This window comes from Malania oleifera, chromosome 2 (genome assembly GCF_029873635.1).
Source record: "Malania oleifera isolate guangnan ecotype guangnan chromosome 2, ASM2987363v1, whole genome shotgun sequence".
NCBI lineage: Eukaryota > Viridiplantae > Streptophyta > Magnoliopsida > Santalales > Ximeniaceae > Malania > Malania oleifera.
In genome coordinates, this window is record NC_080418.1 from 39,717,553 (window position 1) to 39,789,641 (window position 72,089).

Here is a 72,089-nt window from a genome sequence, read left to right on the forward strand (position 1 = left end):
TTAGGTTGATCAACCAAAGTAGTCCCCTTTCGGGTTTCCACAATCAATGCTGATCAAACCAAAAACAAATTATCCTCCAGTCTATTTAACAACTAAACACTCAAAATTAACAATTTAAAAAAACATTCATGTAGGTTGTAAGTCTTTGCTAAAAAAGTAAAGAGTAAGGAAGAAGAGAAACACAAGGTTTTACGAATTTCGGCTTATACCCAGCCTACGTCCTCGCCTTTGGCAAACCACCAAAGGATTCACTAGTTTAGTTCCGTTGACGGGTGGAACAATATTGATTACAAACACTCCTTCCGTTAGGCTAGAGTTCGCCTCTCCAAACGATATTCCCTCGTTTGGTCCAACGATTCTACAATCCTGAATCGTCTATGAATAAAAATCAAGATAAAGAGATTTTGTGTACAAGAAAACACTCTCACAGCAGAGTAGGCTATTACAACATTCAACACAATAATACTTCAAAGTAATTCAAATATAAAATAATTTAAAGCTCAATACTTAGTTTGAACCACCAAATATCTTTCAAAATATGAAAGATTCTATCTTTGAAAGCTTTGCTTCGGAGTTTGAATCAGTAACAATTCAAGAGTTGAACACAAGAGAGTTTGAGAGCCTTTGAGAACTTTGATTGCTTGAAAATTGCTTGGTGTCTCAAACCTTTGAAAATTGGCGCTATTTATAGATGTTTAGAAGTCATTCCTTACCCCCAAAGTTTCCTTAAAATAGTTTGCAAGTTTTTTAAAATAATAGTGTCCAAAAACTTTGTTTAAAGAATCTTCCCGTTGAGAGTTTTTAAGCCAACGTTCGAGTGGCAGTCGCCTGTCATAGAACAAACTCACAACACAGAACACTGGCAGTCGCTTGCCAGAACCAAGGCAGTCACCTGTCTTGCTGTTATCTCTTTGAAAAACCTTTTGCTTAATTTGGCAGTTGCTTGCCATATTATGATAGTCGCTTGACCTTTCTTTATTTCAAAAGTTTTTCTTTTTCATAAACCCTTTCTTTTTATTGTTTTAAAAATATTCTTTAGAGTATGAAAATATATTTCTAAATATCTTGAGAGCTTCAAATCAATTTATATTTGAAATTAACTTGAAGTGTTTACATTTAGAACATCCTTAAAAAAATGATCATTTGATCTTCAATCTTGTTCTTCCATCATCTTTGAGTATTTGATCTTCTCTTTAAGCTTTTCACCAGATTATCTTTAATCCTTGTGCTCTTTAAGATCTCTTTGTAACCCATAAGCTTTCCCATGCTCTTGAACTTTGTCACTTCCTTTGAGCTTTGCCTTATTAATCCATAAACTTTCTCATGCTCTTGAGCTTTGCCTTTTTCCTAAAAAACTTTCACTTAGACCACATTAAACACATCATGATTTGTTATCATCAAAATAAGAATTGTAAGCCTTATTAGGCTAATAATCTCCCCCTTTTTGATGATGAAAAATCGAAAGCAAAAATAATAAGAATTAATACTCATGGCTCCCCCTATCAATAAGCATGATACATTTTTATATGTATGATCAAAGATAATTCATAAATGATCCATCCATCATGGCTTCCCCTATCAATAAGCATGATACATTTTTATAGGTATGATCAAATATAATTCATAAATGATCCATCCATTCCATCCATTCATAAACCACAAGATATGATATATGATCCATATAAGTACAACAAGTTTTTCATATCATGGCATAGCATATTTTTGCACTCACTTCTCTTAAACATCTCCCCCTTGGACATTAATCAAAAAGGAGAAATAAATACAAAAATTGAGAAGTACTGCATAACAAAGTACTACTTTTAGAACATAAAGAACATACAATCCGATAAAGCTTTAATACATAAAAGTGATAAATGACTCATAGATGAAAATACATCAATCTGAAGCTTCTATAGATCCACTTTCATCATCTATTCATTTTTGTTCACCAAATTCATCATCACTTGATGTAGCAGAGCTGATATTTATTGGAGATTTTCCTTTAGAGGGCTAGCCAACTATTGTTCAATCTTATCAACTCTCTTATCATTACTTGAACAATGAGTTTCTATAGTAGAAAATTTCTCTTGCAAAGTACCAAGTCCAGATTTCATTCCATCACTGAAAGTCATATAATGATTAAAAAATGGAATGAACCATGAAAGAATTTCTAGATCAAGTTGAAGTAAAGATGCTGGTATGGAAGATGGAGGTGGTGGAACAGATGATACATGACGATGCCCCTTATTAAACCATCCTTGAGGAGAGTTCTTATATCCCATACGTTCAAGAATAGTATCAGAAAAAATATCGTAATGGGTTTTGCTAGTGAAGTTAAATGATGGTGTAAGAATATTAAAATGAGCAAAAACCACATTTAACATCCCAACATATGGTAGAACAATACGAGGGACATCAACTTTCATAATAATCCACTGGATAATTAGGCTTGGAAGATCCATCTTTTTTCCTTTGAGAATATACCACATTACAAAACAATTTAGGAATGAAATATGATCATGAGAACTAGAACATGGTAAGATGTTGTTTGTAATGAGTTTGTGCAGAATTAGAGCTTTCAAATTAAGCTGTTTGTAAAGAGGTGGATGCCCAAAATTAACAAGAGTTTCAGTCATGACTAGAGGCAAAAAGTCTTGTGGAGTAAAACCTTGGGACAAAATCCATTGTTTCTCAACAATGTGAACCTCAAAATCCCCTTGCTTGATTTGAAGAATTTTTCCCAAAGATATGGGAGTTAGATGAATATTTTTCCCAAGAAGATTGGTTTTGATCCCATTATCACATCGTTCCATATTTGCATAGAAAATCCTAACAACATTGGGATAATATCCTTTAGCTTGATATGTAATAAACCTATCCCATTCAATATCCTTAAAGAGTTCCATGATTTCAGGAAAATCTGAATTGAAGAACGTTCCATCAAGAACTTTAGCTAAAATAGGTTCAGCTGAAGCAATCTGATTCCGATAAAGTTGTTTAGCATGTGAAGTCACTAACCATTTCTCCACCTCATCATTATTGATCCTTGTTGAAGACGAAGATCCCTTGATACCAACTGATTTGGATTGTGACATATTTGTATGGAGGAGAAGAACAGGGAAACCCTAGATTAGATTCGTGATTTGGTGAGTAGGAAGGATTAGAACCTTTGTTTCAAGCTTATTTGAACAAGATATTTGTATGGAAAAAAAAATAGAGAAGAAGAATTTCAGAGAGAAAGATGAATGAGTAGGCGCCTGGTGGAAGTTAAAATGACTTAAGAAGGGTTTTAAACCTTACCCGCGGCCAGGCAGTCGCTTGCTAGAATGTGGCAGGCGTCTGTCTATGTGGAATCTGAAAAGTTAGTAGCCTGGCAGTCACCTGCCAATCATAACAGAGTTTAGTTGACTTATCGACTATGTAACATGCCCAATTCTCTTCTTATAAATATAAATCGCTCTTCAGATAGAGGTTTTGTGAATATATCTGCTAATTGTTCATTTGAATTTACAAATTCTAACATTATATCTTCGTTTTGCACATGATCTCTCAAGAAATGATGCCTTATGTCCATATGTTTTGTTCTTGAGTGAGATACTGGATTTTTTGAAATATCAATAGCACTTGTGTTGTCACATTTTATGGGAATAGTTTGATATTGTATTTTGAAATCTTTTAGTTGTTGTTTCATATACAATGTTTGGGCACAACAACTTCCTGCAATAATGTACTCAGCTTTTACTGTGGATAATGCTACAGAATTTTGTTTCTTTAAAGACCATGAAACTAAAGAGTGTCCTAGAAAATGACACGTTCCACTTGTGCTTTTTTTATCTATTTTACATCCAGCAAAGTCTACATCTGAATAACTAATCATTTCTAATTCAGTTTCCTTTGGATACCATAAACCTAGTTCAAGTGTACCTAATAGATATCTAAGAATTCTTTTGATTGTTGTATGGTGTGATTCTTTAGGAGCTGACTGAAACCTAGCACACATACATACACTAAACATAATATCCGGTCTACTTGCTATTAAATAAAGTAAGCTTCCTATCATTCCTCGATAATGCTTGGTATCTACTTATTTCCCTTTTTCATCTTTGTCAAAACTAGTTGAAGTGCTCATAAGAGTTCCTATAGGTTTACTTTCTTCCATATCAAACTTCTTTAACATATCTTTAATATATTTAGTTTGATTTATAAAAGTTTCAATTTTTTTCTTGTTTGATTTGTAATCCTATAAAGTAATTTAATTCTCCCATCATACTCATCTCAAACTTTTCTTGCATGGATTTAGCAAATTCACTACATAAATCCTCATTGGTTGCCCCAAAAATAATATCATCAACATAAATTTGTACTATAAGCATGTCTTTGTTTTTTGTTTTTTGTTTTTATAAACAGTGTACTATCTATCTTTCCTCTTAAGAAATTATTTTAGATTAGGAACTTGCTTAGTCTTTCAAACCAAGCTCTAGGAGCTTGTTTTAATCCATATAGAGCTTTTATTAACTTAAATACATTATCTTGATTTTTTGAATTTTCAAAACCTGGATGTTGTTTTACTATAGCTCTTCATTTATATATCCATTTAAGAAAGTGTTTTTTACATCCATTTGATATAATTTGAAATCCCTATAGGCTGCATAAGCTCAGAGCATCCTAATTGCTTCCATTCTAGCTACAGGGGCAAAAGTTTCATCGTAATCAATACCTTCTTCTTGATTATATCCTTGAACTACTACCCTAACTTCATTTCTTACGACAACTCCATTTTCATCCTTTTTATTTCTAAACACTCATTTAGTTCCTATGATTGATTTGTCTTTGGGTTTTGGTATAAGTTCTCATACTTGACTTCTTTCAAATTGATTTAATTCCTCTTGCATAGCTATAATCCAAGAGTCATCTTTTAAAGCTTCATCAATATTTTTGAGTTCTTCTTGAGATAAAAAAAAGGCATAATGATTGCAAATATTTTTCAAAGAAGCTCGAGTGATTATACCTTTTGAAGTTTCTCCAATTATTTGTTCTTTTGGATGAATTTTAGAGTATTTCCATTCTTTAGGTAGTTCTAGACTTTCTATAATGTTTTCATTTGAGGTATCTTTAATAGTTTCTTCCTTTATTTTAAGATCTTCTTCATTTTGTGGAACATCTTCTTTTTCATCATTCTGAATTTTATTTTCATAAATGTTGGATTCATCAAATGTTATGTGTATTGATTCAATGATAGTAAGAGTTCTCCTATTATCCTATAGGCTTTGCTATTTGTAGAGTAGCCTAAAAAGATACCTTCATCAGATTTTGCATCAAACTTCCTAAATCATCTTTAATGTTAAGAATGAAGCATTTGCACCCAAATACATAAAAGTATGAAATATTAGGTTTTCTTTCTTTCCATAATTCATATGGTGTTTTATCTATACTTGATCTTATAGATACCCTATTTATAATATAGCATGCTGTGTTTACAGCTTCCACCCAAAAGTATTTAGGTAAATTATTCTAATTAAGCATAGTTCTTGCCATTCTTGTAGAGTTCTATTTTTTCGTTCTACAACTCCATTTTCTTGTGGAGTTCTAAGTGCTGAAAATTTATGAGATATTCCATATTCATTACAAAATTTATTGACTTCCTTGTTCTTAAACTCTTTTCCTTGGTCATTTCTAAAACTTGTTACATTATAGCCCTTCTCATTTTGTAATTTCTTACATAAGAAAATTAACATATTACAAGCATCATCTTTATTAGATAGAAATAATATCCAAGTAAATCTTGAATAATCATCCACTATTACAAAAGCATATTGTTTTCCTCCTAGGCTTAAAGTTCTAGTTGGACCAAATAAATCTAGATGTAAAAGTTCTAGGGGTCTTTTAATAGATATATACTTTTTTTTTTCTTTTTAAAGCTGGTTTTAACTTGTTTTCCTTTTTGGCATGTGTCACATATCTTGTCTTTTATGAATTTGGTATTTGGTAATCCCTTAACAATATTTTTCTTTGATAATTTGGATAATAAGTTCATGCTAGCATGTCCTAACTTCCTATGCCATAGCCAACTTATATCATTTATGGCCGCCAAACAAGTTATGTTTTGATTTGTTAGATTCTCAAGATTTATACAATAAACATTATTTATCCTAAGAGTTATAAATAAGATTTTATTTTCTTTGGGATTCTGAATAACACATTTTTCTTTCTTAAAGATTATTTCAAACCCTTTGTCACTTACTTGGCTTATGCTGAAAATTGTGTTTTAAACCTTCTACCAATAATACATTATCAATAGTAATAGAAAGTTCTTTACCTATTCTCCCAATGCCAATGATCTTGCCTTTGGAATTGTCGCCAAAGGTGACATATCCTCCATCCTTTTGTTTTAGTGATGTAAACTTGGTTCTATCACTGGTCATGTGTCTTGAACATCCGTTGTCCAAGTACCACTTGTCCGTTGATGATGTTGTCCTAAAACATACCTACAATGAAGGATTCATTTGGTTAGTTTTAGGAACCCAAATCCTTTTAACTTTCTTTATTTTGTTGTTAGATTCATTATTAACTTTCCATTCTTCTTGTATTTTCACATACTTCCTTTTTAGTGGGCAATCAAACATTACATGACCTTTGGTCTTGCACATATAACAAGTAGTGTGTTCATGTTTGTTGTGTGAGGAAGTGTTAGCATAGTGCTTGGCTTCCTTTACAAAATATTTCATGTATATTTTCTTATTTTTTTTTGTTTGGTTTACCATTGTAACCTATTCCTTCTTTATTCCCATGTAGCCTCTGCTGTCCAATCATTTTTTCAAAATTATCTTTCCCTTTAGTAAAATTATATATAACTTGTTCTTTATCTTCTACTAATTTCTTAAGTTCATTTATTTCTTGATCCTTTTTACTTAAGTTTTCTTTATGAGTTTTGGCTAATTCTTGAGTTACTTTACTTACTTCTTCCTCTAACTTCTTAATACAAGAATCTTTTTCTTCTTCGATAGTTTTAAATGATTCAAGTTGCTTCAAAAGTTCTTTATTTTGATCTTTCAAGGTTATATTTCTTTTGGAAATTTTTATAAATCTTTTATATAAAGAAAATAATTCAGCTTGTAATTCTTTGTATGAGGGCATACTATCACATGACTCATCATAGGAGTCATTGCTAGATTCAGTTGAAGAGTAGTAGGAATTTACCTCTTCATCATTAGCCATGAAACTTACGTTTGCCATCTCTTGTCCACTTGATTCGTTTTCAGTTTCGCTAGAGCTTGAGTCATCCCAAGTGGCCTTCATAACTTCCTTTTTTTTCTTCTTGTCTTTCTTGAGCAAAGGGCAGTCCGGTTTGATATGTTCTGATTTCTTACAATGATAGCATATAGGAGGTTCATTTTTACTTTTCTTTTCTTTTCTACTTGATTATACCTTTTCAGTTTTTTTTTTGTTGAACATCTTAGGAAATCTTTTATTCCTTCTATAGAACTTTCCTAGCCTCTTAGTGATGAATTCTAATTCATGTTGATCTAAATCACTTGATTCACTTTCTTCTTCGCTTGAGTCGTGGCTTGATGCTTTTAGTGCAATAGATTTTCTTATGCTTTGGTTCAGGATTTCTATCTTTTAGAGCCATTTCATAAGTAAGAAGTGATCCTATAAGTTCATCTAAGGAGGTGGTCTTAAGGTTTCTTCCTTCGGTAATTGCTGTAGCCTTAGGTTTCCATATTAAGGGAAGGCCTCTCAAAATTTTCCTAATCATTTCGTAGATGGTATATGTTTCTCCTAAGGCACTTAGGGAGTTAATTATGTGGGTGAATATTGTGTACATACTTGATATGGATTCATTTGAATTCATTTTGAATGCTTCATATTCGCTACTTAACATGTCTATTCTATTGTCCCTAACATCAATGGTTCCTTCATATGTGACTTCTAATTTGTCTCATATTTCTTTAGTTGTTTTACAAGCCATTACCCTATTAAATTCGTTAGCATCTAAAGCACAATGCAAAGCGTTTATAGAACTTGAGTTTATTTGAAGCATCTTATAATCTGAATCAATCATATCCTTTTTCTCTTTTCGAATATGTTTTCCATCTATTATTTTGGTGGGAACAAGGTCTCCATCCACAACTACTTCCCATGCTTTCCAATCCATGTGTTGGAGGTAGATTTGCATTCTCTTTTTCCAAAAGGTGTAGTTGTGTCCACAAAAGATTGGTGGACGAGTTGAGGATTGGCCCTCTCCAAAAGGAGCAACTCTTATGTTAGCCATTTAGATATTTTCATACCTACTTATTAGGAATTTGCTATAACTAGGCTCTGATACCAATTGAAATTAGGATAGCTTCCCAAGAGGGGGATCGATTGGAATTTTTAAGATTAATTCGATTTTAATTCTTTGTTTAATATCAACAACCACAATAAGTAAATATAAACAATTCAATCACAACTAATCGAGATAATCAAGAATTCAATCTTTATCTCAATAGCCTTGTAATGAATTGTAAATCAAGCTGAATTTATTTAAACCCTGTGTTTATTCCAAACTCACAAGTTTTCTTTATGTTTAGCTTTTAAACAAACTTTCAGATTAATAAGTTTAAGTTGATCAACCAACGTAGTCCCTTTCGGTTTCCGCAATCAAAACTGATCAAACCAAAAACAAATTATCCTTAACAAATAAACACTCAAAATTAACAATTGAAAAAAACATACGCACAGGTTATAAGTCTTTGCTGAAAAAGTAAAGAGTAAGGAAGAAGAGAAACACAAGATTTTATGACATTTGGCTTATACCCAGCCTACGTCCTCGCCTTTGGCAACCCACCAAAGGATTCACTAGTTTAGTTCCATTGACGGGTGGAACAATACCGATTACAAACACTCCTTCCAATAGGCTAGAGCCCGCCTCTCCAAACGATATTCCCTCGTTGAATCGTCTATGAATAAGAATCAAGATAAAGAGATTTTGTGTACAAGAAAACACTCTTACAGCAGAGTAGGTTAGTACAACATTCAACACAATAATACTTCAAAGTAATTCAAATATAAAAGAATTTGAAGCTCAATACTTAGTATGAATCACCAAATATCTTTCTAAATATGAAAGATTCTGTCTTTGAAAGCTTTGCTTCGGAATTTGAATCAGTAGCAATTTAGTAGTTGAACACAAGAGAGTTTAAGAGCCTTTGAGAACTTTGATTGCTTGAAAATTGCTTGGTGTCTCAAACCTTTGAAGATTGGAGCTATTTATAGATGTTTAGAAGTCATTCCTTACCCCCAAAATTTTCTTAAAATAGTTTGCAAGTTTTTTAAAATAATAGTGTCCAAAAAATTTGTTTAAAAAATCTTCCCGTTGAGAGTTTTTAAGTCAACGTTCGAGTGACAGTCGCCTGCCACGACTTGGCAGTTGCTTGTCATAGAACAAACTCACAACACATAACACTGGCAATCGCCTGCCAGATCTAAGGCAGTCGCCTGGCATGTTCACGCAGGTGCCTGACTTGCTACTGTCTCTTTGAAAAACCCCTTACTTAGTTTGGCAATCGCCTGCCATATTATGACAGTTGTTTGACCCTTCTTTATTTCAAAAGTTTTTATTTTTCATAAACCTTTTCTTTTTATTATTTAAAAAAATATTATTTAGAGTATGAAAATATATTTCTGAATATCTTGAGAGCTTCAAATCAATTTATATTTGAAATTAACTTGAAGTACTTACATTTAGAACATTCTTAAAAAAAAATGATCCTTTGATCTTCAATCTTGTTCTTCCATCATCTTTGAGTATTTGATCTTCTCTTTAAGCTTTTCACCATATTATCTTTAATCCTTATGCTCTTTAAGATCTCTTTGTAACCCATAAGCTTTCCCATGCTCTTGAACTTTGTCACTTCCTTTGAGCTTTGCCTTATTAATCCATAAACTTTCTCATGCTATTGAGCTTTGCCTTTTTCCTAAAAAACTTTCATTTAAACTACATTAAACGCATCATGATTTTTTATCATCAAAATAATAATTGTATGCCTTATTAGGCTAACATCTACATCGAGTCTCTCCATATCCATCTAGATCGGATGCTGAACCTCCATAGCTATCAATGCTGGTCCCACTAATTTCCTACTCAGAGCATCAGCTACCACGTTTGCTTTCCCTGGGTGGTAACTAATGATGTAGTCATAATCTTTAATAAGTTCCAACCACCTTCTCTATCTTATGTTCATCTTCTTTTGAGTAAATAAGTACTTCAAACTTTTGTGATCAGAGAATATCTCGCATCTCTCACCATACAAGTAATGTCTCCAAATCTTTAACGTGTGTACCACTACAGCTAATTCCAGATCGTGGGTAGGGTAGTTCTTTACATACTCTTTCAATTTTCGGGAGGTATAAGCTACAATCCTACCATGCTGCATCAATACACAATCGAACCCTTTCAAAGACGCATAACTGTAAATGACATAACCATCTCCCCCTGATGGAATGATTAGCACTAAAGCAGTGACAAGCCTTTGTTTCAATTCCTAAAAGCTCTATTCACAACCGTCATCCCATTCAAACTTAACATTCTTCCAGGTCAGATGTGTTAAAGGTCTTGAAAATATTTAAAACCCCTCTACAAACCGACGGTAATAACCTGTCAGCCCGAAGAAACTCCTGATGTCCTAAACATTCCATGGAATTTCGCAATTCACCACTGCCTCAATCTTGTTGGGATCCACTGAAATACCATCCCCTGAAAATAACATGCCCCCAGAAACGACACTTTCTCTAGCCAGAATTTACATTTACTAAACTTGGCATACAATTTCTTTTCCCTGAGCATTCGAAGTGAAATTATGAATAGCTTCCCAAGAGGGGGCTGAATTGGGTTTTAAAAATTTTTTTTAATTCCTTCTAAGAATTCTTAAATTTATTTTATTTCTTTTAACCAATTTGTGACTTATTTGTTTATTTTGTTAAGCATTCAAGAACTTAATTTCTTTATTTAATCCTTAACCATACAAACATCCAATCATTCAACCAAACCAATCAACTATAATTAGAAAGCAAACAAACAAGCCAATACACAGCACTTATGTAATATAAAAACTCAAAATGGTTGTTTGTTGATATTAGCTAAATTTGAACCAAACCTTGTAGTGAATGAGAATTTACGCTTGCTGATGTAAAACCCTGTATAAATGAATTCAATCACTCTTTCCAAATATTTAGAATTCAAATAAATTCTTGGTAAATTTATCTTTGGAATGTTAACCAAGTAACATACTCCCGTATGGTTTTCGTAAGATATGGTGTAACCAACGTACTCCCTTTCGGTTTTCGCAACCCAAATCAAAATTGGACTTTAAGTTTACTTGATTTCCAAATATGCGTAGTATGTATAATTTAGATATTTAAAACATCCACGCAATTGTATATGAACTGAAAATAAAGAATAGGGAAAGAAAGGTTCGGCTTATACCCAGCCTACGTCCTTGCCCTTGGCAAACAACCAAAGGATTCACTAAACCTGTTATATTGACGGGTGGAACAAAACCTATACAAGCGATACCCCATGCTCAAACACTCCTTCACTGGGCTAAAGCCCGCCTCTCCAAACGATGTCCCCTTATTTGGTCACTCCTTTAGGCTAGAGCCCAACTCTCTAAGCGATATACCCTTGCTTAGCTAATGATCCAAATAATCCTTGCAACGTCAAAGAACTACAAGAAACACAAGATGAGATATGCGTACAAGTATACTCTCTCAAAGAGTAAGTTAGTACAATTTCAGTACTATATACTTGAATGTAAAATATCAATATGAAATACAATGAAGTTTAAGTGTAGAATTCACCAATATCCTTCTTAGATGAGGATTAGCAATAGGAATTTAGAGAAGAAAGGATTAGCACTTCAGAATATCTCAACAAAAGAGATTTGCAATGAGTGAAGCAGAGAACTTTGGAAGAAAAAGAGTGCTTTCAGCTTCTCAAAAATGATGTTTCAATTCTTGGATGTATTTTGATTTGCAGAACCATGTATTTATAGGCTTTCAAACTTGTTTCCATGTTGCTAAAGTTTCCTTAGAGAATTTCCAAGTTGTTAGAAAATTTGGAGCTCAAATGGTTATAATTTAAAATATTATATTTTAAAAAATTTGCCCGTTGAACAATGTTCAGATGACTGAAGTCTCGGGTTCAGTCATCTGAAGCTCCTGAAACCCTTTAAAAAATGAACTGGACATAGGGTCAGATGATTGAAGTAGGGTTCAGACGTCCGAGGTGTTTCTGTGTGCTATTCAAACAGCTGAAGTTCCTCCCGTGAACAGTGTTCGGATGACTGACAGTTATGACCCCACTTTAGTGTTTTGGCCATAACTGTATAACTCCAAATTAGGTGTTCTTGGTGTCAAAAGAAATCTAAGAGAAAATCCTACAACTTTCATGTTGAACACATTTTAAAATAAGGAGATTTTGATCGAGCAAAATTCACCTCAATGTGGATGTATAAAAACTAACAACATTTGGAAAAACTCTTTTTGGTGCTTTTTCATTCCAAAAATGATTCTAAAATTTTTAAAATAATTTTTAACCTTATGAAAATATTTTCCAAGTATGTGAAAAGGTATCTAGGTCCAAGAAGTTAACCTAAGAGCTTCATAATATTTCAAATGATATTTTAAACATTAAAACACTTACATGAGACTTCTATGACATTAACATTCTAAACACTCAAGTCTTCATGCTTGCTTTGGCCCTTTCTTGGTCTTCAAGCTTTAATATTCTTTGAACTCTCTCACTTTGTTTTTCTTTGGCTCTTTTAACTTTAAACATTCCTTGGCTTTCAACAAATCATGCATGACCTCATATTCTTCAAGGTTTAATATATCATCTTTAAATCCATGTTTTGACTCATTTAAGTTTCATTTGATCCTTGTGAGCACTTTAACCTTACTTTCTCATATGTGAGCCCTGAAATAACATTACTCATACAAATATGTTAAATTCCACTTATTTGTTAGCATCAAAACAAGATAATAAGATTTTAAGTCTTATAAGGCCAACAATCTCCCCTTTTTTTATGATGATAAATAAGGAGCAAAAATTTGAGAAAGCCTTAAAAAGGCTCCCCCTTTCAGTGAGCTTCATCTTAATAAAATCAATATTAATTTCATCAATCATGCTTATCACTTTCTTTTGTTTTTACAAGTTTTTTCAATCAATATTAAATACTTAAATACTTCTTTTGAGTATATATAATGTTCATGCTTATTTATGCTCAATTTTCGCTTCACAACTTCTCTCCCTTTTGATATCAATCAAAAAGGAAAGAAATGATTTAAATTCAAATACAAATCATTTTAAGCATATTAATAACCATGTATTCCATACATATGTACACACTCAAGTTATTGTTTTTCAATATAGCATGGATAGTGTGTGACTCACAGCATTTATTCAAGATACCAACTAAAATTAATTTGATGGTTTTTTATTTTACCAATTTAAAATTTAAAATTTAATTCATGATATCAATTGATTAATGATTCATGACACTCCCCCTGAATTCAATACATTTAATTTTGTTATTAATTTTGCTTTTATCATCCCATGTAAATTATTGAATCATATCATGTATCAAATATCACTATCATGCTAAGATCATCAATGTCACATCATGCTCATAGACATAATCATGCTCATAAATAATTTGACTTTGTGATACCAAGTGAGCTTTTAGATTTGATATCTATTGAAATTTTTAACATTTGAAACCAAAAATACTTTATAGATACCAAAGCTTAATATCACATAATGTATAGTTCATGGATACCAATATAACTATTATATCTTTCATAACTCATAAATAAAGAGCAGTATGTTTATCCATGTGATTCATTTAAAATTATGCATGTTCAAGAATTATCCTTATATAAAAAATTTATGCTTAAGTTCAATAATCTCATGCTCAAACTCTATTCTTCTTGCATCAAGATTTAGTTTCATAATCATGCTCAAGTTTGCAATATAATGAGTCATACTTTTCAATATAAATCAAGTCAAGTTAATTAATACATATGTAACATATAGCATATCAACACATCACATGTAGGCAAGTAAGCATGTGGCATGTAACATCAAGGCGCTTATATAATAAACTTAAATTTGATATTTTCTTTATATTTTCTTAAGTTAAGCCTAGTAAAAAGTCATCCTATGATTTTGGCCAACAATGTCATTTTCTATTTTATATATGTGTGAAGTCATTATTTCATTTTTGGTATCCATATTTTCTCGGGTCCGGAGGATTTTTCAAGGGAGGTTTCTTTTACTTTCCATACTTGTTTGGTTTTAACACCTTTCCTCTTAAACGGACATTCAAACTTTATATGCCCCATTTTTTTCTTGCATTGATAGCATATGGTATTTGTGTAGGCATTAGAAGATGTGCAAATATAGTCTTTGGATTATTTCGAGAAATATCCCATGTAATAATTTTTTTTCTTTTTATTTCAATTCCATTGAAACCAATGCCTTCTTTATTTAGAGACATTCTTTGTAAGTCAATCATCTTATCAAGGTTTTCCTTTCCTTTTGTGAAGTTGGAAATAATTTTATCCTTATCTTTGATTTGATTTTTGAGATCATTTAACTCTGTGTCTTTCTTGTTATCAACCTTCTTTAATGATTTCTCTAATTCTAGAGATAATTTTCTGATTTTATCCTCTAATTCAGAAATATTCATATCTTTCTCATATACGGTAGAGGATAGGGATCGAAGGTGTCTTCTATCATTTGTTCATTCCTACTTTCTAGTTTCTTGATTTTCAAGTTGTTTTCTTTTTCAGCACGATTTTTGAATTCTATTTCTTTCATTGCTGATACATATTTATGTTCTAATTGCTTAAGTTTTGAGTCTTTATCTCTTTCAACATTTTTTAAGAATTCTAACTCTTTTATTAAACTTTCATTCTTATTCTTCAATGAGGTGTTTTGTTTATTTGCTTTTATTAGCATCTTATGTACTTTAAATAAATCATTTTGAAGTTCATCATAAAATAGCATACCCTCATCACTTGATTCATCACTACAAGTATTATTTGAAGATTTAGTTGAGGAGTTTTCTTCGTTATCCCATGCCATAAAGCACGTGTAGGCAACCTCTTGGTCACTTATTTCATTCTCCGAACTACTTGTACTATCCCAAGTAATGGTTTTCATGGCCTTCTTGTTTTTCTTTTTAGACTCTTTCTTTAATAGTGGACATTCTGGTTTTATATGTCCAATTTTATTGCAGTTATAGCAAGTAGGGGTTTTATTTTTAGATTTCTTGGTACCAATATCTTTTTCATCTGATTTGGAGTCTTTGTTTCTTCTCTTGAATTTTTTTCTTTTTCTTAGTATCCTTACTAGCTTTTTAGATATGAAGGCTTCTTCATCTTCATCCATTTCACTGCTTGAGTCTTCTTTTAAGGCTTTAAAGGCTATTGATTCTTGGGCTTTGGTTTTTCCATTCTTTTCATTCATTGTCATTTCATATGTAAGGAGAGAACCTATAAGCTCATCTAAGGAAGTGTTTTTCAGATTTCTACCTTCCGTTATAGCAGTGGCTTTTGGTTCCCATTTAGGTGGAAGCCCTCTAAGAATTTTCCTTATCATCTCATAAGTAGTGTAGGTTTTTCCTAGTGCATTTAGGGAATTGATTATGTGAGTGCACCTAGTAAAAATATTTGTAATTGATTCATCCAGGTTCATCTTAAAGGCTTCATACTCGCTTGTGAGCATATCAACCCTATTATCCCTAACATTCGTGTTCTTTTATAAGTAACTTCTAACTTATCCCATATTTCCTTAGCTGATTTGCATGTCATTACTTGATTAAATTCATTAGCATCCAAGGCACAATATAAAGCATTTATAGCACTTGAATTTGTTTGGAGCATTTTGTAATCTTGATTGGTCATATCTTTCTTCTATTTTGGGATTTGTTTTCCATCTACTATCTTAGTGAGAATTCGATCTTCATCCGTAACAACTTCCCATACTTTCCAATTCATCGTTTGGAGATAGATTTGTATTCTCTTTTTCCAAAATGTATAGTTTTGTCCACAAAAGTTTGGTGGCCTAATTGAAGATTGTCCCTCTCCAAAGGGAGCTACACCTGAGTTAGCCAATTAAAATCTTTTTACAACTACTTGTTAGGATTTGTTATAAGCCTGCTCTGATACCAATTGAAATTAGGAATAACTTTCCAAGAGGCGGGTGAATTGGCTTTTCAAATTTTCTTTTAATTCCTTTTAAGAATTCTTAAACTTGTTTTATTTCTTTTAACCAATTTGTGACTTATTTGTTTAATTTGTTAAGCACTCAAGAACTTAGTTTCTTTATTTAATCCTTAACCATACAAACATCCAATTATTCAACCAAACCAATCAACTATAATTAGAAAGCAAACAAACAAGCCAATACACAGCACTTATGTAATATAAAAACTCAAAATGGTTGTTTATTAATACTAACCAAATTTGAACCTAGCCTTGTAGTGAATGAGAATTTATGCTTGCTGATGTAAAGCCCTGTATAAATGAATCCAATCACTTTTTTCAAAGATTTAGAATTCAAATAAACTCTTGGTAAATTTATCTTTGGGATGTTAAAGTAACGTACTCCCGTATGGTTTCCATAAGATATGGTGTAACCAACGTACTCCCTTTCAGTTTCCGCAACCCAAATCAAAATTGGACTGTAAGTTTACTTGATTTCCAAATATGCGTAGTATGTATAATTTAGATATTTAAAACATCCACGCAGTTGTATATAAACTGAAAATAAAGAATAGGGAAAGTGAAAGTAAGACGGGGATTTTTACGAGGTTCGGCTTATAGCCTACATCCTCATCCTTGGCAAACCACTAAAGGATTCACTAAACATGTTCCATTGACGGGTGGAACAAAACTTTTACAAGCGATACCCCACGCTCAAACACTCCTTCACTAGGCTAGAGCCTGCCTCTCCAAACGATGTCTCCTCGTTCTGTTACTCCTTTAGGCTAGAGTCTGCCTCTCTAAGAAATATCTCCTACTTAGCCAATGATCCAAACAATCCTTGGAACTTCAAAAAACTACAAAAAATATAAGATAAGATCTGTATACAAGTATACTCTCTCAAAGAGCAAGTTAGTATAATTTCAGCACTATATACTTGAATGTAAAACATTAGTATGAAATACAATGAAACTTAAGTGTAGAATTCACCAATATCCTTCCTAGATGAGGATTAGCAGTAGGAATTCGTAGAAGGAAGGATTAGCACTTCAGAATATCTCAACAAAGGAGATTCGCAATGAGTGAAGAAGAGAACTTTGGAAAAACAATAGTACTTTCAGTTTCTCAAAATAAAATTTTCAATTCTTGGATGTATTTTGATTTGCAAAACTAAGTATTTATAGGCTTTCAAACTTGTTTCCTTGTTGCTAAAGTTTCCTTAAAGAATTTCCCAAGTTGTTAGAAAATTTGGAGCTAAACAGCTATAATTTAAAATATTAGATTTTAAAAAATTTGCCCGTTGAACAGTATTCAGATGACTGAAGTCTTGGGTTCAGTCATCTGAAGTTCCTGAAACCCTTTAAAAAATGAATTGGACATAGGGTCAAATGACTAAAGTAGGGTTCAGACGTCTGAGGTGGTTCTGTGTGCTGTTTAGACAGCTAAAGCTCCTCCCGTGAACAGTGTTCGAATAACTGACAATTGTGACCCCGCTTCAGTTTTTTGGCCATAACATTTTTTTTATAACTCCAAATTAGATGTTCTTGGTGTCAAAAGAAAGCTAAGATAAAATAATACAATGTTCATGTTGAATTCATCTTAAAATAAGGAGATGGTGATAGAGAAAAAGTCACCTCGATGTGGATGTATAAAAACTGACAACATTTGGAAAAACTCTTTTTTGTGCTTTTTCATTCCAAAAATGATTCTAACCTTTTTAAAATAATTTTTATCCTTATAAAAATATTTTCCAAGTATGTTAAAAGGTATCTAGGTCCAAGAAGTTAACCTAAGAACTTCATAATATTTCAAACAATATTTTAAACATTAAAGCACTTACATGAGACTTCTAAGACATTAACATTCTAAACACTCAAGTCTTCATGCTTGCTTTGGCCCTTTCTTGGTCTTCAAGCTTTAATATTCTTTGAGCTCTCTCATTTTATTTATTTATTTTTTTTTGGCGCTTTTGATTTTAAACATTCCTTACCTTTCAACAAATCATGCATGACCTCATATTCTTCAAGGTTTAATATATCCTCTTTAAATCCATGCTTTGACTCATTTAAGCTTCATTTGATCCTTGTGAGCATTTTGACCTTACTTTCTCATATGTGAGCCCTGAAATAACATTACTCATACAAATATGTTAAATGCCACTTGTTTGTTAGTATCAAAACAAGATAAGAAGATTTTAAGCCTTGTAAAGTCAACATAAAGTACAAGTCGTAAATGCATCTCGTGCTCTTCAAAACTCCTCGAGTAGGCTAGTATATCATCAATGAAAACTACAACGAACTGGTCCAAATACTGGTGAAAGACTATTCGTCAAGTCCAAGAATACAGCAGGAGTAGTCATCAGACTAAAGGGAACAACTAGAAATTCATAATGTCCATACCTGGTCCTGAAAGCTGTCTTCGAGAGATCTTATACTTTTACTTTCATCTGATGGTAGCATAATCTGAGGTCAATCTTATAATAGACCCACGTACCCTGAAACTGATCAAATAAATTGTCTATACGGGGTAGAGGATACCTGTTCTTGATTGTCACCTTATTAATTTCCTTATAATCTATATACATCCTCACAGACCCGTCCTTCTTCTTTACAAATAACACTAGAGCTCCCCACGGTGATACACTAAGCCAAATAAAATCCTTATCCAACAAGTTATGCAATTAATCCTTTAGCTCTCCCAACTCTAGTGGAGCCATTCTGTAAGAAGCTTTAGAAATTGGTGTCGTCCCCGAAAGTAGATTAATAGAGAAATCTACCTCACGATCAGGGAGCAAACCAGGTAGTTCATCTGGAAAGACATCTTAAAACTCCTTCAGCACTAGCGTATTAACAAGCTTTAATTCAATTCCTGACATTTCCTTTACAAAGGCCATAAACTCCTGACAACCACCCAGGAGTAATATCCTTGCTTGTATGGCTGATACTAACTAAGGTGGGGATTGCAAACGCAACCCTATGAACCTGAATTCTAGTCATCCTAGAGGTATGAATATTGCTTCTTTCAAACGACAATCTGTACTAGCGTAATTGGCTGTCAACCAGTCCATACCCAAAATTACATCGAATCCATGCATGTCCAATACTATCAAGTCAGCTAGCAAAACTTTTCCCTGAATATCAACTGGACAGCCTCAGAGCACTCTACTACACCTCACTACTGACCCTGTCGGTGTAATTACTAATAGTTTGGTATCTAACAACTATGTTTCTACCCCACACAATCTAATACACCTCACAGACACGAATGAGTGTGTGGTTCCTGAATCAAATAATACAATAACTTTAAATGAAAGCATGTTAATCATACCTGTCACCACATCGCCAACTGTCTCAACATCTCTAGGTGTCAAAGCATAGACCCTTACTAGAGCTACATTCCTCTGCTAGCCTCCACAGGGCACCTCGTAGCCTTCTCAATACAGTTTGGGAGTAGGAGTGGTACCAGGTGGTGTAGGGCAATCTCACACCAGATGTCCCTGCCTATTGCAACAATAGCAGATAGATCTCCCTACTCGACGCTCTCCCAAGTGTCTCCTTCCACAAGTTTGACAGACATGAAAATTCTGCACCGTTTGTAACTCACAACCTCCACTATCCTGTTTCTTTCCTCTGCCATAGTTCCTCTCCCCCACTGACCCTGCCTACCTTCCTGCTGGAAGCCTTAAGGCGTAGATCTCTTCTTCTGTACCTACTATTCTACATTCGTCCGCTCACTAGCCTCAACTAGTGTTGCCCTATCAATTAACTCAACAAAGTCTTGTATCTTCAACACTACTACCTACTTATATACTCCACGCCTCAATCCTCTATAAAATTGTCTTTCTTTCTTTACTTCATCAGGAACAAGATACGGAGCGAAGCAAGACAACTCTATGAACCTCGCCGCATATTGTTGGACTGACTGTTGTCCCTATTTAAGATTTAGGAACTTTTCCACTTTAACTTTCCTAACAGTAGCTTGGAAAATATCTGTCAAAGAATAATTCTTTAAATCGGTCATATGTCATAGCTATCAGCGTAGTCCTCTGCTGCTCCGTACATTGTAATACCGCCAACATTTTTCAATCTCCTACATCCAATTCTTGGAGGTTGCAGAATCAACTCTTTCTAAAAATTTCGGAGGATTCATCTTGGTAAATTTCTCTATTGTGCACCCATGGCTTATAGAAGGGTCTCCCTACTTTCTAGAGCTTCTAGCGATCTCAGCCCTAACCTGTTGAGTCACATTGCGTAATATCGCATCAAAATCAACCCCGCCTACACTCGAGGGCCTTTGCACTGTCACTACCGCTGGGCACTACCTCCTCCAGGGTCCATCCTAAAAAGAAAATAAACATGACTTAGGGACCATATCCTTAAAACTTACGCATCTAACCAAAATCTCATACCTTGACATCCTTATCTTATTTCAATATTCAGTCCCACACTTTAGAAACACAATTCGACAATAGTTTACTATGACTTTCCTGAAATCGTCACCTCAAGAAAAACACAGAAACCACCACGAAAGTCCTGCCTCTAAACTGCAAATCAAAATCTCAAATCCTCTTCCTATACCCTGGCATTGTTTCTACTACACTCTAAAGTTTACAGAACCTAACAACCTAGGCTATAATACCAAACTGTAGTTATCTGCCTATTTTACCGTACATATATATTTTTTTATTTAACATAATAGTCCTGATAAAACATAATCAACCTCGACCCATGGATACCAGGGTTATACTTGAAATACAACATTGATACCTAAGAAGCGAGAAACGAAAAATCATATACATAATAAATCACCTAACCAACACAATACCGGAATTTTACTACAACTGTCATATACATACACACGTCCAAAAATATCCAAAATGTGTCCTAGGGTCATCACTCAAAACTCCGTCAGACCCTAGCAAAATGACTTATCCTTCAGAAAGGGTAGAACAGACAACCACTTAACCTCGGCTAGTGTTGCCCTATCAACTAACTCAGCAAAGTCATGTATCTTCAACACTACTACCTACTTATATACTCCATGCCTCAATCCACTATAAAAGTGTCTTGCTTTCTTTACTTCATCGGAAACAAGATACGAAGTGAATCAAGATAACTCTATGAACTTCACCGCATATTGCTGGACTAACTATTGTCTCTATTTCAAATTCAGGAACTCTTCAACTTTAACTTCCCTAACAGTGGGTGGAAAATATCTATCAAAGAATAATTCTTTAAATCGGTCCCATGTCACAGTTATCAGGATAGTCCTTTATTTCTCCAAAGGTTTCACAACAGTCCACCACCTCTCAGCCTCCTCTGTTAGTTTATAAGTGGCGAAGAGGACCCTCTGCTCCTCCGTACATTGTAATACCACCAACACCTTTTCAATCTCCTATATCCAATTCTCAGAGGCTGCAGGATCAAATCCTTCTAAAAATGCTAGAGGATTCATCTTGGTGAATTTCTCTATCATGCACCCATGGCCTGCAGATAGACCTCCCTACTCTCTATACCTTCTAACAATCTCAGTCATAACCTGCTGAGCCATACTACATAATACCGCATCAGAATCAGCCTCGCCTACACTTGAGGGCCCTGCACTGTCACTACTGCTCGCATGGGCACTACCTCTTCCAGGATCCATCCTAAAAAGACAATAAATATGACTTAGGGACCCTATCTTTATAACTTACGCATCTAACCAAAATCTCATATCTTGACATCCTTATCTTATTTCAACATTCAGTCCCACTTTTTAGAAACACAATTTGACAATAGTTTACTATGACTTTCCTAAAATCGTCACCCTAAGAAAAACACAGAAATCACCACGGAAGTCTTGCCTCTAAACTACAAATCAAAATCTCAAATCCTCTTCCTATACCCTAGAGTTGTTTTTGTAGCACTCTAGAGTCTACAAAACCTAACAACTTAGGCTCTAATACCAAACTGTAGTTACCTGCCTATTTTACCGTACATATACATACATACATACATATATATATATATATATATTATTTAACATAATAATCCTGATAAAACATAATCAACCTGAACCCATGGATACAAGGGTTATACCTGAAATACAACACTGATACCTAAGTAGCGGGAAACGTAAAATCATATACATATTAAATCATCCAACCAACACAATACCAGAATTTTACTACAACTGTCATATACATACACACATCCCAAAATATCCAAAATGTTTCCTAGGGTCATCACTCAAAAATCCGTCACACCCTAGCAAAATAACTTACCCTTCAGACAGGGTAGAACAGACAACCACTAATGCTGCGGAGCTCTATCCGCTCTTCTATTCAGGGCTCCAGAAATGTTTATATAGCTGGGGTGAGACACCTCTCAGTAAGGAAAATAAACCAATATCAGTGTGTGGCAACATGAGTATTTTCATGTTATACATGTAACAGTACATAAAACATATCTAGTAGAATTGTCTGTATCATATCTGTTTGAAACAAAATTTATCATAACATGATATAACATACTGAGTTTCTATACATTAAATCATCATATATATAACTGTACATGAAATAACACCCTGGATGGATAATTGGTTGGTGTCATGTCTTACCCCCACATGACTAGGTTGTGTAACCCAAAGGTGGGAGTTAACAATGGCATGCCGACCACGCTAGATCAACATAAATCTGTAAATACGATGGGTTTGCCCTTCCTAGTCCGGACACTAGAGGAACGCCTGCACTAACATAAAACCACATTGACTGTCGATCTCCCACTGCTCCTTACGGCAAGTGGAAGCACTAATATATACATTATCATGATCATATGGTTAGGGTATCGTGCTTCGTGAAAGCCTAAACAAAACCATCTGGGTTTTGATAACATATAGTAAATTTCAAATAATGATACATAATTGTTTCATAATAATATCAGTTAGGAGAATATTTTCATGAATTTTGGAATATCATAACATATAAACCACGGCCCTTACGCTAGCATTTTATATCTTATATGTCACGACCCTTGCGCCAGCATAACATGTCATACAAAAATCATGGCCCCTATGCCGGCATATTATATCATATAAAATCACGGCCTTTACACCGGCATATCATGTAAAATCATGGCCCTTACGCCGACTTATATTTAACATACATAGTTTGAAATATCTGTACTGTTTCATTACCATACTTTAAACATAGTTCCGTATCATTTTAATACCTTCTTGAAAACAGTAATAACACACTAATTTTGAAAACATATTATTCTAATATTACATAAAATCATATAATTTTATACTCATGCCACACAAAATGAATATTGATCTATTCATAAAAATCCACACAAAATCATATTCCCCGCTGAATTGTATTAAAAATATTTTCCTATTAACAACAGTATTTCCAATATAATTGTACCATCTACATATTTACCTGAAATTAAATGCTGTAAAATGATTAATATATTTTCATAAGAAGGCTGACTTAGTTTATCCCCTTACCTGGCTTTCTGGGAAGCCCACCAAAACACCCAAAATCACACTCGTGTGTTCCCTAACTCAACACCCTAAAATTGATATTTTCCTAACAAAATTTCAGTATAAACCCATCTAATACCTTACTCAACCCAGAAATACCAAAAACTTTAATAAATATTAAAATAATCAACTTACCCAAATTTTAGGATGATTCTCAAGTTGGTCTAACCAACAAATCACTCCACTAGATGTGAAGAGAATCTTCTCAAGAGTAACGTGACAGCTTTGAATCATCGAACCGGCGAAAAACCAGCCCAGAATCCTAAAGAGAAGGGGTGGAGGATGAAGTAAAGAGAGAAAAGGGGAGTTGCGTGTGAAATTACTCACTGAAATCCAAATTTGAACTGTTTATACACCTGCCTTCGTCAACGAAACATGTCACTTCGTCGATGAGGCCAAGTAGAGAGTTTGTTGACGAACATTTATTTATCATCAACGAATTTTAGACCCTGCAACAATCCTCTCGGTAATTTCTTGTCAACGAGACACGTGGCGTGCGACGAATCCAATAGGGAGTTCGTCGACGAAACCAGAGGATTCGTCGACGAACCCTGCCTTTTCCTCATTTAAATTTTCCTTTTCTTCTCCTTTCTTTTATTATTTAAATAATATAATTTTTCAGGTCTTTTTACAGATATTATATTCATCTCTTTTTCATACTTTGTTTTTGTTATATATATAATGCAATAATAATAATAATAATAATAATAATAATAATAATCAACCATGATTTAAGCTACAGCACATATAGATTTACCATACTTTTCAGGAAGAAGCTGAATTTGAACATAAGGACTTATTTGAGATTGTTCAGGAACGGACAATGTTAATAATAATAATAATAATAATAATTTTCGGACAAAATAGGTGTCTACCATGTTTCCAAATCAAATGAGCTGATTTTCACATCGAAGTTTGACTCCAGCCCGTCTTCAATGCTTGGTCATGAAGACTGGAATTTAACAAAGAATCTCAGGAACTGTAGAACTGACCGTCAAAACAAAGCTAGGAGCGAATGACAATGAAGATGTGGCGAAAGGCAAATTCCCAGGCTTTTTCCCATTCTGATCCTTTTTTTGGTCTGTGTCTTCGCCAACAGACCCAAAGCTCGATGGTGCGACATCGTCATCTTCATCTTCCTCTTCCCCCTTTTCTTCTTCTTGCTCTTGAAATGAAGTTTTTTCATCTATCTTGGCCAGTTCGTAAGTAAAAATACTTTCATCACCCACCAAACCCATTTCCATTTTCTTCTCTTTCTCTTTCTGTTTCATTTTCAATTCCTCTTCCAAGTCTTGCATGGCCTACTCCAGACACAGTTCTGCCTCCACTAATTTAAGCTCTTTATCTATCACCCTTGTCTTCATCTCACTAGCTTTCTTTTTCTCCTCAGCCCATTTCTGTATTTTTTAACATTGGTTTGGATACATTCTCCACTGCTTTTATCAAACGCTTCCATATGTTCTCCTTCGCCACAATTCCACCTCGTCCATAGAATTCATCAAACCAGAGGGGGAGGAACTGAACCTTCTCTGGGTCCACATCTTCACCATCTTTCAGATGTGGCTGCCAAAATAACCGAACCCCATGCTTCTCATCCTCAAATATAATTAATTATCCGTCCAGCTGGGGGCGTGTAGAATGAGGGGATCTTCAGTATATATGTGCTTTGATGTATCTTCAGGATCAGGCTCTGCTTCCTTGTTAATGAGGACAAATTCTGGGGTCTCATCTGATGAAACAATATTATATAAATCAAGTGAAAAAAAAAAAAAATCCACTAAAAAGGACCTGGACACAGCCAACACCAGATTTAAGGTAAAAAAAAATGTGGAGAGTAACAAAAGAGCATGACAGGTGAAACCAGAATAGAGAAAATATTAAATGCCAAACAACTTAATTGTTCAAGTGAAAATGATTGGTATACTTCGCCTTTTCAGTGTTTCTTTTGCTCCAAAAGCTGCTAGTGGCTCTTGACGAGTATGTGCCAAGACATGAACAAAACATCTTAAACCGCCTGCTACCTTGTTTAGGTGACGAAAGATTGGGGCAGGGTCTGGAAGATCTAAGTTAAATCTTATCACAAAAGAACATCTAAATAGTGTCGGAGGAGTTCATTGGCAGACTTGATACACATACGTAAGCACCAACTTGATCCAAAAATTTAAACCTATTGAATTTTGAGCGTAACCGTATACATAAGCACCAATCATCCACTCAATTTTTTCAATGTGGACAAACTTATAAGTGAAATTCTCAACAATCACCCTCACTTTTGAGTTCTAATTGCCCTCCCTTGAATGAAAACTGTCTCCTTTATGGGAGTAAACTCAATTCTCCGATAGTTGCTCAAGTGGGCCTTACCACTGCGTCTTATGTGCCTTGGATTGCATTCTACGTGCGTTTGAACCAATTCTACCTCCCACGTCTTAACCCTATTCGGATCCATCTTCCATGCTTAGATGATCTTTATTGACCTTGGTGACACACTTGGTCCTCCAACTGTTAACACGTCAGAAGAATTAGTCTCATACCTCGACTTTTTCTATAATATCGCTCACCCAGAATTACGAACCTTTAGTTCTGATACCACTTGTTAACACCGGAAGTGTCCATGGGTAAACTTAATACACATAGGTGAGCACTAACTTGATGCAAAAACATAAGCCTATTGGGTTTTAAACCCAATCATGTATATAAGCACCCATCATCTACTCACTTTTTTCTTTATGAGACAAACTCACAAGAAGAATTCTCAACATAAGCAAGCATGTTTATAGTCACAAAAAGATGAGAGGAAAAAAGGAACATATTTCCTTTAAATTGTCAACCATAATAATAATAATCACAATCATAATAATCATAATAATAATAATAAATTAAGAGAGAAAACATAAGAAGATATTTTTCTTTCTAGATCTGCTTTTGTAATTGAAGATGATATTGCTTGTTCCTTGCTGACGGAGGGAAGAGCAGATACTCGAAATGTTAACAAAATTTGAACTCAGAAGGCTAGCAAGATTCAAATTTCTCTTTTTATCCTCCATTTCGGCTACAACGCAACGGAGGGAAAAGGTCTCTTCCAGTTATTGGAGACATGGCACATGCACCCGCTGGGTGTGGGGAGTTTTTGGAGCACTGACCATGGTTCTGTGTTTATATGTTTACAGCAGCACCATAAATTCAGACACTGATAAACTCAACAAGCAGCAAAACATGAATGAAAACCAAGGTAACATTCATTGGCACGGAATAAATATGGTTCATCTTGCATTACAGAAAACTGTGTCAAGAATTTTATTCATCTGTTCAAGCATTTTTTACACCTTCTAGTTCTTTCAGGAAACTAAACCAAGTTTAAATCCTGGTGCAAGGGAAACACAGAAAAGGTCAAGTGATGTTGTGCGTCAAGGTAACCGTCCAACCATAACATTTTATGATAGAACATTCAAAGTTCCAATCATATCATTAAACTGGCAAGAGCAGACCCCTACATGAGTAAAAAAGACGAGATCATTAATACCTTTTGACCACTAGTGTTCAAGTTCTGCAGGCATGGGTAGTCTTAGAGGAGCTCTATAGAAGGAGTTCAACCACATTTCCCTTTCCTATCCTCCTCATGCACATATGTTTTCCAATAATCAGGGACCTGCCATTTGTGCAAATTCATTTCTCATTCCTTGCATCCTCTAATAATTCAATAAGAGTCCAAATGAAATTTAACTTACTTCGTAAAACTGGTTTATAAAGCCTGGTGCCATCCACACGTCATCCTCCTCATATAAATAGGGATGTTGAGGATCATTATATAGTCCCTTTTCTTCTCTAACCACTACATAAGCAAAGCAAATGAAGCATCAAAAAGAAAACCATCAGGATCATAGATATATCTACATTTAACCATCAGGAACATAGATATATCTACATTTTTAAAATTTACAAATCTCCAATTGATTCAAATGGAAAATAAATCATGAGGGAAAAAATGTTAGGAACCTATGAGCATCCAAATCAAAGTGACACCAAAGATTTAACGTGATTCAGTAAATATTAACCTACGTCCACGGAGCACACACCAAATATTCACTATCTCACCGGAAAAAATTACAATTCTCTCTCTCTCTCTCTCTCTCTCTCTCTCCCTATCTTCCTCCCTTCTTCTCTCTGCTCTCTATGAGCTTCTCGCTATTGTACATTTCTTGTATTCTCAGCCCTCTATTTATAGGGCTCACTATTTAATCACAATTAAACATAAATGGGAAGTTACAATGGAGAGATAAATTGCACTAATTTCAACGCATTTTCCAACTCAGCTCCACGAATGGACCGCATCTCCAACTCAACTCCAGCTCCTGGCTGTCTTCTGGCTCCAGCTCTAACAATCTCTCACATGGAGACAGAGAAGCCTCCTTAACCAGTATCATCAATAAATGATGTACTCAAAATATGTCTTTAGGCATGAAGACCAATTGAAATTGAATACAACTTCAGCTTCTCTGTAGTTACCATCTTCCTATCTGCTCGATTCCTGTGGACTAATCTGATGGCTATCATCTTCACAATTGGTGCAAGGATGCCCGTGTAGTCAATCTATTCCTTTTGCTCAAAGTTTTTGACTATCAACCGAGACTTGTACCTTCTGGAGCTATCATGCTCATCTTCGATTCTGTACACCCACTTGTTGTGAAGGCCTTTGGGCAACTCAGTTAGTTCCCACTTTCTATTGGTGGTGAGGGACTACATCTCATCCTTCGTCACAAGCTCTCACTTGCTTGTATCTGCCACCTGATATGCTTCATCATAGCTGAAATTATGAATAGCGTACTAAGAGGGGTGGTGAATTGACTTTTAAAACTTTCTTTTAGTTTTTTTTAAAAATCCTTAACTTCTTTATTTCTTTTAACAAATTCTTTAACTTGTTTGTTTAATTTCACCAATCACACAACAACTTAATCTCTTTAATCAACCACACAGCTAATAAAACATTCAAACAATTAATCACAATCTCCACACCAACACAACCACACTTTATTTATCAAATATAAGTTTACTGCAGCATTATTAAATTGATGAAATCATTCAAGATTTAGCACTCTTGGAATACAAATACTATCCAATCAATCTCAAGCTTTTCTACCATCCAATCACAATATACCTTTTGTTATCAGCCCAGGATATGAAATTGTAAGCCCTAAATATATGGTTTTACTTCTTCAATATGATGTGCAATATAACATTCAATCAACACAATATCTACACTCTTCTCAATATTTAGAACTCAACTAAAATCTTGGTAAATTTATCTTTGGGATGTTAACCAAGTAACGTACTCCCGAATGGTTTCCACAAAATATGGTGTAATCAACGTACTCCCTTTCGGTTTCCGCAACCCAAATCAAAATTAAACCTTAAGTTTGTTTGATTTCCAAATATATGTAGTTTATATGATTTGCAAATTTAAATCATCCACGCAATTTAAATATGCACTCATAATAAAGAGTAAGGGAAAGAGAGAGTGAGAAGGGGATTTTTACGAGGTTCGGCTTATACCCAGCCTACGTCCTCGCCCTTGGCAAACCATCAAAGGATTCACTAAATCTGTTCCGTTGACAGGTGGAACAAAACCTTTACAAGCGATACCCTACGCTCAAACACTCCTTCACTAGGCTAGAGCCCGCCTCTCCAAACAATGTCCCCTCGTTCGGTCACTCCTTTAGGCAAGAGCCCGCCTCTCTAAGAAAAAATTCCTTGCTTAGCCAATGATCCAAACAACCTTTGGAATCGTCAATCTACAAGAAAAATAAAAAAAATAGCTATGTACAAGAAACACACTCTAGAAAGAGCAAGTTAGTACAATTTCAGCACTATATACTTCAATGTAAAATATTAATAAGAAATAGAATGAAGTTCAAGTGTAGAATTCACCAATATCCTTACTAGATGAGGATTAGCAGTAGGAATTCAGAGGAGGAAGGATTAGCACTTCATAATATCCTAGCAAAAGAATTTTGCAATGAGTGAGCAAGAGAGCTTTTGAATAACAAGAGTGCTTTTAGCTTTACAAACATATTTTTCAATTCTTGGATGTATTTTGATTTTCAAAACCATATATTTATAGGCTTTCAAATTTGTTTCCATGTTGCAAAAGTTTCCTTTAAGTGTTTCCCAAAATTTTAGAAAGTTTAGAACTCAAATGGCTATATTTTAAAATATTAGAATTTAAAAAATTTGCCCATTGAACAGCGTTCAGACGTCTAAAGTCACGAGTTTAGATGTCTGTATAACTTTAAATTAGGTGTTCTTGGTGTCAAAAGAAAGTTAAGAGAAAATCCTAGAACTTTCATGTTGACCACGTTTTAAAATAATGAGATAGAGAAAAATTCACCTTAATGAGCTTATATAAAAACTGACAGCAATTGGAAAAACTCTTTTTGATGTTTTTCATTCCAAAAATGATTCTAACCTTTTTAAAATAATTTTTGACTTTATAAAAATATTTTTCAGATATTTTAAAGGTATTTAGGTCCAAAAAGTTAACCTAAGAGCTTCAAAATATTTCAAACGATATTTTAAACATAAAAACACTTACATGAGACTTCTAAGACATTAACATTCTAAACCTCAAGTCTTCATGCTTGCTTTGGCCATTTCTTGGTCTTTAAGCTTCAATATTCTTTGAGTTCTCTCACTTTACTTTTCTTTGACTCTTTTGACTTTAAACATTTCTTGGCATGCATGACCTCATATTCTTCAAGATTTAATATATCATCTTTAAATCCATGCTCTCCCCATTTTAAGCTTCATTTGATCATTGTAAGCACTTTGACCGTGTTTTCTCATATGCGAGCCCTGAAATAACATTACTCACACAAATATATTAAATTTCACTTGTTTGTTAGCATCAAAACACGATAACAAGATTTTAAATCTTGTAAGGCCAATAATCTCCCCCTTTTTGACGATGACAAATAAGGAGTAAAAATGTAAGTAAGCCTTAAAAAGGCTCCCCCTTTCAATATGCTTCATATTAATAAAATCAATATTAATTTCATCAATTATGCTTATCAATACTTAAATACTTCTTTCGAATAGATATAACGTTCATGCTCAATTATGTTCAATTTTTGCTTCACAACTTCTCCCCCTTTGGGCATCAATCAAAAAGAAAAAGAAATGATTTAAATTCAAATACAAATCATTTCAAGCATATCAATAACCATGTATTCCAAACATATGTACACACACAAGTTATTGTTTTTCAATATAGCATGTGTAGTGTGTAACTCACAACATTTATTCAAGATACCAGCTGATATTAATTTGATAGTTTTTATGATACCAATTTAAAATTTAAAATTTAATTCATGATATCAATTGATTAATGATTCATGACACTCCCCCTGAATTCAATACATTCAGTTTTGTTATTCTTTTATCATCCCATGTAAAATATTGAATCATATCATGTATCAAATACCAATATCATGCTAAGATCATTAGTATCACATCATGCTCATAGACATAATTATGCTCATAAATAATTTGACTTTGTGATACCAAGTGAACTTTTAGATTTGATATCTATTGAAAATTTTTTAACATGTGATACAAAAAAAATACTTTATAGATACCAAAGTTTAATATCACATAATGCATAGTTCATGGATACCAATATAACTACTATATCTTTCGTAGCTCATAGATAAAGAGCAGTATGTTTATCCATGTGATTCATTTAAAATCATGCATGTTCAAGAATTATCCTTATATAAAAAATGTATGCTTAAGCTCCATAATCTCATTCTCAATTTTCAACATAGTGAACCATACTTTTCAATATGAATCAAGTCAAGTTAATTCATACACATGTAGCATATAGCATATCAACACATCACATGTAGGCAAGTAAGCATGTAGCATGTAACATCAAGGCGCTTATATAATAAGCTCAGATTTGATATTTTCTTTATATTTTCTTAAGTTAAGCCTTGTAAAAAGTCATCCTATGATTTTGGCCAATAATGTCATTTTCTATTTTATATATGTGTGAAATCATTATTTCATTTTTGGTACCCATATTTTCTTGGGTCCGAAAGATTTCTGAAGGAAGATTTCTTTTATTTTCCATACTTGTTTGGTTTTAACACCTTTCCTCTTAAACGGACATTCAAACTTTATATACCCCTTTTTCTTGCATTGATAGCATATGGTGTTTATGTAGGCATTAGAAGATGTGCAAGTGTAGTCTTTGGATTCTTTCGAGAAATATCCCATGTAAGAATTCTTTTTCTTTTTATTTTCAATTCCATTGAAATCAATGCCTTCTTTATTTAAATACATTCTTTGTAAGCCAATCATCTTATCAAGATTTTCTTTTCCTTTAGTGAAGTTATGAATGATCTTATCTTTATCTTCAATCTGACTCTTGAGATTTTCTATCTCTTTCTTGTTATCAACCTTCTTTTATGATTTCTCTAACTCTAGAGATAATTTTCTTAGTTTATCCTCTAATTCATAAATATACATATCTTTCTCATATACTGTAGAGGATAGGGATCGAATATCTTCTATTATTTGTTCATACTTGCTTTCTAGTTTCTCAATTTTCAAGTTGTTTTCTTTTTCAGCAAGATTTTTGGATTCTAATTCTTTCATTGCTGATTCATACTTATGTTCTAATTGTTTGAGTTTTGAGTCTTTATCTCTTTCGGCATTCTTTAGGAATTCTAACTCATTTATTAAACTTTCATTCTTATTCTTCAATGAGGTGTTTTGTTTATTTGCTTTGATCAGCATCTTATGTACTTTGAATAAATCATTTTGAAGTTCATCATAAGATGGCATACCCTCATCACTTGATTCATCACTACAAGAATTATTTGAAGATTTAGTTGAGGAGTTTTCTTCGTTATCCCATGCGATAAAGCACGTGTAAGCAACCTCTTGGTCACTTATTTCATTCTCCAAACTACTTGTACTATCCCAAGTAGTGGCTTTCATAACCTTCTTGTTTTTCTTTTTAGACTCTTTCTTTAATAGTGGACATTCCGGTTTTAAATGTCTAACTTTATTGAAATTATAGCATTTAGATGTTTTATTCCTTGATTTCTTTTTGCTAACTTCTTCTTCTTCTTATTCGAAGTCTTGATTTCTTCTTTTAAATTTGTTTTTCCCTTTTAGTATCCTTACTAGCTTTTTAGATATGAAGGCTTCTTCATCTTCATCCATTTCACTACTTGAGTTTTCTACTTTAAAGCCTATTTTTTCTTGGGCTTTGGTTTTTCCACTCTTTTCATTCATTGTCATTTCATATGCGAAAAGAGAACCTATAAGCTCATCTAAGGAAGTGTTTTTCAAATTTCTTCCTTCGGTTATGGCAGTGGCTTTTGGTTCCCATACGGTTGGTAGCCCTCTAAGAATTTTTCTTATCATCTCATAAGTAGTGTAAGTTTTTCCAAAGGCATTCAGGGAATTGATTATGTGAGTGAACCTAGTAAACATATTTGTAATTGATTCATCCAAGTTCATCTTAAAGGCTTCATACTCGCTTGTGAGCATATCAACCCTATTATCCCTAACATCCATTGTTCCTTCATATGTTACTTCTAGCTTATCCCATATCTCCTTAGCTGATTTGCAAGCCATTACTTTATTAAATTCATTAGCATCCAAGGCACAATATAAAGCATTCATAGCACTAGCATTAACTTGTAGCATCTTATAGTCTAAGTCGGTCATATCATTTTTCTCTTTGGGAACTTGTTTTCCATCAACTATCTTAGTGGGAATTTTATCACCTTCCATGACAACTTCCCATGCTTTCGAATACATAGTTTGAAGATATATTTGCATTCTCTTTTTTCAGAAGGTATAGTTCAAACCACAAAAGATAGGTGGCCTAATTGAAGATTGTCCCTCTCCAAAGGGAGCTACGCCTGTGTGAGCCATTAGGATCTTTCTATAGTTACTAGTTAAGATTTACTATAACCCTCCCTAATACCAATTGAAATTAGGAATAGCTTCCCAAGAGGAGGGTGAATTGACTTTTAAAACTTTCTTTTAATTTCTTTTAAAAATCCTTAACTTCTTTATTTCTTTTAACCAATTCTTTAACTTGTTTGTTTAATTTCACCAATCATACAACAACTTAATCTCTTTAATTAACCACACAGCTAATAAAACATTCAAACAATTAATCACAATCTTCACACCAACACAACCACACTTTATTTATCAAATATAAGTTCACTGCAGCATTATTAAATTGATGAAATCATTCAAGATTTAGCACTCTTGGAATACAAACACTATCCAATGAATCTCAAGCTTTTATACCATTCAATCACAATATACCTTTTGTTATCAGCCCTGGATATGAAATTGTAAGCCCTGAATATATGGTTTTACTTCTTTAATATGATGTGCAATATAACATTCAATTAACACAATATCTACACTCTTCTCAATATTTAGAACTCAACTAAACTCTTGGTAAATTTATCTTTCGGATGTTAACCAAGTAACGTATTCCCGAATGGTTTCCAAAAGATATGGTGTAATCAATGTACTCCCTTTCGGTTTCCGTAACCCAAATCAAAATTAAACCTTAAGTTTTTTTGATTTCCAAATATATGTAGTTTATATGATTTTCAAATTTAAACCATCCACGCAATTTAAATATGCACTCAAAATAAAGAGTAAGGGAAAGAGAGAGTGAGACGGGGATTTTTATGAGGTTCAACTTATACCCAACCTACGTCCTTGCCCTTGAAAAACCACGAAAGGATTCACTAAACTTGTTCCGTTGATGAGTGGAACAAAACCTTTACAAGCGATACCCCACGCTCAAACAATCCTTCACTAGGCTAGAGCCCGCCTCTCCAAACTATGTCCCCTCGTTCGGTCACTCCTTTAGGCTAGAGCCCGCCCCTCTAAGAAAAAACCCCTTGCTTAGCCAACGATCCAAAAAACCCTTGGAATCGTCAATCTAAAAGAAAAATAAAAAGAATAGTTGTGTACAAGAAACACTCTCTAGAAAGAGCAAGTTAGTACAATTTCAGCACTATATACTTCAATGTAAAATATCAATAAGAAATAGAATGAAGCTCAGGTGTAGAATTCACCAATATCCTTATTAGATGAGGATTAGCAGTAGGAATTTGGAGGAGGAAGGATTAGCACTTTAGAATATCTTAACAAAAAAATTTTGCAATGAGTGAGCAAGAGAGCTTTTGAAGAACAAGAGTGCTTTCAGCTTTACAAATAGATTTTTCAATTCTTGGATGTCTTTTGATTTGAAAAACCATATATTTATAGCCTTTTAAACTTGTTTCCATGTTACAAAGGTTTCATTTAAGTGTTTCCCAAAATTTTAGAAAGTGTAGAGCTCAAACGACTATATTTTAAAATATTAGAATTAAAAAAAATTGTCCACTGAATAGTGTTTATACGTCTGAAGTCACGAATTCAGATGTCTGAACTGTTACTGCCTTCTTTATATTCTATCCAAAAAATATTCAGACGTTTGAACTTAATCTTCAGACATCTGAGGTTGTTCTGTGTGCTGTTCAGTCATCTGAAGTCCTTCCCGTGAACAGTGTTCAGATGTCTGATAGGAGTGACCCTACTTCAGTGTTTGGACCATAACTTTTCTGTATAACTCCAAATTAGGTTTTATTGGTATCAAAAGAAATCTAAGAGAGAATTCTACAACTTTCATGTTGAGCACATTTTAAAATAATGAGTTTTTGATAGAGAAAAATTCACTTTAATGCGGTTGTATAAAAACTGACAGCAATTGGAAAAGTTCTTTTTGATGCTTTTCTTTCCAAAAATGATTCTAACCTTTTTAAAATAATTTTTGACTTTATAAAAATATTTTTCAAATATTTTAAAATATATTTAGGTCCAAAAAGTTAACCTAAGAGCTTCAAAATATTTCAAATGATATTTTAAACATTAAAGCACTTACATGAGACTTCTAAGACATTAACATTCTAAACCTCAAGTCTTCATTCTTGCTTTGGCCCTTTCTTGGTCTTTAAGCTTTAATATTCTTTGAGCTCTCTCACTTTACTTTTCTTTGGCTCTTTTGACTTTAAACATTTATTGGCATGCATGACCTCATATTCTTCAAGGTTTAATATATCATCTTTAAATCCATGTTTTCCGCCTTTTAAGCTTCATTTGATCATTGTAAGCACTTTGACCTTATTTTCTCATATGTGAGCTCTGAAATAACATTACTCACACAAATATGTTAAATTCCACTTATGTGTTAGCATCAAAACACGATAACAAGATTTTAAGTCTTATAAGGCCAACAATAGCATTCGGGCTTTCCTCCATCTGTAGGAAGTAAGTAATCAATATACCTTATGTTTCGTACATGAGACCGAGTAGATCTCCTAAGCTCCAGAGTTGGAGTAGGAGATGGTGGTGCGACGATCTGCTCCATTGGTTCCTCCTCCTGAGGATTCTCGACATTCTTCTTATGTGTCCCGACACATTCTAAGTGAACTAGTTCTAGTCCCTTCTTCTTTGGGGCACGAGTGTTTATTTGGAAACTAACCCTCCTATATTTTCCGACTCTACAATCCTCACACTTGTCAATCTGTACTGAAATAGACATATAGGCATTGGAGGTTAGAAAAAGTGCTCCAATTTTCTTACCTCGTGCAATCGTTAGTACACCCTTTGAAACTTTCCATTCATCGCTAATGAATTTCGTCGTGTATCCCTCATCTGCCAGCTAACCAACTGAGATCAAATTCTTTCTCAAGTCTGGAATATACCTGACATCCTTCAGCTTTCACACTGACCCGTTTATATTGATCTTCACAACTCCCTTACCGGTTACGTCGCAAGGTTGATTGTTGCCAAGGTACACCTTATCAAAATTACCTAGTATGTACTTTATGCAATCTCTATAGCATGTGGCATGAAATGAGGCTCCGAAGTCTAAAACCCAAGACTCCTGCTTGCTCTCCAAAGAGTAGATCAACATCTCATCATTTTCGGAAGCAATATTTGCTTCTATCTTTGCCCTTGTCTCGAATTCTTTCTTCTGACTTCTGCACTGGTTCTTGTAATGAACAGTCTTTCCATAGTTCCAACACTCAATAACTTTTGTGCTCTAGGAACCTGTGTCCTGAGTACCTCTGGGATTTCTGAATTTAGATCGCCTGGGCCTAGATCTGCCATGGTTGTTTAATCATCCATGCCTATTTCCTATACCTCGACTCTCCATGTTCAAGGCTAAACTCAAAGTGGAGCTATGGTTCGACTGCATTCTTATTTCCTCCGTTAAAATCATGTTGACGAACTCATCATATACAAGCTTCGATTTTCTTGTAGAGCTACTGATCGTAGTAATGACACCATTCCAAGTTTCAGGCAACTGACTGAGAATTAATAAGGCTCGAATCTCATTATCAAATTTTATCCTCACTGAGGCGAGTTGATTAGACAACTCATTGAAGTTATTCAAATGCTTGCTGAAACTTTCATCTACAGACATGCTCATCGTAAATAGTCTTTTCATGAGATGTACCTTATTTGCAGCTAAAAGCAGTTCATACGCATTAGAGAGTGTATCCATCAGAGACTTGGTGGATGTCATATACTTGATATTGAACGCCACATATTTCAACAACGTCATTCAGATGGCTCTGAGGGCTTTTCGATCAAGCAACTCCCAATCATCCTCGTTCATGGATGTTGGCTTACCCTTTAATGGTAAGTGCAATTCCATCCCAAATAAATAATCTTCTATCTACATCTTCTAGAAACCGAAATTGTTTCCATTGAACATTTCGATTTTTGAGCTCTTTTCATTTGACATCTCGATTCACTGATTTAAAGATAGAATTGGCTTAAATGGATAGCATGGTTGGATCTGCAATGATCAAAAACCCTAGAAATGATTCAAGTTGGTCTTAAAACGGACCCAAAACGACTCCGAAAAACTCAGTCAAAGTTTGGTCAAACCTCGTCAAACTTAGTCAACTATGCTGACGTGGCAGTTGACATGGCACTTGCTAATGTGGCGGTGGGACCCACCTGCTGACGTGGGCACCTCTAACTAACGTGGCACCCTGGCTGACGTGGTACCCTCTCGTTAACGTGGGTCGGGTGACGTGGCATCTGACTCAGCGGCGCTGACGTGGTCGATTCTAAGATGGCGGGTCAGATCCGAGTCAGGGACCAAATCTCAGGTCAACCCGGTATAAGTTTGTATCTTGGTCGGGTCAGGTTACCAGCGGGTCGGGTCGAGGCTGTCCGGTCGAGGCAGACACGTGCAATGCATGCTGTGCATATGGAGCTGGTCACCGGCGCATGGCGAGGCGTCTTGCTTCAGCAAGGCGCGTGAGGGTGCGTGAGGCCTTGTCTGAACTCTGTTCGTGCTCGGGTTTACACAGTTCTCTTCGTATCGGCAAGCTATATGCGATGGTGGCCTCAAAACATAGTTTTGATTCACTAGAGACAGCTCTAATTTCGGGATCACTTCCGATTAGGCTTTTCTGGTCCAACCGGACTCTGATACCACTTGTTAGGAACCTGTGAGCATCCTGATCAAAGTGACACCAAAGATTTAACGTGATTCGGTCAATATCGACCTATGTCCATGGAGCACACACCAAATATTCATTATCTCGCCGGAAAAAATTACAATTCTCTCTCTCTCCCTCTCTTCCTCCCTTCTTCCTCTCTACCCTCTCTGAGCTTCTCACTATTGTACATTTCTTCTATTTTTAGCCCTCTATTTATAGGGCTGACTATTTAATCACAATTAAACATAAATGGGAAGTTACAATGGAGAGATAAATTGCACTAATTTCAACGCGTTTTCCAACTCAGCTCCATGAATGGACTGCGTCTCTAACTCAGCTCCAGCTCCAGCTCCTGGCCATTTTCTGGCTCCAGCTCTAACATAAAAATGCATCCATACTGCCGAATTAGACATGTATTATAGCTTAGTAAGTTCTAGGCAACTACAATGTACTAAAGGGTTGCAATTAATGAGGTGAATGGAGGTGTATAATGATCCTATTTTCAACAAGCAACCTCCACATAAATAGAAAAAGAAATAATTTTTCTCCAAGTTAAGAACTTATTAAGACAATCATCAATGGTCATCTTTCATAAAGCATTTGAATGCACTAGTCAAAAGCATAATAGGATGACGTCATTGAAACCAATCAATTCCACTTATCCAATATTTAATGATTGGAACTAGAAAATCATAGCCACTCTAGAGATCAATTCAATTCCAAAATGAAATTATAACAAGATTTTAAAACAAAAATGGTTTTTAGAGCAATTCCAAATGAATTTCAAGGTCAATCCAAGCAACAAAACTTTATTTATTTATTTATTTTTAATTCTAATGAACTAAAATTCAGCAGAACACAAATTCCGATATGTCTAACTAAACACAGCCCAAAGTCATTTATCAAAATTCCAAAAATGCCCTTTCAATGCAACTGCAAGTAAAAAAGATGAAGCAATTTAAATGTTATGTATTAGAGAAATATAGTTTCCATCTTAGACAAATATAAACTTTCCATTTTTTCAACTATCTCATGTATATATATACCCTTGTAATCCTTGTCATTAGAGCGAATCAATAGAGAGAATTATTCTTCTCCAATTTTAACATGGTATCAAAGCATTAGGGTTTTTTTTAAACTATTTTTCTTTTTCTTTGCTGCCACCACCACTCAAGCCCTCCATCTATCTGTTTCTGGCAACAACAGACTGCAGTGACGACTATCACCACCCCAAACTCCATTGCTAGTAGTCGATTTGTGAGCTCCTGCCTTCTGGTCGTCTTCTCCGGCGAAGAGCGGCAATGGCGGTCCCCCCTTTCCAACCCTAACGACATCTTTGACACCATTCTCCCACTTAGTTTTCCATACTCTCCGGCGTCGCTCAGTTCATATTCTCTGCCATTAATTGTCTTCATCTATCCCGGTTCCGGCATCAGCAGCATTCATCTTCTTTGGCGCATCTTCGGTGATCGTCTGACTGCTCTCGGTTTGTTCTGGAAGCTCTTTGCCTTCCACATTCGCATACACAAAGTCCTCGGCTGCATCTATGTTTTCCGGCCACCTCTGTTTTCCAACTGTCTCTCTCTGGTTTTTTTTTTTTTTCTAGCCGCTTTGCAGTCCCGGCTTCTCGTTCTTTTTCTCTCTCTCCGGCAATCTCTGCCCTCTCAACTCTCCGGTGTTCCAGCAACTCTCTATCGTGCTCAGTGCTTTCGGCCAGTACATCTCGAGTTGATTCTTCGACGACTTTCTTGATTTACCGGCAGCAGCTGTCTCAGTCTCTCCATCTTTTCCGGCGCCTCGAATGCAAGCAGTAGACGTTGTCTCCTATTCAATTTTGTTCGGTGCTACCGACTCTCAGACACACTAAACCTATCATCTTCAACTTCTAAGTTTCCAACATCTCCGGTGTTCATTGGTTCATCATCTCTCAGTCTTTCGGTTGTTCTCAGTTCTTGGCATCGTCTTCATCCTCTACAACCAGCTACTCTAGTCGTCTTCTCTGACTATCCCATATTAGTTCAGTTGTCTGGCATCATAATCTTCGGTATTATCTCAGTCCGGCGAAGTCTCGTCTCATTTGACTCTCTCAATTTGGCAAAGCAGCAAATCTCTGACCTCTAGCTCTCACTTATCTTTCAGTTACAAGCTCTTACAGAGAATTTTTCAAATCGAAGGTTTATTTTTTGGTTGCTGCAAATATCATATTTGACTCGCTTCAGTGGTTTGAGCCATCTGAACTGATCCGCAGTTATGAAAGCATCTGGTTCTTCAATGGCTGTAAATACTGTCACGGGTTTTTCAACCTCTTTCGAGATTGCTACCTCTGGTCTCACCATCGAACAATACTATCAACTCTTGATCTTTTATTGCTCTTGAACACCAACTCTGCCAATTTTGCTGGTAACCTCGCCTCTTGTCATTCTGCTTCTCTTTCTAACACTGAATGGATTGTTGATTCAGGTGCCTCTGATCATATGACTTCCAATTTGTCTTCTCTTGATAATATTCAGCTTCTCAATTATCAGTCATGCCCCATTAAGCTTCCAAATGGTGACATCGTTTCTATAACACATACCGGCACTATGCGGTTTTCTCCTACTTTCTCTCTTTCTAATGTTCTTTATGTGCCTTCATTCAAATTTAACTTATTATCCGTCAGCAAACTTACCAAGGATCTCAATTGTGTTGCTATATTTTTTCCTACCTTTTGTGTCTTTCAGCACCTATCAACAAGGAGGCTGATTGGAATGTGTGAAGTAAGGAATGAGCTTCACCACTATAAACCTCCCTCTACCTCAGTTTTCCACTCTCAACGTGTTTCTGACACTACTCTTTAGCATCAACGTCTTGGTCACCCTTCTATCTCATGTATTCCGAAAACCTTAAATATTTCTTCTTCTCATCTGCCTTGTGATGTTTGTGCTAGAGCAAAGTACACTCGTTTACCTTTTTCTTTAATTAAAACTAAGAGCACATTTTGTTTTAATCATCTTTATTGTGATATATGGGGTGGTTATCCTACGGCTTCCCTTTCTGGTGCACATTATTTTTTAACAATCGTGGATGACTACTCGCGTACTACATGGGTCTATCTTATGCGCATTAAATATGATACTTTCTCTTGCCTTACGAATTTTTGCGTCATGGTTAAAAATTAATTCAATTGCACTATTAAGCTCGTGCGCACTGATAATGGTAGAGATTTTCTATCCACTTCCCTCAAAACTTTTTTCCATGATCAAGGTATTTTCATGAGCGCACATGTGTGGGTACACCTCAACAAAATGATATTTCGAGTGTAAACATAGCCATCTTCTTAATGTGGCTCGGTGTTTATGTTTTCAAGCTAATCTTCCCATCTCTTTTTGGGGTGAATGCATTCTCACGGCCACTTATTTAATTAACCGCACTCCTTCACCCAGCCTTAATCATAAGTCCCCTTATGAACTTCTTTTTCAGAAACCACCGGTTTATACACACTTGCGAGTGTTTGGGTTCTTGTGCTATGCCCAAACTACTCGTCAACACCGCGATATATTCTCTCCCCGTGCTCTTCAATGTGTTTTCTTAGGTTATCCTGCTTATCATAAGGCTTATCGTTTCTATAATCTTGAAAACAAAAAAAAAAAAAATTCATCTCCCGTGATGTCATTTTTGAAGAAAATGTTTTTCTCTATCCTCTCATCTCTCCCACTCCTACATCATCTCTAGTCCTTCCTTTTCCTATTCCTGATATACATCCTTCCTACATTTTACCTCCTCTACCATCCACACCTAACCCTAACCCCTTATCTCTCCCTCCTTCTCCTTTGGTCTCTTCCTCGACACCTCCACCCTCACCCCCTCCACCAACCTCTTCACAGCCCAAACGGGCTATCATACATCCCTCTTACTTGGCTGATTATATTTGCCCTACTTTACCAAAGTCCTCCACGGCTTCACAAGTTTCAAGATGTTCCTCAGGTACGGTTCATTGTTTCTCCTCTTTTTTATCTTATCATCGTTTCTCTAACCCTCATTTGGATTTTCTTTCTGTCATGTCCCAACATCCCGAACCTACCACATATTCTTAGGTTGTGCTGCACCCATATTGGCGTGATGTCATGGCTTCTGAAATTCAAGCCTTAGAAACCAATAATACATGGGTTCTTCAACACCTTCCTCCTGGATAAAAATTAATTGCCTTCAAAATAAAACTTCGGGCCGATGGATCCATAGAGCGACACAAAGCTCACTTGGTGGCCAAGGGCTATACTTAGGTAGAAGGTTTGGGTTATCATGACACTTTTGCTCTTATTGCTAAACTCGTTACTATTAGGTGTATTCTTGCAGTGGCTGCAACTCGAAATTGGCATCTCCTTCAATTGGACGTCAACAACGTTTTTCTCCATGGTGACCTCGATAAGGATGTCTATATGCTCCCTCCACTAGGTTATTGCAAGCAGAGGGAGACTCTGTTTGTCGTCTTCAGAAATCCCTTTATGGTCTTAAGCAAGCCTCTCGCAATTGGTTCTCTAAATTATCTTCTATTTTACTTGCTGCGGGTTTCACCCAATCTCAGGCCAACCATTCTCTTTTCACCCGTTCTCAGGGTTAGTCGTTTACTCTCATACTTGTCTACGTTGATGACATTCTCATGTTAGGTAATGATCTCTCTGATATTAACACTTTTAAAGTCATGCTTGCTCAGAAATTCAACCTAAAGGATTTTGGCAAATTAAAATATTTCCTTGGCCTCGAAGTTGCTCAGTCTCCCACTAGCTTATTTCTTAATCAATGCAAATATGCTTTTGACATCCTCACTGATAGCGGTCATCTTGGTACTCGTCCTACCCACTTTCCCATGGAACATAATATAAAGCTCAATAATACTGATGGTGATCTTCTCTCCGATCCAAGCTCGTTTCAGCAACTCGTTGTACGTTTGATATATCTCACCATCACTCGTGTTCTGGTCAACATTCTCAGTCAATTTATGCACCAACCTAGACGGCCACATTATGATGCTGCTGTACGTGTTCTTCGATAAGACATCTCTAGGATAGGGCTTATTTTTTCCTATTGCCAACCCTCTTCAAGTCTCAGCCTATTCTGATTCGAATTGGGCTAGTTGTTCCCTCACTCGCCGCTCCACCATTGGTTTTTTCATTCAGCTGGGCATTAGTCTGATTTCCTAGAGCACTAAGAAACAAACTACCGTGTCTCGTTCCTCCGCCGAAGCTGAGTACCGTGCACTTGCTTCCACCACATGTGAACTTATATGGCTCAAAACTCTTTTACATGATCTTGGAGTACCGCATTCCAAGCCTATGCTTTTATATTGTGACAACCAAGCGGCTCTTCACTTACCCAGAATCCGGTTTTTCACGAACGTACAAAACATATAGAAATTGATTGTCACATTGCTCGTGAGAAGTTACGGGCGGGCCTCTTCTTTACAAAGCATATTCCTATCCACAATCAACTTGCCGATATCTTCACCAAAACTTTGGGTCGTGAGCATTTTCAAGTCTTATCACGTAAGTTGGGCATTACAAATCCTCATGCTCCAACTTGAGGGGAAGTATTAGAGAAATATAGTTTTCATCTTAGACAAATATGAACTTTCCATTTTTTCAACTGTCTTATGTATATATATACTCTTATAATCCTTATCATTAGAGCGAATCAATAGAGAGAATTATTCTTCTCCAATTTTAACACTATGTAAAAACACAATAAATTGTGCACAGATCCTGGAAAGCACAATTAACTCTCCATCCCTATATGACATGCAAATGTCCCAATAGCATGCATTAAATGAGAAGCTATGAAATGTTCAGACACCATCTGTATGCCTTTTGAATGAAGACAATATTTCTCCAAAAAAACGCACAACCAAGTTTGCACTATCCTTGCTCCACTGCCTCCACATAGCATCGAATTTCCACTCTTTAAGTAATCAACTCAACTACATTCACAGCAACAGTTTTCCAGTTTCTAAATGGTACATGCTTTGCAACAGCTCACAATTATTTGTTAAGAAAAAAAAAAAAATTAGTTGTTCAGGACAAAAAAGAAACATACTTCCATCAGGCTAGCTTGTTAACAAACATTCGAGCTTTAGCAGCAGCTACATCCGCTATACCTGCATGCAGCTGATACAACATAATGTAAGAGAAACATATTGGCTGACAGGATGTGTTATTGTCAAGAAAAATAAAAAATAAATAAAATATCAATTGAAAAAGAAAAAAAAATTAAACAGAATATATCGGATGACGAAAACTGTAATACAGCTGAAGTATCTTCGTCACAGCCATAAGTATCCTCCTCCAGTAGCTAGCTCTCCGAAATAGAACCTACCCTGCATACAAAATTTGCCAGTAGGTGAAGTTGGACTGGGCAAAGATGTTGAGAGAAGAGTACCAAAAAAGACAGATAATCTACGTCATTGAAATTATCCTCATGTTTAATGCCCATCATCCCTGCTGTCAATGAATAGTTTAATGCAGGCACCATGCATGCCACTCTAATGATTGGAACAGGACTCTGCGTTGTAGGAGAAACAAGTGGTCCCCCACAACTATTTGGCAATGTGTTGAAAGACATGCCAAATGTTAAACTTCAAGGAAGGCCCATAATAGCTAATGATGAGCTGAGCTTGCTCCATCTTACAGTTGACAATGGAACTGGATAGAAGAAAGCACAGTTCTCAAGTAGAAAACTACGGAGAATGTATAGATTTCTTGTTCACAAATAATAAAAACAGTATTAGCTATTCAGATTTAGCCCCTATGAAGATGTGTTATCTATCCTACACATACATATATGATGCGTTCATTGACTTGATACAAGTATACAACACCACAACCATGCATTCTGCCATGCTTCCATTGACCAGCATACCGGTACCGACCTTTTTCCCTGTGATAGATGCAGCATCAACAATGAACCCAAAATAACAAAATGCGGAGAGCCATAATTTCGGAAATAAGAAAAATTGCATGAAACAACATATTTATTGGATCTAAAGAGAGCGGATTAAAAGAGGAAGAATGCATAAGCTAAAAGAACAAAAGAACAAAATTAAGAAAGCAAAATATTAATAGGAAACAGCACTCCGATCACACAGAACATCTTGGAAAGACAAACCCTTGAAACAACCAGCAGCAGCAGCAATTGTGAAGCCAAATACTGAATCATATTCCAAACCAAAAGCCAAAGGCCTTATCCCCTGTGGGTGGCATCCAGGCGAAAGAACCAACCTGAAAGTGCAGATTCATTGCCAAGGGCGAGGAAGATAGGAAAAGGGCCCCACAGGTCTATAACTGCCTATCGCTATAAGTCTTCTTCCCCTTGAAAATACAGGTGTTCCTTTCCAACCAAAAACCTCACAACACAGAATACAGCCCACAACTCAACAGTTTTATCTGTCTTTACTCCTTTCGAGACCAAAAAAAGAAATGGTCGCCATATTCTCCAACTACTCGAGACAAAACCAACTTTCCCAAATAACCCCCAACAAGATTGCTCCAAATCTTGTAGTTTATGTCCCACAAGAATGAGGGCATACAGAAAGTTTTGGATTAAAGGACTAATGGGTTATTAACTTATAAAAATCAGAAATCTGAAATTCAGTGAAATGAAATTCAGTAAGAAATAATTAGGAAGTTGAAGAGTTTTTCCAATAATAAATGCCTGCTTTTATGGGGAGTAGGATAAAAGTTTTATATATATATATATATATATATATATATATATATATATATGAATGTTGGATCCTCTCTCTATCTATGCTCTCTTTTCATCAGCATTTCTCCTGTACTTGAGAAGTCATTGCTTCTATACATTGCTACACAAGAAAGGTCCTTGGGGGCATTGCTTGCATAATAAAATTAAGAAGGAAAAGAGATAGTCATACTGTTTAAGAAGAACTCTTACTGGAGCTGAGTTGAACTATTCACCTATAGAAAAGATATGCTTAGTCCTCTTCTTCTATATCAATAAATTAAAGCATTATATGCAAACACATATAGTTCATCTAGTTGCTAAAGCTAATCCATTCCAATATGCCCTTTCAAGACTGGTCTTGTCCGAGTGTTTGGCAAAGTTGGGAATGATCCTTCAACAGTATCACACTGTGTATGTCCGGCAAAACACTATTAAAATTCAAGCATTGACAGATTTTCTAGCCGAACACGCAATTCTGTCAAGTTGGGAATTTTCAAACAATCTCCCGGATGAAGAAATATTTTACATTGAAATTCTTCCACCTTGGAAAATGTTTTTTTTTTACAGGACAGCTCGCAAAGATGGAGATAGAGCTGGTGTATTGTATTTGTCACACTACAAAGACAAGCACTACCATTTTCTTTTGCATTAAGTGAACTTTGTTCAAACAACATTGCTGAGTACTGGACCCTAATTATCAAGTTATTAATCACAAAAGAAATAGGAATTTCAAACTTAAAGGCTTATGGAAATTTCAAATTAATAATCAATTTTCTATCGTATTATGACATTAAGAATGAAGATTTGATTCCATACTGTAGATATGTTGAACAACTTCTGAAGAAATTTAATAGTATAACAATACAGCATGTCCCAAGAACGGAAAATTGTTGAAGAATGAAGTGGGTACAGGCAGATGCTCATAACCGTGGTTGCAAATTTTTATTTATTTATTTTGTTTTATTTTCTCAATTCTGTTACAGGGATTTTCTTAGGAATAACTGTATTTTTATTCCTGTTGCTAGCCTCTAACCATTTTTTATTCCTTTTTATACTGTATATATTTACTAATCCAATACAGAAAAATCACGTAGAGAATTCTTCTGTTATCATTGTTTGCCCTGTTCTACATTCTCTTCTTCTCCTCCCTGCGCTTGATCCATTGCAGCCTAGGGCTTCTCACTCACAACAGTAGAGCCAAATTCTTACATGGTATCACAGCCACGATGGATGAATCCTTCAATACCAGCCAAACCGTTCCTCCAAATCCACCACCAAACACCAATTCACCAGGAGTTGTTCCTCACGACCCAACGCAACCCACCAGTCCTTATTTTATTGGTAGCGGCGATGGTTCAGGTGCCATGCTCATCACACACACCTTGGACTGCAGCAACTATTATTCTTGGGCTAGATCCATGAAGAGAGCTTTACGGATCAAGAACAAACTCAGATTTATTGATGGTACCATCTGTGAACCTCCTGACCCCAATGATCCTCTAATAGAACATTGGCTGAGGTGCAATGATATCGTGATAACATGGATGCAGAACACAATGACGATTGATATCAAATCCAGCACCACATATGCAGACACTGCACATCAGCTTTGGTTGGAGCTGGACAAACGTTTTGCTCAGCAAAATGCTCCCAGAATTTTCGAGGTAAAGCAAGGCAACACAAACCTCAAGCAAGATCAAGACTCGGTAAGCATTTATTTTTCTAAAGTTAAAACCTTACTTGATGAATTACTAAACTATGAATCAATTCCTAACTGTACATGTGGAGGGTTAAGAGTTGTAGTTCAGAACCAGCAAAGGGATTGTGTAATGAAGTTTTTGATGGGGCTCAATGATACGTACAAAGCTATTAAAGCACAGATACTGCTAATCAAACCCTTTCCCAGCTTAAATGAGGTTTACTCCATTATCCAGCAAGAGGAAAAGCGAAGGGAAATTTCCACAAACAACCTAGGCAGTGACTCTATGGGTTTGGTGAGTAAAGGGAATTTTAGCAAACAATTTGCTGGGAATCAAAGGAGGGATAGGTATTATTGTATGTTCTGCAAAATACAAGGGCACTCTCTGGATAGATGCTTCAAAGCAAATTCGAACAAACCCACATGTACTCATTGTCAAATGTCAGGCCACACAGTAGACCCAGCAGGATACAAAGGACAAGAGAAGAACAGACCTGTCATGAATCTCTCAAATGTGAATGCAGCTGTTGGTCCTGAGTAGGGGTTTCTGAAAGACAAATCTCAAATGTCATTGACACCAGAGCAGTATACTCAACTTCTGGCTCTCCTCAAACCCATCTCAGGCAACCAAGCTTCCATTCCTTCGGCAAATCATGTTCATGTCACGGTCACACCTTCATCCTCAGACACAAACAACCACAAGATTTATGGTATATCTCTGTGTCTTTCTATTTTTCCTTCCAAATCCAGCAATGTCTCAGAAATCCCTTGGATTATTGACACTGGAGCAACAGACCATATGATCTGTTCCAAGTCCTTATTTCATTCCATCCAGAATACTATTTCCTCCTCTGTAGCTCTACCAAATGGTCAGATAGAGCTTGTTACTCATATAGGAACAACCAAGGTCACCAAGAATCTTATATTGCACGATGCTCTTTGTGTTCCCAATTTTGCTTTTAATCTGATTTCAGCAAAGAAAATGACTCAAGAACTAAATTGTTGCCTTGTTTTCTTCTTTGATTGCTATTATATTCAGGACCTTTTGACTTGGACAACGACTGGCATGGGTGAAGTGAAGCAAGGGCTCTATCATATGCTACAAAAGGAAGTCTCTCCTTCACCTTTATCTAATGCTCTATCCAAACATAACCTCAAAACTGGCTTTTCAGCTTCTGTCAGCAAGAACAGTGAATCCTTTGACCTCTGGAACTATAGATTAGGCCATTCCTCTTACTCTGAATTTGACACAGATGCCAAAATCAGCATACCAAAATCTTCTGATGATCACCCACGTCCCATTTGTCCTTTAGCTAAACAACACAAGCTACCATTTCCAACTAGTCAACATCGATCTAAGAAATGCTTTGAGCTAATACATTGTGACATATGGGGTCCATGTAATGAGATGAGTCATGATGGCTGCAAGTATTTTTTGACTATTGTGGATGATTTCAGTTAGTGTACTTGGGCTTACATGTTGAAGTTGAAATCAGAAGCAAGCACCAATTTACAAAATTTTTGTGTGATGATAGAAACTCAATACCATTCGAAGTGATAATGGAGGTGAGTTTGACATGAAAGAATTTTATCTAAAACATGGAATTTTGCATCAAAGGACATGTGTGGAGACACCTCAACAAAATGCTATTTTTGAAAGAAAACATCAACATATTTTAAATGTTGCAAGAGCACTAAAATTTCAAAGTAACATTCCATTGAAATATTGGAACCATTGCATCCTTTGGGCTGTATATCTCATTAACAGAACTCCAACTCCATTATTAAATCATAAAAGCCCTCTTGAGGTTTTGTTCAAAAGCAAACCCAGCTATGATCATCTAAAGGTTTTTGGGTGCTTGGCCTTTGCTACCACTTTGGTTAATGGAAGACAAAAATTTGATCTAAGGGCCAGAAAGTCAGTATTTATTGGTTATCCCTTTGGTGTCAAAGGATATAGACTTCTAGATCTAGATACTAAAAGGATCTTCATCTCTCAAAATGTTGTGTTTCATGAAACTGTTTTTCCATTCAAAATGAACATGATCAGTCATCCTGATACTGATTTCAGCAACAACAATTCACCACCAAGTCCAAGTGAGTTAAGTTTTACTCAAAACCCTGTCATTTCCATTCCTGCTCTGCCCATTCACAATCACTCCATAGACACTGACAGCCTCAATACCAATTCAGAAGTAGAACCAATGCCTGTTGCATTATCTGATTCACAAAGCAATGAACAAATCAGTTCCCAAAATAATTCCAGACCAGAAACAGAAGCTGGTAACAGCACCTATACACACTTACCCAGAAAATCAACCAGAATAAGAAAAGCTCCTACTCATTTGCAGGATTTCATATGTCAGCAGTCAAGTTTCCTTTCCCCATCTCAGGACTTAGACAAGCAGAAGGATCAGATCTTATCAAGTAAGCCTTCTCCTCTAAATGCCACCATATCTTATGATAAATTTTCTACACCTCACAAGACTTTTATGACCTCCATAACTTCACACACTGAACCTACAACTTACCTAGAAGCAAGTACATCATCCAAGTGGGTAGAGGCCATGAAGGCTGAAATTGCTGCCCTTGAACTCAATGACACTAGGATTATTATGGATTTACCTTCTAACAAAGAACCAATAGGCTATAAATGGGTTTACAAAATCAAATTTCTTCCTGATGGTAGCATAGAAAGATACAAGGCCAGGCTTGTTGCTAAAGGGTACACACAGCAGGAGGGGTTGGACTATCATGAAACCTTTTCTCTAGTGGCAAAAATGGTTACTGTGAGAACCTTGTTAGCCATTGCAGTAGTGAAAAGGTGGTCCTTAAAGCAATTTGACGTCAATAATGCCTTCTTGCATGAGGATTTAGAGGAGGAGGTGTACATGGAGTTGCCCTTGGGGTATCCTAATGAAGGTAGGAGAAAAGTATGCAAATTAAACAAAATTTTATATGGTCTCAAACAGGCCTCATGTCAATGGTACCCAAAACTCTCAAATTTCATCATTCACCAAGGATATATTCAATCCAAGGCAGATTACAGCTTGTTCACAAAGGTAACTGAGGGCTCTTTCATAGCTATTCTTGTATATGTGGATGATATAATAGTTGCTGGAAATAACATGGATGAAATTGATCAATTGAAGAGGTCTCTTGATGACCAATTTAAAATCAAAGACCTTGGCAAGCTGAAGTATTTTCTGGGTATTGAAGTGGCAATGACAGCAAGGGGGATTCATTTATGTCAACGCAAATATGCTTTGGACATTTTAAGAGACTCGGGTACCATTGGTTCCACTCCAGCAAGGATTCCCTTGGATCAAAATGTGAGAATGTCCAAAGAAGAAGAGGAATTACTTCCTGAGCCTGCTCTTTATAGAAGATTGATCGGTAGATTACTGTATCTGACCATAACCAGGCCTGAATTAGGTTACTCAGTCCAAATGCTATGACAATTCATGAAGAATCCAAGGATGCCACACATGCAGGTAGCCCACAATGTAATGCGGTTCATCAAAGGGTCACCGGGACAGGGTTTGTTCTATCCAGTGGACTCAGAAATCCATCTTAGAGGCTTTTGTGATTCAGATTAGGGGGCTTGTCTAGAAACTAGAAGGTCTGTGACAGGCTACTACATGTTCCTTGGGAAATCATTGGCGTCTTGGAAATCAAAGAAACAAAGTGTGGTCTCTAGGTCTTCTGCAGAAGCAGAGTACCGCGCGATGGCAAATGTGAGTTGTGAGTTGACTTGGCTGAGGTATTTACTTAACGATCTACAAATTGCTCATCCACAGGCTGCTTCCTTATTCTGTGACAACAAATCAGCTATACACATTGCCACCAATCCCATTTTTCATGAGAGGACAAAGCACATAGAAATAGATTGTAATTTATTTAGAGACAAGATTCAAAAAGGTTGCATTTCAGCAAAACATGTGGAAAACAAGTTACAAGTAGCAGATATTCTCACAAAGAGCTTAGGCTCACATGCTTTTTATTCATGTTTATCCAAGATGGGAGTAGAAGACATCTACTCTCCATCTTGTGGAGGGCAGTTGAAGAATGAAGTGGGTATAGGCAGATGCTCATAATCGTGGCTGCAGATTTTTATTTATTTATTTATTTATTTATTTTCTCAATTTTGTTACAGGGATTTTGTTAGGAATAACTATATTTTTATTCATGTTGTAAGCCTCTGACCATTTTTTATTCCTTTTTATATTATATATATTTGTTGATCCAATACAGAAAAATCACGCAGAGAATTCTTCTGTTATCATTGTTTGCTCTGTTCTACATTCTCTTCTTCTCCTCCCTGCGCTTGATCCATTGTAGCTTAGGGCTTCTAACTCACAACAGCAGAGCCAAATTCTTACAAAAATAGGCAAGTTGATGCCTTGGCAATTTTTACCACTAATGTTGCTATATTTGGAGAAACTATCCTAGTGTTTATATGCCAGATATAGGTGTTTCCGATTATTAATGATCAACAAGAAGAATCAGATGTGATCTTTGTTTATGTCATTGACAAGCAAGATTGGCGACAACCAATAATTGATTACCTCCAAGATATTAAAATATGTTATATGTATATACAAATGTTTATATTTAATTTAATTGGTCAAAATTAAATAAATTTAAGACTAATTCTTCTTAATGGACTCATCTAATTTTAGATATGTTCTATAAATACCTTCTGCAGCATTTCTCAAGGGACTCCAAAGAGAAAAAAATAATAATAATAATCAAGAGAAAAGACATATTGTTGACTTTGTGAGTCCGATCTCTATTTTGATGCTGACGAAATACAGTGAACTTATGTGTGTATTTAGCATGTGCACAGGTCTACAATTGAGATCACACATAAGGGACTGGGATCATAGAAGCCAAAACGAATAATACACATACACCTGGTGTAATGACCAAAAGATTAATGGTATTTAAATAATAAAGAGAAAGAGGGAAATGGAAACAAAATAGAAGGAGGCAGCAGAATGCACTTTGGGCTCGTTGACGAGAGTGTGCTTTGTCAACAAGTAGATACCGAGAGGATACCTGGGTGACTCTGAATTGCGTCGACGAGGGGGGGAAGTTCATCGACGAGTTGCCTTCTTGACCTCATTGACGAGGTGAGGTAGCTCATTGACGAAGCTCACAGTATAAATAGTGCTAAACTCATATTTTTACAGAGAAATTTCAGCGAAAACCTTTCCTCTCTCTCTCATACGGTTCCTCCCTCTTCTCTCTTTGATTTCGGCTCTATCGTTCGCCGGATCAATGATCTGAGGCCACCACGATGCTCCTGGGAAAGTTCTCTCCAAGTCTACCGGAGCAGATCATCGGTAGGGTTGAGTTGAATTTTATCCCAGATTCAGGGTAAGACCTTTTATGCAAAATTAGGCTTTCCAGCAGCTATAGGAAATGTAGTAGACATAGAAATTGTGATATTCTATTCTAGTAAATATTGGTTTCAGGGTGTTGAGTGGGGAACCATGCGGGTGTAGGACCCGTCATAGTAGCGAATTCTAACAGGAAACAAGTAAGGGAACAATGCTATGCTAGACAATTTTGTTATGATTCGGTACAAAATATATGATTTTAGCAAATTATTATTTAGACCCTATATACAGTTTTCAGAGCCTGATAATATTAATATTTAGTTGTGTGGCATGAGTTTAAAATTAGATCAGTACAGAGTTTATATAATTTTCAAAATACCATGATTTATAGTAAACGTACAGAAACTAGTATTTTACATTATTTTCAAAATACTATGTTATACAAGCCATAGAACCATAACGTTCAGCTACTACAGTTAATCAGATATTTCAGTTATTCAGTTATGCAGATATCTCAGAAATTCAGTTATTACAGTTTATTTAGATAAGTTTATATAATGTTATGGTTATTTTAGTTATTACAAAAACATGGTAAAAGCAGTATTTTAGTAATATCAGTTATTTATATATAATATCAGACCTTGATGGATCATATTCAGCCAGCAGAGCACGGTACCGTAGCTATATTTAGTTAAGAGTGCAACCACTACTTAGATAGCGTGTGATATTCAGAAGTCAATCATGCCTATGTTGTAGATATGCTTCCCATAAGATATGGGTTAAGGGAGCCGATCTGACTGTCAGAGTTCAGTTGACTTACCCTAATCGACCAGCCAAGTTAGGTCCTGCCTTCGGGCCGCACAACCCTATCATGAGGGGTCAAATCATGACTTTCAATTATCCATTTAAGGAATCTTTTTAGTTATTATATATGTGTATGATCAAATTTACAAAAAATAGTCATACCTATAGATATTAGCAGTATTATGAATAAATATACAGGAAAACCAGTTTATGTTAAGCATCATAGGTATGATTTATATTACAATAGGTATATAGGTTTGACTCAACTTTGTTATTTATGGTATTTTCTAAGTCAGATTTTTCAAGCATGTAGCTCACTTGCCACACACTAGCAATAGCATATTTCGTCTTACTGAGCGTCGACTCACCCCATTATTTTAACATTTTTCAGGTGAGCCAGTTAGGCGAGTGGATCAGGCTCGCAGGTAGAGGGGCTACTATACTGCCTTATGAGTAGGGTGAGTATTTTTGGGAGATTATTTTGTATAGCCCTAGTTTCAGTTGAGGGTATCGCTGCTTAGGTTGATAATTTCGTTTGAATTAAATGGTATCAAAACAGTATAAATTTCTGTATATATATATATATATATATATATATATATATATATGCATATATATAAAAAAGGAACAGTAGGAAGTAGGTCGTTATAGATTGGTATCAGAGCAGTGTAAATTTCAGTATATATATATATATATATATATATATATATATATATATATACATATATAAAAACAAAATAGTAGGAACCAGGTCGTTACACCTGGCATACTCCATTGAGTGAAGAGGATGAAGACTAGAGACATTTTTGTTTTTATTGTAATTGCATTTAGTTTTCGGGTCTGTAATAATGGACTGTAATATTTGCATGTCATGCATGATAGGGTATATGCTAAAAAATGACCTTAGAAATACCCTAGATCCTTGCACTTGCACTTAGGTAAGTCTCTACATTCCCATATGCTATTATGGGAAACTTTTGAATTAAATATGAACCTAAATGAACACTTTTAGTGTGTTCGGTCAACCAAACCCAAACCTATAGAAACAATTCGGCCAACCAAGCCATCGAATGTCAAATGTTGACCATTCAGTCGACCGAACCTGAACCTATAAAGACTTTCAATTGACCGCACCTCCCAAGGTCAACATGTTGACTATTCGATCGACCATTTTAAAATGAACTTGAACGGTCTGGTCAACCGAATTGGCACGTGGCTGATTCCCAACGCCTCGGATGATCGAACTTCCAATTGAAAAATGACCTGGTCGACCAAACCTCTGAATTTGGTCAACTGAACATATCCTGGTCATTCGAACCTTGAAGGATCAAAAATTGCAACAATACGGTTGACCGAACCCATAGTTCAAAAATGCCTCGGTCAACCGAACTTGGCAATTGGGTCGACAAAACTTATAATCTAGTCGACCGAACCTCTAGGGTTCGGAAATTTTTACCACAGTAAATCAGGGTTAATTTTCATTAAACTCAAATAATCTTTTCCAAAATACCCAGCGTGTCCCCAATGGTTATATTTTTCCCCAACTCTATATATACCTCCTCATTTTTCATAATTAAGATAGGATTAGGGTTTTAGATTAGCCAAATTTCTCTGAAAAATTTATTGGGCAAAATCATTCATACTCCCATATCTTTCCAAATATATTTCCAAAATCTACCTCACATACTCATCTAGCCATTTATTTTGAGTGAGATTAGTTTTTCATATTCATCTCACAAGCTTAAACTCTCCCTCACTTGTATTTGATTGTGCATTGATTTTTGGAGAGTAGCTTAAAGTTTTTCCCTTAATATTTCACTTATAAATATTGGATTGAAAAAAACTCTTGCTTGGCTTAAGATCTTGCATCCTTATTGCAAGGTTCATAAGCTTGCTTTGTGCTTTGATAAAAATATTTTTAGCAAGCTTAAACCCTAATATCTATTGTGCTTTACATTTGAGATATATTATCGTGATATTTGTTTAGGGTTGTAGAGATTGGTTGACTATTCACATTACAAGCACATTAGCTTGATATCAAAAGTCTCACTCACATACACACATTGACATACATACTATTAAGAGTTCACACATTGGTTAACAAAATCTCACTTGAGCTTCACATTCTATCATTTGTGAGTGCATTGATTACATCGTGCATATTGGTACATATTTTCTTGTATTAGAAGCACATTTGTTTGTACACCAATTTCAATTATCTATTGTATTCCAGGCGTAGCCTGAGGAGGTTTGATTTAGCCCGTAAGGACCAGTTGTTAGGGTCTTCTCCACCCCACAATAAGAGTGTGTAAAGGTTGAGATCAGCCCTATGAATTTGACTTGGCTGTATTAGGTGCCACTCCACTGATTAAGTGAGCCTTAATGGAATCCTCTTGCTTGAGAGCTTGAGGCAGGGGCATAGACATTGTTGACCGAACCCCGATAAAATTTCTTGTGTGTGCTTTTAATTTCCGTATTTAAATCTCAGCACTTGAATGTTTGCGTTTGATTGTTTCAATATTTGATTAAGTTTATGATTATATAGAAAGACCCTAGGTTTGTGTAATACTGCTGTTGGAATTTGAATTGACTTAGGGAGAAAATTTTAAATACCCAATTCACTCCCCCTCTTGGAAATACACCAATTCCAACAATTGGTATCAGAGCCTCATTGCACTTGGCTTAATAGCTTTTGCAAAAGATCACAATGGCTCACATTGGTGTATCCCCATTCGGAGAGGGACGATCACCTTCCAGTCCTCCATTGTTTTGTGGTGTTAACTACACCTACTGGAAAATTCGAATGAGCATTTTTATAAAATCTATGGACTAGAGGGCCTGACAGGTGATTGATAAATAAATCTATATCCTAGTTGAAAATGATAATAGTTTGATGCATGCAGATTCAATTTCCATGGACATACTATATTGCACCTTAGATTCTAACATCTTTATTGAAATTATGGCATGTAAAAGTGCACAGGAGATCTTAGGTGAGCTTGAAAAGAAATATGGAGAGTCCCATGAGAAAGAGATTACTCCTCCGAATAATCCAAGCTCAAATTACTACAAGAAAACTAGCTTTTAGTGATGGAGGTATTAATGAAGGATGAAATTTCGTCACTAAAAGTTCAATATTAGTGACTATTTTTCTAAAAGTGTCACTAATAGTTTAGGTATTAGTGACGAAATTCCATCATTCACTAATACCTCTGTCATTAAAAACCAGTTTACCCCACTTAAACAAGCGCGGGAAACCACTTTTCACGCAAAAACTATTCCGAGAAAATATTAGCGACGATTCTTGAGGTATTAGTGACGATTTCAATGCGTCAGTAAAAGGAACTTATTAGTGACTATTAATAAATCGTCAATATTATTATTGTATTAATAAATAAATAAAAATTTTCAAAGTATTAGTGACAGTTCTACACATTCGTTTCTATTAGTGACAATTTAGGGAACTGTCACTAATAGTTCTTTTATTTTAAAAAAATTAAAAAATTTTATTAAACACTATTAGTGACGAACTTTAAGATTCATCACTATTATTCCCTTACTAGTGACAGATTTAGGAACCGTAACTAATACTTCTTTTATTTAAAAATAAATAAAAAATTTTATCAAACACTAGTAGTGACGAACTTGAAGATTCGTCACTATTATTGCGTTATTAGTGATGAAATTGGGAACCGTCAGTAATACTTCTTTTATTTTAAAAAAATTATTAAACACTATTAGTGACGAACTTTAAGATTCGTCACTATTATTCCCTTATTAGTGACGAATTTTGAACCGTCAGCAATACTTCTTTTATTTAAACAAAATAAAAATAAAAAAATTCTATTTCACAATATTAGTGACGAATTTGAAAACTTGTCGCTATTACCCTCTTATTAGTGACATATTTAGAAACCGTCACTAATACTACTTTTATTTAAAAATAAATAAATAAAAATTCTATTTCACAATATTAGTGATGAATCTTCAATTTCGTCACTATTAGCTCCTTATTAGTAACGGATTTGGGAACCGTCACTAATACTTCTTTTATTTTAAAAAAATGAAAAAAAATATTCATAATATTAGTGACGAATTTGAAGATTTGTCACTATTAGGCCCTTATTAGTGGTGGATTTAAAAATCTGTCACTAATACTTCTTTAATTTAAAAAAAAGTATAAATAATTTATTGAAGAATACTAGTGATGGTTTCGAATATTAGTGACGGTTTTGAAACCGTCACTTGAAACCGTCACTAATACTCAAAACCCTATCCCTTAACCTTAGGATATTTTCCCAAATTCCCTCCTTCCTCTCCCGCGTCGTGCTTCTGCCATCTCCTCCCTCCTCCTTTCGGCTTGCTCCTCCGATCTCTTCTTCTCCCTCCTACTCCTCACTCATCCTCCCACCACTAAGTCTGGAGTCGGCGCTGGTTTCCACTGTCTTCCCCTCCTGCCACCGCCGCCTCCGCCGCTCTTAGATAAGACTTCCTCCTCCTCCTCCTCTTATTCTTCTTCTTCTTCTTCTAAAAAAGACTATATGTGTGTGTGTGTGCGTGTATGCGTACGATTGTTGTTTTTTTTGTTGTGTGTGTGTGTGTGTGTGTGTGTGTGTGTGTAAGAACCCAACCCGAGATAGGTGTATTAAATAAATAATAAAAAAGAAGGAAAATTTAAAAGGGTAAAAATCAGCAGGGCTTGTTGACGGGGCTTCTCTTCTCGTCGACGAAGTCCCTTGTGCAGCTCAGCGACGAGATTCAGTGGTTTGTTGCCAAAGTAATACCGAGGGATTTTAGAAAATCTGAAATCTCAGGCTCATCGACAAGTCCACCTTGGCGTCGACGAGCTTCCTTCTATGGCCTACCAACGAGGATGCCGTCTCGTTGACGAGTCTAGTCAGTTCAACCAAGTTATAAATATCTAAATCACTTGCTTAATGAAGAAGAAACCAAAAACCTCTCTCTCTCTCTCTCTCTCTCTCTCTCTCTCTCTAGAACTCGAACACACACTCTCTCTCTCTCTAGGATTTCAGGTCGTTTGTTGCTGAAATCAACGATGCAACGTTGCTACGTAGATCAGGAGGAGAATCTCTTCAAGTATAGTGGATCGGAATTTCATTTCGAGAATTTTTTGGGTTTTGGCCAAAAATCAAGGTAAGGGTCCGATTTCATTCTTCGTTTTGGTAGATCTATAGAGAATAGTATCGTAAGGAAGTATTGTTCTTCCTTGTTTAGGTTTTGGTACCTCGGTTCACTTTTTTGGAGCCATTGAGCTCATGTTTTGATTTTCGGGTTAAGATAAGGGGATTCTGTTTATATCAGTTATTTTTTAAATCAAAATCAGTAAACATGTAGTTTACGATTGTATGTATGATTTGCATACTTATTTGGGAAAATCTATAGAGTGAAAATATGGGATTTTCGGGTTACTATTTTTGGGAAATTTTGGGCGTTTCGAGTACCATCTCTATTTTTGTTGGAAAATCGTATGTTGTATAAAACTGTAGCATTGAGATGACCATACCTATATTTGTATTAAATTATTTTCTCGAATTGAAATGATATGATTTGTGGTACACCAAATAAGTGTGGAATGAACTGTTGTATGTAAAATGTTTTAGGTTTGTAAAATAGTTGTGACGGCTAATTACAGTAAACTAAGAGGTATAGGAACATGAGTTCCAAAATTGTTCCAGGTTTTTTGAAATTTTCCACGTCTTGGCTAATTACCGTGGGCAAACGTCATGTCTCAACTAAATACCGTTGGTGAGAGTGTCCGGCTATTTATCCAAGGGTATGAAATATCAACTGTTTGTTCTGGTTGATCACCAATGGGTGTGAGTGGACACTGTATTAGCAACGATATCACTGTGGGGCTTCGACTAATGCCAAGTTATTAGGTGCTCCATGTAATGCAGCTAGTTTCGTCCGAAGAGTGTGACGACACTAACCATATGTTTTGTATCGTATGTACCAGAACTAGATTGTTAAAAAACTGAATTGTATTATGTTATGTTTTATGTCAGAATAACATTTGTATGTCACACACTGATATAACTTGTTTCTTCCTTATTGAGAGGTGTCACACCCCGAATATACAAATGTGTTTCAGGTCCTTCGAGTAGCCGAAACTAGCGTCCTAGCGTTCAGGAGCGTGGTTGTCGGTTAGCTGCGTATAGTACTTGTGTAAGTACGGATTTTGTAATTGGGTTGTCATTGTTGGGTTTTGTAGAGACCCAGGGTATGTACTATATTTTGGAGCGTAGACTATAATTATGTATAGACTCTGGTATGGTACGTTGTATGTATTAGATAGAACATTTTCACTTCGTATGTGATGTGTATCTATGTGTATGTGAATGTGTATAGGGTACATGTACCCTACGAGGTTGGACCCTCATTTAGTGTAGTATCATGTTTTTTTTTAAATAATACAAAGACGGGTTAGGTTACTAAATCACACCCTAGGGCCCATCTTCGGGTTCGGGGCATGATAGCTTGGTATCAGAGCAAAACCAGGTTGTTAGGTCTTGTAGACTTGGATAGGCGTGAATATGTGTACATACTAGAGTATAGGAATGTAACGAATGGGTAAAGTAGGTCAAGGGTTGTCTTGTAGCTAGACGAGGATTCATTGATGGTATACTATGTTTTTCCTAAAATGAAGATTTCAGTAAAACTATGGCAAACCATTGATGGTTTCGTGTAGACCTGAGAGAATTGTAGTTAACATAATTAACTTTCAATGATTGTGTTGACTGTGTGTGATATAGGAATTCTAACTGATTCCTAACCTATTTTCAGAACGGAACCCAAGGATAACAACTTGGAAAGTGGTTCCGAGGGGACTGCGAGTGATGGGTCTCCTTCTATGCCTCAGGGTTTGACGAGGCAGATCATGCGAGAGATCGGGCAAAGTGTTAGGAGATTTGAGCATTTTCCTACTGCTACGAGTTGTACCATAGAGAGGTTCACTCGCATGCACCCTCCGACGTTTACTATAGGACCCAATTAGATAGTAGCAGAGAACTGGGTGCAGAAGACCGAGAAGATATTAGAAGTTTTGCACTGCACAAACTAGCAAAAGGTTCTCTATTCTTTTTTTCAGCTGGTAGGATAAGCTGAAAGATGGTGGGCTGCAATGATTCTACTTGAAAATCAAAAAGCTAGTCCATCTGGTATGAGGTACTTCCTGGCTTCCACTTGTGATGCAAAGGCTGATGAGTTCGCAGGTCTGACTCAGGAAACCCTGACGGTGTAAAGATATGCTACCAGATATATTGAACTGTCTCTTTTCGCACTGTGTTTGATCTCGAATGAGTATGAGAAGACTCAAAGGTTCGAGAAGGGTCTGAGGAAGGACATCCGCAAGCTTGTGGGTATGCTGTAGATTCGAGAGTTTTCTATTCTGGTGGATAAAGCCACCATAGTTGAGACTGGCCTCCAAGGGGAGGAGGTAGTACAAGAATATAGGAAGAGACTAGTATCTTCCGGTTCTCAGACTTGTCCTCGACGAGGACAGTAGAAGAAGAAGAATTTTGGTTTGGGTTATCGCCAGAATACCGAATGGCAGGGTCCTCAAGGGGATCCATCTTCCATGCAATGCACCAGGTGTCGTAAATGGCATGATGGTGAATACCAGCCGTTCTGGGGTAACTGCTACAACTATGGCAAACCAAGCCACATATCCCGAAACTGCCAGGCATAGAGGAGTGACATGTCTGCACCGAGCCAGAACCGTGGAACTAATTAGATGCCTCGGGAAAACTATAAGAAAAACACAGCTCCAGCAAGGGTGTACTCTCTTACTCTAGGATATGCGGAACATGCTAGAAACGTGGTGACAGGTACCATGTTATTGCTTTCGAATAGAGTTGTTGTCTTATTCGATTCGGGAGCAACCCATTCTTTTATATCTGTAAGTTTTATGAAACTATGTGGGGTTGAAACCCACGTGATGGATGAGTGGTAGTATGTGGCAACACCGACTAGAAGTGTAACGATAAGTAGTAAAATATTATAAAACTACCTAGTGGTTATTTAGGGAAGGCTGCTACCGGGGAACCTAGTAGTGTACGACATTTGTGGATTTGACGTCATACTAGGGATGGATTGGTTATTCTCTAGTTATGTAGTGATTGATTATCGTAGGAAGGTAGTAGTGTTCAGACCTCCTGGGGAGTAGGAATATGAGTTCATGGGATCGTGTGTGCGTTCGACGCCACAGATTCTGTCCGCTATGCAGGCGAGAAGGTTACTCTTGGACGATTGTTGGGGGTACCTAGCTTGTGTGAGGAACCATCACGGGATGATTTGAAATTTGAAGATATCCGAGTGGTTAACGAATTTCCGGATGTATTCCTCGAAGACTTATCCAATTTACCTCCCAATCTTGACATGGAGTTCGCTATCGAATTGTTGCAAGGCAAGGCACCACTTTCTAAATCTCCATACCGGATGGCTCCAATAGAACTTAAGAAGTTGAAGGAGCAATTGCAAGAACTACTGGACAAGGGCTTTATCAGACCTAGTGTTTCACCCTAGGGAGCACCAGTGTTGTTTATGAAGAAGAAAGACAGGCCAATGAGAATGTGCATTGATTACCGTGAGATCAATAAGGTAACAGTGAAGAACAAATACTCTTTGCCTCGTATTGATGATCTATTTGACCAGCTGCAAGGAACACAAGTCTTTTCGAAAATCAATTTATGGTTAGGTTATCATCAGGTGAAAGTTAGGACTGAGGGTGTTGCAAAGACCGCTTTCCAAACCAGATATAGTCTCTACAAGTTTTTGATCATGCCTTTTGGGTTGACTAACGCCCCAGCAGTATTTATGGACCTAATGAACAAGGTTTTCCATAATTACCTAGAACAGTTTTTAGTGGTATTTATTGATGATATTCTAGTTTACTCTAGGATTTCGGAAGAGCACGAAAACTATTTGAGGTTGGAACTTCAAGTACTACGAGAAAAGAAGTTGTATGCTAAGTTGAAGAAATGTGAGTTTTGGTTGAAGCAGATCGCATTTCTTAGTCATGTCATGTCAAGAGGTGTATTCTCAATTGATCCAAGTAAGATAGAAGCAATGGTTGACTGGGTGAAACTAAAGAGTGTGTAGGATGTTCGGAGTTTCCTAGGACTAGCTGGGTATTACCCGTGGTTCGTGGAGGGATTCTCTAAGTTATCTAGCCCGCTGACATGCTTGACGAGGAAGGGTGTGAGATTTGATTGGACCGACGAGTGTGAGCAAAGTTTCTAGGAGTTGAAACACCAACTAATCACTACTCCGATTTTAACCATCTCATTTGGGAACGGTGGTTTTGTGATTTACAGTGACGCATCGCTGAAGGGGTTGGGATGTGTGCTGATACAACAAGGGAAAGTCATTGCTTATGCTTCTCGGCAACTCAAGGATTACGAGAAGGATTACCCCACGCATGATCTGAAGTTGGCGGCAATAGTATACGCATTGAAGATCTGGAGACACTAATTGTACGATGAACAGTGTGAGATCTTCACAGACCACAAGAGCCTCAAGCACTTTTTCATGCAGAAGCAGTTGAACATGATGCAGAGGAGGTGGCTAGAACTAATCAAGGACTACGATTGCACCATTAGCTATCACTAAGGGAAAGCTAACGTGGTAGCTGATGCATTGAGTCGAAAGTTAGAGCATGCAGTAGTATCTACAGTTATAGCTCAGCATCATCTCATACAGGATTTGGAAAGTCTTGGCGTGGAATTGGTGGATGGTAATCACCACGCTTTCATTGCTAGCTTGGTGATCCGACAGACCTTATTTAAGAGGATTAAAGTCGCGCAGGCTAGGGATGTGGAGTTAGTTAAGACTGTGGAGAAAGTGCGGTAAGGGTTGGCTGCAGATTTTAACATCTCCGAGGGAGGTGTGCTTAGGTTGGGACCAAGTTGTGTGTTCCAAACGACAAGGGGATAAAGAGGATGATCTTAAAGGAGGCGCATCGTTCTTTGTATACGATACATCCGAGTAGTACGAAGATGTATCAGGATTTGCGGATCTTTTTGATGGAGTGGCATGAAAATGGAGATTACTCGATTCATGGAGTAATGTCTGACGTGTCAGCAGGTGAAAGACAAACTTCAGAGGCCAGTAAGGCCGTTGCAGCCATTGAGCATTCCAGAGTGGAAATAGGAACACATCTCCATGGATTTTGTCCCCGGATTGCCACTAGCGCTTCACGAGTAGAATGTTATCTGGGTAATCATTGACAGGCTAACTAAATCTACTCACTTTATACCGATAAAAATGGACTACTATTTGAGTAGGCTAGTAGATCTATATGTGCAAGAGATAGTCAGAATGCAGGGGATACCGGTGTCGATTGTTTTAGATCGAAATCCAAGGATCACTTCTCGGTTCTGAAAGAGCTTGTAGGAAGCACTGGAGATGAAGCTTACTTTCAGTACAATGTTCCACCCTCAGATTGATGGACAGTCAGAAAGGACGATACAGATCTTTGAGGATATGTTACGATCTTGCGTGTTAGATTTCGGCGGTAGTTGGATTCAGTTTCTACCATTAGTGGAGTTTGCCTATAATAATAGTTTCTAGACTAGTATTAGGATGGCACCGTTCGAGCCATTGTACGATCGGATATGTCGATCTTTTTTGTACTAGGATGAGGTCGGTGAACGGTAGATATTAGGTCCCGAACTCGTGCAACAGGCTTTTGAGAAGGTTAGTTTGATTAGGGACAGGATTAAATTGGCTCAGAATCAGCAGAAGAGTTACGCAAATGTTCATCATCGTGAGTTGGAACTCGAGGTAGGAGTAAGATATTCCTGAGAATCGCTCTGATGAAAGGGGTGATGAGATTCAGGAAGAAGGGCAAGCTGAGCCCAAGGTATATCGGACCATTCGAGGTATTGGAACAAGTGGGTCCGGTCGCCTACAGGATTGCACTACCCCCAGCACTCTCGAGGATCCATGATGTGTTTCACATATCCATGTTGAGGGGGTACATGTCGGATCCGTCACATGTGATTAATGATGAATCTTTAGAGATTGGGGATGCCTTAGCATATGAGGAGATACCTGTTTAGATTCTAGACCGTAAAGTTCAGAAGCTGCGTACCAAGGAGATATCGTTAGTGAAGGTATTGTGGCAGAATCATGTGGTTGAGGAGGCTTCTTGGGATTTAGGGATGCAAATACACCGAAAATATCCACAGTTGTTCTCAGTGGTAGTTTTGGTAGCAAGGTCAGTATGGGTATGTATGTAATGTTCTGTTGTCGTAGTAATGATGTACGGTTAGTCTCTAGGAGATATATGTAATATTGTAAGCTCTCGAGATGGTATGTATGTAACTACGGTATTCCTCCGCCATAAGTGAGGGTATGTATGTATTTGGGACGGGGCTGCTATATGGGTGGCCGCCGGCTCTTTCTAGAGTAGGGTATGCGTTTGGGTATGTTGTTGAGTTGGTAAATGAGAGATTACAAATTTCAAGGACGAAATTTTTGTGAGGGGAGGTTGTAAGAACCCGACTTGAGATAGGTGTATTAAATAAATAAGAAAAGAGAAGGAAAATTTAAAAGCGTAAAAATCAGCAGGGCTCATCGATGGGCTTCTCTTCTCGTCAACAAAGTCCCTTGTGCAGCTCGGCAACGAGATTCAGTGGTTCATCGATGAGGTAATACTGAAGGATTTTGGGAAATTCTAAAATCTCAGGCTTGTCGACGAGTCCACCTTGGCGTCGATGAACTTCCTTCTACGGTTCGTCGACGAGGATGTCGTCTCGTCGACGAGTTTGGCCGGTCAACCAAGTTATAAATATCTAAATTACTTGTTTAATGAAGAAGAAACCAAAAACCTCTCTCTCTCTCTCTCTCTCTCTCTCTCTCTCTCTCTCTCTCTATAGAACTCGAACACTCTCTCTCTCTAAGATTTTGGGCCATCTGTTGCTGAAATCAATGATCCAACGTTGTTACGTGGATCAAGAGAAGAATATCTTGGAGTATAGCGGATTGAAATTTCATTTCAAGAGATTTCGAGTTTTGGCCAAAAATCAAGGTAAGGGTCCGATTTCATTTTTCGTTTCGGTAGATGTGTAGAGAATAGTATTGTAAGGAAGTATTGTTCTTTGTTGTTTAGGTTTTGGTACCTCAGTTTGTTGTTTTGGAGCAGTTGAACTCGTGTTTTGATTTTCATGTTAAGCTACGATGATTTTTTTTATATCAATTATTTTTTAAATCGAAATCGGTAAACATGTAGTTTACAATTGTACATATGATTTGACTACTTATTTGGAAATATCTTTTGGGTGAAAATACGAGATTTTCGGGTTACTGTTTTGGGAAAATTTGGGAGTTTCGGGTACCATCTCTATTTCTATTGGAAAATCATATGTTGTATAAAACTGTAGTATTGAGATGACCATACTTATATTTGTATTAAATTGTATTCTTGAATTGAAACGATATGATTTGTTGTATACCAAATAAGTGTGAAATGAACTGTTATATGTAAAATGTTCCAGGTTTGTAAAATAACTATGACAGTTAATTATCGTAAGCTGAGAGGTATAGGAACATGAGTTCCAAAATTGTTCCGGGTTTTGTGAAATATGCCACGTCTTGACTAATTACCATGGGCAAACGCCATGTCTCGGCTAAATACCATGGGCGAGAGTGTGGTTCTAGATCCGAGGGTGTGAAATATCACTTGTTAGTTCCGGTTGGTCACCGATGGGTGTGAGTGGACGTCGTATTAGCAACGATATCACTGTGGGGCTTCGGCTAATGCCAGGTTATCGGGTGCTCTATATAATGCTGCCGATTTCGGACGAAGAGTGTGACGACACTGACCATATGTTTTGTATCGTACGTACTGGAATTTGATTGTGAAAATACTGGAAATGTATTATGTTATGTGTTATGTCAAAATAACAATTGTATGCCACACACTGATATAACCTATATCTTCCTTATTGAGAGGTGTTTCACCCGAATATATAAATGTGTTTCGGGTTGTTCGAGCAGCCGAAACTAGCGTCCTAGCATTCGGGAGCATGGTTGTCGGTTAGCTACGCATAGTATTTGTGTTAGTGCGGATTTTGTAACAGAGTTGTCATTGTTGGGTTTTGTAGACACCCGGTGTATGTACTATATTTTGGAGCATAGAATCTAGTTATGTATAAACTCTTGTACGGTACGTTGCATTGTATACACCCGGGTTGTCATTGTTGGGCTTTAGTGACGGTTTTGAAATTCATCACTACTACTCTACTATTAGTGATGGTTTTGAAACCCTCACTAATAGTAGACTAATAGTGACGAATTTAAAAACCGTCAGTACTAGTAGAGTAGTAGTCACAAATTTAAAATCTTCACTAATAGTACAGTATTAGTGATGAATTTCAAAACCGTAACTAAAGCCCAAGTATTAGTGAAGGTTTAAATTCATCACTACTACTTCACTATTAGTGACGGTTTCCAAATTCGTCACTATTAGTGACGAATTTAAGGCGAGTCAATGTATAATTTATAGAGATGGTATTAGGGTTTTAGTAACGGTGATAATTCGTCACTAATACTCTAGTATTAGTGACGAATTTTAAAATTTGTCACTAATAATTATTAGTAACAGCAATTATGCCGACTATTTTAAAATCGTCACTAATAAATTAATAATGATGGTTTTGATCCTTCACTAATAACCTCATTTTTTGTAGTAAACAAGCAAGAGGAGGTAAATCATGGACTAGTAACTCTAATAGACACTGAGGTATATGATTATGACTCTGCCTCTTTTACTAATTCGTGCAATAATTCATGTGATGCATGTTGCAATAATTTGTGTGCAAAATTTTGTGATACATTTTATGCTGAATCGTCTATTGAATGTATTGATAGCTCTGTTGTTAATGCATGTGATGATTCTCGTAAAGAATATTGTGATATAACTGGTGATGAATCATCTGCTGAATCTTGTGATATACTGGCTGATGATAATGCATGCACTGATTCTGGTAACATTCCTCATATTAAATATTGTGAAGAATATTGTGCTGAATTGATTGATGGGAGCATGCCTTTGAATGAAAAACTAGAGAGAACTTTGTCGACAGCACATAAGCTTCTAGTTAGGATGGATAAAATGAAAGCTACATTGAAGAATGAGAATAAGAAAGTGGCAAAGAAATTAAATGAATTAAAAGAATATCATGCTACTCTAGAGAAGAAGAAGATCAATAAAATATTGAAGATCATTTGCATAGAAGAACAAATAAAAAATGATAAACCCTTAGGAGTCAAAAGAAATAAATTCTACAAAAGGGGGTCGATCTCTAAAATCCCACAGTCATAAAAACTCTAATGCCTCTTCTTAACAAAATAGAATAAATAAGAAAACACCCTCGTATGCACATAAATCCTGCTTATTCAATGAAATGAAAGGACACATATGTTTTGCTTGCTTATGTAGGAGTGCCAAAGGTTTAGATAAGGAAATGATGTGGGTGATTATGGTGGCTAATCCCACAGGACAAGAAGGAGGAAAAGCTCAAATAAAATCTAAATAATCACCCTTCCTTGGATCATAGGATCAGCCATAGTGGGGTAGTGATGACCCATGGCTTGTGAAGTGGTTAATCTTAGAAATCCTACAAATAGATCCCACCTTAATTGAAAATCCATTAGTTATTTGTGTAAAGTAAGGAATAGGTTAAAATCAATGACCAGACAAATTCGGTCGACCATTGCATTGACTTTGACCTTCGGTCGACCATCGTTTTTAAGTTGAGAAACTTCGATTGATCAAACCACCTTCATTCTACCCCCTAGTCGACCAAACTCGAAACCAAATGCATTTCGGTCGACCAAAAATTTCAAAACAAAAACTTTTCAATCTACCAATCCCTAAAAACTGAAATGCCACGTACAATTTCGATCAACCACCTAATGCTATAGTCAACCGACATACACAGATTGTGAAGAATTTGATGTGTTGGTTGACCAAACTTCTCTCCAATAGACCGAACCTTGCAGGCCTATATATAGTTGCCGAGTGAAAAGCTCATTTTCACCTCAAAATTAGAGAGCTTTCCTTTATTTCCTCAGCCTTTTCTCCTAAACCCTTACTCCAACCCAAAAACCATTCCACTATTCTCCATGGTTAGGCCAGATGAACGCGTTGATGTTCAAGAGGTGGCCTATGCATAGGATAGCTGGTTCATCTCGGGACAGGCAAGAATCAGATACATGAGGGAATTTCATCCCAAAGAGGTCATACTAGGTAAGATTCTCGATCTCTCTTTCATAGAGTAGCATTTATGTAACATTATGGATATGTTTAGATATCAGGGGTGGGACTCACTCATGACATATCAGCCTAGTGGACATTATGCCACCTTTGTTAGACTATTTTATGCTAATATGGGAAATGATGAGGATGAATGTTATTCCCAAATTCTGGAGACTGACGTCAAATTTGATGTTGAGTGTCTGACGTTCTTGATATTGGACGGGGAGATTTTGAGTGTCCTGAATCGGTGTCCTCTTGTATAAATGAACAAGAGTTCTCTATAAGGACATTTGCAAACCTAGTTATGACTATCCCGCATACAAACCCCAATCACCCTCCAGACTATAGGTCCTTCACTTTAGAAGCCAAGGTAGTCCATCATTTGATTACATATAGTATTCTGCCTAAGGTAGGGTCTAGAGTGCATATATCCTTTCTAGATTGCTTTATCATATGGTGTATGTTCACCAGAAAGAAACTTGACCTACCGAGTTTAATGATGAGATGGATGCTGGCAAAGATTGTTGGGCGTAGGACCATCATGCCTTATGGGGGGCATTTTAAACAGACTATTCTTGAGGATGGAAGTAACCCTATCAAACCTTGCCATGCTAAAGAGAAGGAGAAACGCAGATATGTTATCCTCGGTTACCTTGAGGCTGATGGGATATGAGCTAGTTGGTAACATGTGGTATTCCACAAGTGGTAGGAGACAGGCAGATCAGGAAGAAGTCCCATGGGAAATGCCACCACAGCTTGCACAACCATCAAATTCTCAAGGTTTGCTGATTCATTCACTCAGTATAGAGATTCCCAGTCTTAGACCACCCAGACCATTATGTTAGATATCAGGGAGCTACGGGATATGGCTTTGTCATCCAATGCACAGTACACTGCTCTTTGTAATGAGTTCAGAGAGTTTTCGATCACTTTGGAGCACAGGAACAGGGAGCTAGAGAGGCTCATGGCTGTAAATTTCAATGAGCTGAATGACTGTATTCATGAGTTACACGATGATGGAGATGAAGAGCAGATGGACATTGCCTGAGATGGAGGAGATGATTTTGATGATGGGGATAGGGCATAGACTTAGCGAAAGCACCCTGCAGAAACTGATATTATTATTATTATTGTTATTATCTGGTTTGTTACTATAAACATTATACATCATTATGTTCTTTCTTTTGTCTTTCTGATTGCTCTGCACTTTCACCCACTATCCATTTTGATTCCTGCTGATAGTTGGGTTGTTCACTGTTACTTGTATTTTTCGGTAGCTATTGTTTGAGGGGAAGCATTTATCCTTCATGCCTATTATATTAAAATGCTCTCATGATCTTACCTTATACATATCTATACGCTATGCTCTGATCTTTACCATGTATATTCGCTGATGGGTGGTTTACATTTTATATGGATTGTTGATTGTACTACTATATTGCATGCGTAGTCTAGAATGCCTCCTGCATGGCGGATGCAGTGGATATGAATTGCATGTTGATAGTTGTCTATAGGTTCTTGCGTGATTATACTGAGTTATAAATTGCTTGTTTGAACTCATCTAGTATAGGTTTTAGGGAAAAACATCCAATTCACAGACGACATGCTACCGAAATTTTGAAAAATTTTCCAAAATAAAGCCAAATACAATGATGATGATAAAATAAAAGTCAAAACATTTTTGAAAGGATGAGTGGAAATTAATTAAATATCAACTTTCATCCTTACATAATCATCAGATGCTTAGGAAATCTAAGATAGTTGCTTATACTACTTGGCTTGTTAAATGAAAGAAATTTTTGATATGTATAAGCACTTAAAAGCATCTAAGCTATCATTCAAATTGAAAGGGGGAGTATCTCAAACGTAAATTCCTATCATGGTATGCTCACCAATATTTTCATGTTAGATGCGTATTGAAATTAAATGTAGCATGTGCTTCCTTACAGAACTGTTTTTTTAATATCTGGTGTAAACATCTTCATGGTTGCCACATAGTTCTTGTGTTTGTTGTATGATATTGCATGTGACTATTACATCCTTAGAATCAATATGATTATACTTTTCTGGTCATGTTTTTATATGTGCCTAAATGAGATACCAAAAAATTTTTGCTTGCATGATTCTTAAAGTTTCTTATATACCCATATATTTTTATTTTTCTCCTAGCAAGAAATACTTCTATCTGTGACATATTTCACCTTCTTGCTTAAGTGCTACACTTTTAAATCAAAAAGGGGGAGTGTGTTGAGAGGGAGCTTTTCTTTGAGGGGGACTACATTTCTCAAGATAAGATTTTTTTTAATACTTCATATATTTTCCTTAGCATAACCCTTTTGCTGATGCCAAAAGGGGGTGAGGTTTTCTTGAGCAAAATGCATGAATGCGCCTTATATCTGAATGCAATTGATACTATCTTATGTCTTATGTCTTCTTTTCTGAATATGCCTGTACTATGATGCTTATTTTTACAATATGCATATTCTTAGGGGGAGCCTCTTTAGGCTGGACCTATTTTGCTCTTGTGTGTTTGTCATCATAAAAAAATGGGGAGATTGTTGACTTTATGAGTCCAATCTCTGTTTTGATGCTGACAAAACACAGTGAACTTATGTGTGTATTTAGCATGTGCACAAGTCTACAATTGAGATCACACATAACGGACAGGGAGCATAGAGGCCAAGATGGATAATACACATACACACCTGGTGTAGTCCATTGAGTGAAGAGCATGAAGACTCTGAAGACATTTTTATTTTTATTGTAATTGCATTTAATTTTCGGGTCTATAATAATGCACTGTAATATTTTCATGTCATGCATGATAAGGTATATGCTCAAAAATGACCTTAGACAGACCTTAGATCCTTACACTTGCACTTAGGTAAGTCTCCACTTTCACATACGCCATCAGGGGAAAC

The 72,089-nt window shown here is 36.2% G+C and overlaps 1 pseudogene; it reads right to left on the reverse strand.

Annotated features, from left to right (window-relative positions):
• Positions 1-24,734: 24,734 nt before the first annotated feature.
• On the reverse strand, positions 24,735-45,589 carry LOC131148140 (protein TIC 100-like; annotated as a pseudogene).
• Positions 45,590-72,089: the final 26,500 nt, after the last annotated feature.